This window comes from Elaeis guineensis, chromosome 4 (assembly GCF_000442705.2).
Source record: "Elaeis guineensis isolate ETL-2024a chromosome 4, EG11, whole genome shotgun sequence".
Lineage (NCBI taxonomy): Eukaryota > Viridiplantae > Streptophyta > Magnoliopsida > Arecales > Arecaceae > Elaeis > Elaeis guineensis.
The window spans coordinates 4289829-4353062 of NC_025996.2; the positions used below are offsets into that span (position 1 = coordinate 4289829).

General features: G+C 38.2%; 2 protein-coding genes across 2 annotated transcripts; both read right to left on the reverse strand.

The window, feature by feature from the left end:
• Positions 1-19777: 19777 nt before the first annotated feature.
• LOC140857016 (cytokinin hydroxylase-like) lies at positions 19778-28519 on the reverse strand. Its single transcript, XM_073255213.1, has 4 exons — positions 28225-28519; positions 24785-24911; positions 23739-24024; positions 19778-20239 (listed from the first exon to the last, which is right to left on the reverse strand). Exons 1-4 carry the CDS (start codon positions 28517-28519, stop codon positions 19778-19780), a joined length of 1170 nt encoding a protein of 389 aa, XP_073111314.1.
• Positions 28520-57674: 29155 nt separating this feature from the next.
• Positions 57675-60627, reverse strand: LOC105044219 (uncharacterized). Its single transcript, XM_010922045.3, has 2 exons — positions 60310-60627; positions 57675-59801 (listed from the first exon to the last, which is right to left on the reverse strand). Exon 2 carries the CDS (start codon positions 59624-59626, stop codon positions 57845-57847), a length of 1782 nt encoding a protein of 593 aa, XP_010920347.1. The 5' UTR covers positions 59627-59801; positions 60310-60627; the 3' UTR covers positions 57675-57844.
• Positions 60628-63234: the final 2607 nt, after the last annotated feature.

The window sequence follows — 63234 nt, forward strand, 5'->3', positions numbered from 1 at the left end:
TATTATTAAAATTAATAATATTAATAATAATATTATTAAAATTAATAATATTATTAATTTAAATTAATTAAATATTATTAATTTATAATTAATTTAAGTAAATTTAATTAAATATTATTATTTTTATTTAAATATTAAATCTAATTTAACTAAATCTTATAAATATTAATTTAAAAATATTAAAAATTTAAAACAATGATATTTTGTGATTGCTATGGAGCCGTCACCGTTGCTGTCGCTAATACTCACGAAACCCATGGAGATGATGCTGTGGCACGGAGGCGGCACTGTGTGGTAGGAGAAGGGGGGAGGAAAGAGGAAGGTGGGGGAAAGAAGGGGGGAGGCGGGCTGGGGGCTCGAAGAGGCGGCCAGAGAGAGGTGAGCTAGGGGCTCAGGGAGGCCTGAGGGCTCGGAGAGACGGGCTGGAGGCTTGGGGCTCGGGGAGGTAGTCGGGGGCTCGGGGAAGCTGAATTTGATGGTGGGAAAAGAGGAGAATTGGAGGCATCCGAGGGGAGGCGGGCCAGGGGCTTGGGGAGGCGATCGGGGGCTCAAGGAGATGGGAGGCGGTTGGGGGCTCGGAGAGGCGGTCGAGAGCTTGGGGAAGTGGGATCCGACAGCCGACGGCTCGGAGAAGCGGGATCCGACGGTCAGAGGTTGGGAATGCGGGATCCAACGGTTGGAGAAAGAGGAGGACCGGAGGTAAGGGAAGAGGGGGGCAGTGGCGGGATTAGCAAAAATAAAAAGTCAAAAACTGACAGGGGCTTTTAGGGTTAGTATTAGCAATGACTAATTTTTTATCGCTATAGCCGTCATTAATACTTATAGCAACGGCGATGCCGTCGTTACTGCCATCGATAAAATTTTTAGCGATGGCGTACAAATCAATTATCAAAGTCCATCGATAAAAAGCTTATTAGAGATGGCAAAATGGTTATTGGTAATACCGTCGCTAATATATATTATTAGCGATGGTATTTTGTTCGTCACTAATAACTTAATTTTTTATAGTGTAATGCATGAATAGTCAACTGCAATATCTTCCATTAAATGGCCAGTTTCATTCCCCTATAAAGCTTAAAGGTATAATGCCAATTAGGTTTGATGGATTGCACCCGAGACTATCAATTACTAAGCAAAGGATTTTTAAAAGAAATTAGATTCTCTACGATCTGATTTTTACACTGCAGAGAATGGTACATATAGATAGTCATTATATCACCCATCTCGGATATTGACGTCTCTTGTTCATCATCACAATATACCTTGTGTCATCTTAATGATGCCTTTTCGTATTTCAAGAATGAATAAGAGCTGCCTATTTTTGAGATGATGATGTGGCAGCCATCTATAACGTTATCGTATTCTGCCGTGCAAAAAGTTGTACGACAGAGGATGTAAACTTCTTTTGCAAATGTTATTAATTGATGATTGATATAGCTTGCAACCATCATGGACTATTCTCACACCAATGTTGGGAGCCAAACAAATACTAAAGTATAAGCTAAAGATTTTCCCCACTTTTTTCTCTCATAAAAAAAATTTAATTGTTTTAAAAATTTTATTTTTTTTATAGATTTTTATTTTTATCATAAACTTTAATATGTTGCAATCAGATCTTTTAACTTTCAAAATATTATAATTTCTCTCATAATTGTTACTTCTATCTAGTTGTCATGATGGAAGTAATCACATGCTATCATATGACGCTAGAGGAAACTGATGTGGCAGAAAAGTTGTTGATGTGGATTAAACTATTTTCCACTGTTTTTACCTATCCTTCGGCTGTGGTTTATAGATCCTTTTTTTTATTTATTTCGCTCCTTTTCATCCGATGATTGTAGACTGATGAGTCCCTATTCTTCTTTTAGTCAACAAGCAACAAATATCGTTCGGATTCCTTCTCTGACTAAGATAAAATAATCAACTTATATTCCTCATGTTTCTGTAGTTTTTTTTATTTTAATCATGTATCCCTTAACTTTTTTCATTATTCATTAGTTTAATTGGCTAGCACCGCTCATCGAACTTGAAAAACAGCAAGTTGCTAGTGATTGTGAGCATTATCAATATAGGGTTTCGGTATTTAACTGAAAATGGTGCCAAAACCTATATTATCATTTTTACGAGGCCCTAAAGCCTTTATTATTTTAAGAAAAATGATTCCAAAGTATTCTCCTTTTGTAGACCTAATTGTGCATATGGGGTTAAATATTTCCTTTTATTTGATTATAACTTAATTTGTTGCATGCATTTCACTATTTGAAGAGATTATTACTTCGTATACATATAAAATGGATGGCCTTAGTCCAGGTGTGCATCATGATAGTAAATTTATCAACAAAGATGGGCACACCGGCTATTTTGGAGAGAGTGTGGTATTTTATAATATCCGGGATACATAAAGCATTTTCTGTGGGAAGCTAAATTATATGATGGAGAAATCGAGGATAACTTCGTAAGACTATTTTATAGGATTTCTATTCTAAATGATACTCAGGGAACAAAGTTGTTGTTTGAAGATAATCAACCTAAATAGATGATAGAACTCGCATTGAAGATAATGAAATATCTTAATATTTTTGTGAAATATGTGGAAATGATTGATGAAGTTATCAATATTGACGAAGCTATTAATATTTCACTTATTGATGCGGCCAATATATTTTTTAATAATTTTAATCAAATGATCTTAATCATTGATTTGCCTAGTGAAGCCATATTTGGAGATAAACAGTCCAATGAGTTGCTAAAAGTTATGATACATTTATTTAGTGAGATCTATGGGAGATTGTGAATCAATGGTTGGCATGACAGTCTCTCCTATGTAATACATCATGGTCACCCTCGATGCCACCCATTTTGTTTTTAGTTATGAGATGATGACTTTCTTAGTCAAAAAATTTCTAATTTTTTATTTTTTAATTAATATTTAAAAAAAATAATAATTTTTTATTTTTTTTTATTTTTTATTTTTTTATCTCCGTGGCGTCTGAATTTTGTTCGGAAAAGGTGCCCCTTTCTCCTGCTCTCGAGGCCCGTTCAACCCGTCCGATGCCCAATCACAATCTCCAACCCCTTAAAAGAGAAAAAGAAATGAGCTATCACTATCACAATTATGGCAGCAAAACGACGGCAGCACACCTTGGAGAAGCGGTCTCGGGAGTTGGTAAGGTCGTTGGGCAAGGTTTAAATAACGGCTGTCACAATATTATAATCGCCATTGCAACAGTTCTGAGTCTTCCTAACCATGCAATATATTATAATGGGAAAAAAATAACGGTTCTGTAAGGGGGGAAAAAAATAGCCATTATAACAGGTTGTTTATATTATAGACCATCTTGTTTTTTTTTGTTTGTCCCAGTTCCCTAAATAAAATATTATTCTTGCATATCAGTTTTCTTTCAAAATTATTTAAATAATCTAAAAAATATAATATTTTAATTAAATTTTAATTAAATGAGTAGCAATATGAAAAGCACTATAATGGATAAACCCCATATTAGTCCCTCTAATTTAATCTAGATTTCACATTAATCTTTTAAATTTTAATTATAGTTATTAAATCTCTTATATTTCCTTTTATTCCCAATTAAGTCCATCTATTGCCCCTGAAACGCGTTAATAGAAATAAATAAAAAATAATTATTTATAACTGACATAATAATTTTTTGAAATAAAAAAAAATGATATAGCACATAATTATTTACTTGCATTCATTTTTATCATATCATATTTTTTTTAATTTCAAAAGACTGTCATGTCAACTATAAATAATTATTTTTTATTTATTTTTATTAGTCTCCATTAGGAGTGGCAATCAGATCGGATCGGATCATAAACGAGTCGGGTCATAAATGAGTCGGATCAAATATGGATCGGATAAAAAATATTCAAACCTAAATTTGATCTACTTATTAAATAGGTTAGATATTGAAATCTGAATTTGATCTATTTAATAAACAGGTTATCCGATTCGACCCATTTAACCTGTTTATAATCCACTAAAGAAAAAAAATCCAATCCATTTCATAATCCCTTTTTAATTTTTTTTTTTTTTAAATCTGCTCACCTGATTCACCTCCGCATCTTCGATCTCTACGGCTCTGCCTCCATCCATGCTCTCCACCGCCTTCATTCGCCGCTATTCGTCACACTCGCCACCGCGCTCCGAAATCCATCCCAAACCTTTTTCCCCACCCCCATCACCAGCTGCTCGTTGTTGAACTACTCGAAAACCAACGGCCATGTCAGCATCGGCACACCTGCAGCCACTACCTCCATCACAGAGTTCCATCCGCAATGGGTTAGGAAGGCCCCCACCGCCTTGTGATCCAGAATCGCCACCTACGGGGCCAGCCTCTCACCACCAGTCCCCTCTCTCCTCCCACCTTTCTGACATCCACTCTTCCGTCTTAGTGGCATCCTCGAAACGCCTTTCTTGACGCCTCTAGCCCCATCACCATCTCTTGGAGCTGCTCCGCCATGAAGTGGCACCAGCTTCTGAAGCAAACGAACACCACCGAACCCTCTTCCTTGGTGTCCAACCACTTTAGGCGCACCACCTCGAGAGGAGGAACAGACAAAGGACCTCAATCGCTCAATCTAGTGGTGACTAATTAGTGCGAGCGATCGATGGGAGCGAGCGGCGAAGCGATGGAGCGACGGAGTGGGTAGCATGGAGGAACTCATGAACCTCGGCGTGCTGGCGTAGAAGAGGGAGGCGACGGATGGTGAGGCGGTGTCTAGGGCTTTTTGGAAAGGAGAAGAGGAAAGGCGACAGACCAAAAGAAAAAAAGGAAAAGGCCAAAAGCACGAACTGCACGGTGCTGAAAATTTTCATGTGTCGAATGCGGGCCGTTCAAATTTTATCACCCATGGGCCATGGTCCAAATATTTTTAAATAAACATGACAAATGGGTTTAATAGGTTGGACATGTTGAAAAACTTAAATCCAAATCTGATCTGTTTAATAAATAGGTTAAACAGATCGATCCGTTTATAACCTGAATCCTTTAAGCCAAACTCAAATTTGTTTAAGATAGATCGAATGTGGGTCGGATCGATGGGTCGGATCATATTTTGTCAATCCTAGTCTCCATCCATCAGGGCTAACAAAAGGAAAGGAACCTAAGGGATTTGATTAAGTGGAGGGATTAAAGTGGGATCTAGACTAAACTAGAGGGACTAATATGGGTTTATCCCTATTTTTTTTCGTATTGTTTCCTATTTTATACTTAAAAAGTAGAATGGCTGCCCTGATAATCATTATTTTAATGTTAAAAATTGAGAGTACATATTATATAGCAAATAATTTTTATCATAGAGGTTAGTGTTAATTCAACATTCAGATTTGAATAGGGTATTACCAAATTAGGATTTGAGATGTATCTTTGGCATGAAAGAGTGGTTGATGTTCTTTCACAACTTCGACGGTTGAATCATGCTCCACACATATATTTCAAAATATTTCAAACTTTTTTGTTCGTTCGCTTGTACAGATCTTAAGACGGCTATTCTGTGATGCAACAGTGATTTATGCAAAGGAAGATAATTTTTTCTTTCGCATGAAAGATGCAATCTCTGTCCACGAAACGAACATTTATAGGCCTAGCGGAAGAGATTTGTATCTTTTGCAGAAAGGAAGGATTCCCATTCATTGGTTCGAGTCCACCATTGGATCAGCAGTCGCATCGGTCTTAAAATGATCCCAACTATATATATATATCATTCATCTCACAGTTTTCAAAGCAATCAGTGGACAATCTAACATTGAATTCGAGCAAATGAAGGATTATACAATCCCGTTCCTGAGCCTAATAATTAAACTTTTCTCTTTTTTTTGGGTAAAATAATTAAACTTTTCTTGCACACTTAACAAATGCCAGCATTTTTTAACCTTTATAGGATTCTTCTTTTCTTTTTTCTTTTTTTTTTTGAGACTGAACCTGTATAAGTTTTTGACTATTTACTAAGCTGTTTATTTATTACACATTTGTCTCAAAAAAATTATTTATTTAACAACAAGCATTGTCTTAAATTATTAAAGTATTTTGTATGCCTATTTTGTAAAATCTGTGGTACCCACTTTTGCCTATAAAATCTTTTTCTCGAGACCCTCTAGGTAAGGAAGGAACACTTATTTTGTATGCCTTTTCTCAGAGACGGACTTCATACAAATTGAAATATGACTTCTCCACAGAATTCTGAGCCTCGTTTCGAGATCTCTATCCCCCATACTGTTAGATGTATGTCTTAAAATTCAATACGGCTGACATATTGTAATAAATTTAAAATATAATTTTATATTTAAAATATTGATTTGATCAATAAAAAAATAAAATTTATTTTTATTCAAGTGTGATGTATCTTTGAATCGTCTATGAAATTAATACTTCGATATATATTCTCAAATAATTGAGAATTAGAGGCATGTATAATTCTTAAATATTTTCGATCATAGTATCATCATAAGGATGGTGATTGATTCGGATAGACCGACATACAGATCATTTTTTTTTGGATAGATGAGTCTTTGATCCATAGTGTAGAGACATTAAGCGATGAGTGCAGATAGTTGTTTGAGAACAACTAGTACTGAGTGTGACCATACGAGAAATTACTTAGATTTCTATTCAATCGCCAGTGATCGTCTCGATGCTGTAGTTGTGTGCATGATCTTTTGACCTGCGATGGTATGATTGCTTGCAGTGAGGCTGCTGGAGTTTGATCGATATATAAATATGACCTTGTTGAGATCTTGTAGTGGATGTTGAAGACAATTGGTCCACTATAGGAGTAGGGTGCGTATCTAAATAAAATTTATCGATCTTGATAGAGAGGAGTAATCTTATAAAATTTAAGAGGCTGAGTCAAAGAGTCTACAGCCACAACAGTATGATTAATAGAAAAGAGTTTTCATGAGGATCACAATTGGACTTGAGCTATTCGAATCTTTCACACGAATAATGATGATGTTTGATAATTTATCCATGATCTGCCATCTAGTCAGAACTCACGATAGAGAAACTAAATCACATGTGAACTACACTTTGAGGTTCTATTTCGATTCTACTGGGTTGCCAATATATACTGCTATGTGTCACTAATAGATTATGAGAGTTCATTAGGATTGCTCAGAATCGATAATTCTTGATGAGTTAAAGTGAAATCATTTTGATCCATTGAAAAAAGTTTTAATGATACTATGATAGAGATCATGATATATCTCACTACCAGATAGAATTAAACCTATGTGATCGTACAACAAAAAAATTAGATCTGAAATAAGTAATTAGGCTTATGAAGTCTCAATTGGATTTAGGATAACCTTGCCAATATATGATTGAACCCAATTTCTTCTTTGCACTTGAAGTATTTATTTGATAAGATTAATTCAAGTTAATTACCTGCTAATAATTTAAATGAATTAGATTCATTGGTCTCCAATTGTTGGATGCCTAGGATTTTAAATCATATACATTAAGGGTTCAAACCCTTAATCAAATTTCTTGATTGTTTGCATGGAGTGCCACTTGATTTGATCAAGTTAGGCGTGCCCAATTGGATTAGGGCATGTGGGATCAGCAAGAGGCATCCCCTAAGCCCCATGTGGTGTGAGAGAAAGTAGGTTAAAAGGTACCAAGAGTTGGTGTCTCATGGATCTCCAAAAAGATCATAAAAAATCTAAAGCTATAAAGATTCCTAATGCAAGTAGGACTTGTATTAAGGGGCTATTTGATTTTGAATAGGATTCAAACTTTTTATCTATTTAAATGGACCTTCTCTAAGGCTCTAAACATCATATTTCCAACAACCTACATGCCTTCTAAGAGCTCCCTGCGCCTCTCCCTCATCTTCCTCTTGTTTCCAACGTCCAAACCCCTTTGGGCGTCCATCATCTCCATGCCCAAGGAAGCTTGGATGGCACCTCTTTGTGGCTAATTTTTAGAGCTTGGTTACAGCATAACCAAGGAAAGGAGAGTAAGAAAAGAAGAGAAGAAAAAAAAATCAAAGAAGAATCAAAAAGTTGATCGCTATCCAAACTTCATTCAGATTCGCAGGGTGATCGTTTTTGGAGAAAAAAATCAACACCATAGAGGGCTGTTCCAAGCTAATTCTGAGTGGATATCCTAGAGATCGAATACTTGCGTGGCTAAAAAAGAATCTATCTTCTTTTAGATCTAGATTCGAAAAAAAAAATTGTGAAACAGGTATGTGATTCGATCACATATTTAATTTCAATATAAAATTCTGCGTGTTCAATTTCAACATATAAAGCAGATCCATGTATTTTTTATTTTATGTATGTATGATTTAGATTAAAAGATATTTTAATCTTCTATTCTACTACATTATTTAAAATTTTTTTTTTTGAAACATACATGCATACCCTGATACGAAATTACAACAGTGATATCAGAGCTACAGGTTTCATATGTATGAAATTGACATACATATTTTGAAAAGTATTTCAAAATCTGATTTTACTTGATATATGAGTTGTATAGATGTTTAATTTAAATCTAAAATTTATTTTATATTTAATTTTTAGATCATATATTTGATATGTGAAGACATGCATAGATCAAAAATTTATTCTACATTGATTTCTAGTTCATATATATGTGATATATAGATGCATACATAAGTCTGAAAATTATTTTAATCTGACTTATGATTCATATATAAGATGTATGATTGTATATTTAGATCTAAAAATTAGTTTTAATTTGATTCATGAATTGTATATGAGATATATAATATCATGTTATGATCTCAATTTTAATTTAGATCTGAATTTTACATGTACATATGTGATATGTGCTTATATGTTAAATATGAAAATTAGTTTCATAATTTAAAACTTACCTTTCATACAAATAATTTAGATCTAAAATTTAGTTTTAAAATCTAAAATTTATGTTTGTGCATGAAGGTTTTGGTTATGGGTAAATCAAAAATTAGGTCATGCAATTAGATTGCATCTAGAGTTTTTGATTTGGATATAATGGATCTAATTTGATTAAGTAATTGATCAAATCGAGTCAAGTATTGGTTAAGATTAGATCAATTAAATCTTAGATTATATAATTATTATTAATCAAATCGATTAAATCTCATATGTAAAATAGATTAATCTAAGAATCTAATTCGACTCTATGGCTTGAGCTTGATTTACTTAAACTAACATATTTGGATCAATTAATCTATTGGTGTCTCAGATAAGTAATTAAAGGATGATTATTTCATTGATTCTATTCACTGATCTGATCAATTTATTGATGTCTAAGAAAAGCAACGGGGGGACCACCACTGATCTCCACTTACCTGACCAATTTGAAAGATTGAGTCTTGAATAAGGTTGCTTGACGGTTTGTTTTAGCCCATGCTAATTAGATCAGTTATTTAATAACTGATTAGATGAGATCTAAACCTCAAATCTTCCTATAAATATTAAGTCCATAGATCTTTCATCATTGTAGATGTGCAGGCATAGTACTGGTGTTGATTGTTCTTGACTAGTCACAGTCGTTTAGTTGCATCGAGAATACGCAACCACTCTATTAGCAAAGAGTTACTTCAGAATAAGGATAGGATTGGGCCCAATAATTGTTAGGTGAGGGACCCAGTGACGGCTTTGCACCTGCTTATGAATGGTAGATTGAGTTTAACTAAGGAGTATAGTCAATAACTGTTAGGTGAGTTCACATAACTTAAAAACTAAGTTACTACAACATGCTTAAAGAAGCATCTGGATAAAGAGTTATCCATGCATTTATATGCGTATTACCAATAACTGTTATTTAGGTGCATGGTATCGATGGGACCGCAGCATCCACTAGAAATCTAATTATCATGTTAGAGTTTTTGCTTCCTATCCAGGAAGTGTAAAAATCCAAAAAAATAGTAGGAATCTTTATTTGCTTCTTAAAGTCTCTAAAGTAAATATAAATTTAAAGTATAAAATCTAATTTGAATTTTTACTCTCGCAATTAAATCATGTCAGCTTCAAATCCTCTAGCCCGCATACTTGAGTCCAATCATTTGACTAGAACTAATTTTAAAGATTGGATTAAAAATCTCAGAATTATCCTGACTTCTAAAAAATTAGACTACGTACTCGATCAAGAACTTCCAGTATTATCAAACCATCCTACTGCTGAGCAAAGAACAATATATGAAAAATGGATGGATGAAGACAGTCGGATTAAGTGCTATGTACTGGATTCCATATCAAATGAGTTGCAGAGCCAGCATGAGCATATGCCCACTGCCAAAGCTATGATCACTCACATACCAGAGTTGTATGGTGAGCAGAGCCGAACTGTGCATTTCGAAGTGTCCAAGAGACTTTTCAATCTAAAGATGTGTGAAGGACAGTCGGTCCATGAGCACTGTATGACAGTGATCAAGGATATTGAGGAGCTTGAAAAGCTCGAACTAAATATGTAAAAGAAGTTACAGATGGATGCGATTCTTCAATCCCTTACGAGTTTATATAGTCAATTTATTATAAATTTTTATATAAACAAATTGGATTGTACTATACCCAAACTGGCCAACATATTGATCACTGTTGAGAGAATCTTGAAGAGTTCAAGGGGTACTATTCTCGTTGTGTTGCGACTTTCTTCATCCAAGAGAAAGTCTAGTTGGAAAAAGAAGAAAAAATTCGTGAAGAAGCAGAAGAAGGAAAGCAAGCCAAAGAAGGATATTCTGAAGAAGGCAGAAGCAAAAAAAAAGTATTTCTACTGTGATGCTGAAGGCCATTAGAGAAGAAATTGTTCACTCTACTTGGAGAGCCTAAAGATCAAGAAAGGTGACAAATCTTCAGAAGATATGTTCGTAATTGAATCTAACCTAACAGTTTCTTCTACTTCTAGTTGGGTATTGGACTCTGATTCGAGTGCTCATATATGTACTTCAATGCATGATCTTATAAAAAGTAAGAGATTGAGAAAAAATGACATGATCCTTCGAATCGATAATGGAGCAAAAATTACAGTAGAAGCTGTTGGTACTTATCCTCTTTGATTATCGTCAAAATTTAGATTAGATTTAAAAGATTATTATTTTTATTCCTGTAGCTAGTCAAAATTTGATTTCTATGTCTGTTCTAGCATAAGATGATTTTGATTTTAATTTCAATAAAAATTTTTATTTCATGTATTTATGAAATAAATTGGTTGCACATGGTCTTTTAATTAATAATTTTTATCACTTATATATTGATACGAATGTGAATTTAAACGAGCAAGTAGTGAGTGCCGTAGGTCAAAAGAAATCCAGAGATGAAATTAACCAAAAGTACTTGCGGCATCATAGACTAGACCATATTGGAGAGAATAGGATAAATAAACTGAAAAAGAATGAGATCCTTGACTCTTTTGATTCGGAGTCATACCCAGCTTGTGAATCTTGCCTTCGAGAAAAAATGGTCAAGTTATCCTTTGTAGAACATGAGGAAAGGGCCACCGAGTTACTTGCCCTAGTACACACCGATGTGTGTGGACCATTTGATGTACAGGTTAGGGGTGATTATAGCTACTTCATCATCTTTATCGATGATCTGTCACGGTACGAGTATGTGTATCTGATGAAACACAAGTCAGAAGTTTTTAAAAAATTTAAGAAATTCAAAAATGAAGTAGAGAAATAAACAGCCAAATCCATTAAAATTCTTCGATCTGATCGAGGAGGTGAACATTTTAGTCAAAAATTTTTGAAATATCTTAAGGATAATAGCATAGTTTCTCAATGGACTCCTTCTGAAACATCTCAACCCAATAGGGTATCCGAAAGGAGGAATAGGATCCTATTAGATATGATCAGAACCATGATGAGCTTCACTAATTTATCCTTATCTCTTTAGGGACATGCTTTAGTAATTGTAATTCACTTATTGAATAGAATTCTATCAAAATTTATTCCTGCCACACCATATGAGATATGACACAGTAAGAAATCGAGTCTAGGCTATTTTAAGACTTGAGGATGTCCGACATATATCAAAAGATAGATGACTGACAAATTAGAGGATAGATCTGTAATAGCTCATTTTATTGGGTATCTAAAAGAATAAATGGGATATTACTTCTACTTTTCAGAAGATCACAATATGATTGTGAGTCAAAATGTCATATTCTTAAAAAAATAGTTTATTCAGGATGGTGGTAGTGGGAGGTTAGTTGAGCTTGAAGAGAAGGTCTCTGATGAACAAAGAGCCATGAATCCTCAAGAACCCATTATTCATGAGCCAGTAGTTCATATTAATTCCTCCACTACCACGTAGATCTAACAGGATCTTCCATCCTCTTAAAAGGTATATGAGTATGCTTACAGAGGAAGTAAAGAAAATATTTCTTATGGAAGATAAGGATCATGACGATGATCCTAATATCTTTGATGAGGTGATGTCTAATATCGATTCTAAAAAATGATTAGATACAATGAAATCAGAAATTGACTCAATGCATTTGAACCAAGTATGGACCTTAGTAGATCCATTCAATGGTATAATACCCATTGGGTGTAAATGGATCTACAAAAAAAAAATAAATGCAGATGATAAGGTAGAGACCTATAAAGCTAGGCTCATGGCAAAAGATTATAGTCAGTGTGAAGGCATTGATTATTAGAAACCTTCTCGCTTGTAGTCATGCTGAAATCCATCCGCACTCTGCTTGCTGTTGTAGCTTATTATGGTTATAAAATATGGCAGATGGATGTGAAAACTATTTTTTTTAATAGATATCTTGTAGAAGATATCTATATGGATCAGTCTTTGAGTTTTACATCAGACGATAGTGATTACTGAGTTTGCAAGCTGTAAAGGTACATATATGGATTAAGACAAGCTTTTCAGAGTTGGAATCTTTATTTTGGTGAAACAATCAAATCGTTTGATTTTGTTAAAATAAAGAAGAATCTTGTGTATACAAAAGAGTCAGTGGGAGTGCAATAATATTTTTTGTATTATATGTGGATGATATTTTCTTCATTGAAAATGATATTTCTATACTGATCTCGATCAAAAGATGATTGTCCAAAAAATTCTCCATGAACGATCTAGAGAAAGCATCCTATATTCTTGGAATAAAGATCCATAGGGATAGATCTAAAAGAATGCTAGGCCTGTCATAAAAGCTATACATAGAGAAAGTACCGAAGAGATTTAACATGAAAAACTCTAAAAGGGGACTTTTACCTCTTAGGCATGGTATTCATCTTTTCAAGATGATGTGTCCGACCATATCTGAGGAAGTTCAGCGCATGAGTAGGATTCCTTATGCCTCAGTCATAGAGAGCCTCATATATGTCATACTGTGTATTCGATCTGATATTGCCTTTGCTGTGAGTGTTACGAGCAGTTATCAGTCAAATTTAGACAAAGAGCATTGGATAGCTGTGAAGAACATCCTTAAGTACTTGAAAAAAATTAAAGATTTATTCTTGATCTTTGAAGGGGTTCTGTGTTGCAAGTCGAGGGATATACTAATTCAGACTTTATGTCTGATCCTGATGATAGAAAATCTACATCAGGATACGTATGTAATGGTGGTGCAGTCAGCTAGAAGAGTTTCAAGTAATCCATCATAATGGATTCGACCACAGAAGCTGAATATGTCACTGCTTCGGATACTGCAAAGGAAAGCTTCTGGTTCAAGAAGTTTGTCGTGGAGCTTGGGATAACGACATTAGATGCCATATTATTTTATTGCGACAACAATGAAGCTATAGCACTTACTAAGAAGTCGAGGTCTCATCAGAAATCAAAATAAATCGAGCGATGATTCCATATCATGCACGACTATCTCAAAAAAAAATATATCGAGATGCGAAGAGTAGACTCCACAGACAACATGACAGATTCATTAACAAAGTAATTGAGCCAGCCAAAGATGAAAGTCCACTTTGAAAAGATGGGACTTAGATTTATGATCAATTGACTTTACTCCAAATGAAAGATTGTTAGATGTATGTTTTGGAAGTCAATATGACCGACATATTATAATAAATCTAGAACATAATTTTATACTTAAAATATTGATTTGATCAATCAAAAGATAAGTTTTATTTTCATTCAAGTGTGATGTGTCCTTGAATCATTTATAGAATTAATACTTCGATACATATTCTCAAAGAGTTGAGAATTAGAGACATGTATAATTAATTCCTAAATACTCTCGGTCATAGTATTATCATGAGGACGGTGATCAATCTAGATAGATCGATGCACAGATCATTTTTTTCAAGTTAAATGAATCTCTAGTCTATAGTGTGAGATACTGAACAACGAGTATAGATAGTTGTTAGAGAACAACTAGTATTGAGCGTGACCATATGAGAGATCACTTGGATTCTATTCAATCGTTAGTGATTGTCTTGATGCTGTAGTTGTATGAATGATCTTTTGATCTGTGATGGCACGATTGCTCACAGTGAGATTGCTGGAGTTTGACTGATACATAAGCATGACCTCGTTAAGATCTTATAGTGGATGTTAACGATAGTTGGTCCACTATAGGACTAAGATGCACATCTAGATAGAATCTATTGATCTTGATAGAGAAGAGTAGTCCTATGAGATTTGAGAGGCTGAGTCCGAAAGTCTGTGGCCATAGCAATGTGACTAATGAAAAAAAAAATTCATGAGGATCACAATTGGACTTAAGCTATTCGAATTTATCATATGACTGATGATGAGGTTTGATGAGTTATCCATGACTTACCATCTAATCGGGACTCACGATAGAGGGACTGAATTACATATGAACTACATCCTGAGGTTCTATTCGGTTCTACTGGGTTGCCACTACATACTGTTAGATATCACTGGTAGATTGCAAGAGCTCACTAGAGTTGCTCAGGATCGACAATCTTTAATGAGTTAGAGTGAAATTATTTCGATCTATTGAAAAGAGTTTCAATGATACTATGATAGAGATCATGGTATATTTTACTATCAGGTAGAATTGAACTTATAGGGTCACATAACAAAGAAATTAGATCTGAAATAAGCAATTGGGCTTATGAAGTCTCAATTAAGTTTAGACAAGCCATATTGGGTTCAGGATAATCTTATTAGTATATGGTTGAACCTAATTTTCTCTTTACACTTGAATTACTTATTTGATAAGATTAATTTGAGTTAATTATCTACTAATAATCTAAATAAATTAGATTCATTGGGCTCCAGTTGTTGGGTGTCTAGAGTTTTGGATCATATGCATTAAGGATTCAAACCTTTAATCAAATTCCTTGATTGTTTGCATGGGGCGCCACTTGATTTGATCAAATTATGCGTATCCAATTGGATGAGAGCATGTGGGACCAGCAAGGGGCATCCCCTAAGTCCCATGTGGTGTGTGAGAAAGTGGGTTAAAAGATACCAAGAGTTGGTGCCTCATGGATCTCTAAAAAGGTGATAAAAAATCTAAAGCTACAAGGATTCCTAATGCAAGTAAGATTTATATTAAGGAGCTATTTATTTTTGAATAGGATTCAAATCTTTTACCTATCTAAAGGGGTCTTCTCTAAGGCTCTAAGCATCAGATTTCAGCAGCCCACACGCCTCCTAAGAACTTCCCATGCCTCTCCCTCTTATTTCCAATGCCCAAAGGGGTTTAGGCGTCCTTCATCTCCACACCCAAAGAAGCTTGGGCGGCACCTCTTTGTGGCTGATTTTCAGAGCTTGATTGCTGCATAACCAAGAGAAGGAGAATAAAAAAAGAAAGAAGAAAAAGATCAAGAAAAATATCAAAGAGTTGATCACGATTCAGACTTCATTTAGATTCGCAAGATGATCATTTTTGGAGAAGAAAGATCAACACCATAGAGGGCTGTTCTAGACTGATCCTGAATGGATACATGTAGAGGCCAGGCATTTGCATGGTTAAAGAAGAATTTACCTTCTTCCAGATTCAGATTTGAAGAAAAAAATTATGAAATAGGTATGTATTTCGATCACATATTTAATTTCAACATAAAATTCAGCATGTGTTCAATTTCAGCATATGAAGTAGATCCATATGTTTTTTGTTTTATGCATGCATAATTTAGATTAAAAAGTATTTTAATCTTCTATTCCGCTGTATTGTTTAGAAAAATAATTTGAAATACACATACATGCCCCAATACGAAATTATAACACATACAGTATCCTTCATCTTCCATTCTCCATTCTCTTACATTGATCTTCCACACTTCATATTCTACACCATTGACAACCTCTAATCTTCATTTATAGCTTAGATCTCTTCTATTTGCTTTCACAAAAAACTAACTTAGGCATTAAAGGATCCATTGTTGGAAAATCCCCGAGCATAAGAACTTTTCTATCTTTCGTATTTTTATAAGACTGGCCTGAGAGGTCAATCGAGGATCCGACTTCAGCATCGTGCTCTGAAGGATCCAACCGACTGTCCAGTGACCATCACTCCATCTCGACTCCAATTTAGCGATTTAAGCCAGCTCAACTCCCTAGCGACAGCAACCTCCATCAAAGTCCAGCTATAATCATGTATCTAGTTAAAAAATAGGGAAAAAAAAGCACCAATATAGTTGAATTGAACCAAAAAGAATACTCACCACTCATCCAGCTCACAAACAACTGAGTGCAAAATCCCAAGCAGTACATTAACCAACATAAGTGACTCTATACTATTAAATTCTAAAAAATTAATAGCATTGTCAACATAAAATAATTATAAGTTCATGGATCATTTAATCACGGTATGAGTGATCCAAAAGAGCTGAAGTGAAGCACGAGGTTATTCATTCACTAAGATCTTTCTATAATTCAGATACCGAAGAAAAGGGGCTTACCAACTGCAACGTAGTTCTGCTAACATGCTCCTCTGAAGGCAACGAGTGTTTTTGACTGAGAAAAAGGTGTCCGCTCACCATTCTTTTCCCCTTTAAAATCGAGACGAGGACAAAATTGTCCACCGAGACCATGAATACAGAACTCCAAGGAGAAAAACAAAGAGATAGTTCTCCAAATTGGCAAAATTTCCCCCAAGCTCGGATAGATCCAATTGTCAAATCATCAGAATGGATCAAAAAACTTCACCAGATGCATCGAATACTATAAAATCTCCAGCCAACTCATCTTGAAAACTTCTTCTCCAACGGCCTCCGCTTTACGATTGGCTCTAGTTTTAACTTTATATATATATATATATATAAGAAATAAATAAATGGGAACATGGGAAGGGAAATAGCTTGCTAAAAGTAGACAGGATCTAGGTGTACTCCATCAGATCCCATAGCAAAAAGGTGGTGCATTATGAGAGCCATTAATGAGAACCAATACAAATAAGAAAGATTTTTTTTTTCTTTTTTTTGATGAACTCAATTATAGGGTACATCTCATATGTTCATAGTGACCTTTCATAGGAGAAATTTTGCATGGTCAACATTTTATACTGTTTTTCCTCGCATCCAGAGATGATCAAAACTGTGCCACATGACATGTCATGCATCGACCAATCGGGAGGCCAATCATTTCCAGCCACCCATGCTGCATGGCACCTGAGAAAGTAGTCGGGCTCTATATCTAATCAGCCAATAACAAACATCTGGTTCCCAAAGGTAATGGCCTCGAATTTTTACCCAAACAAAAAAAAAAAGTAATGGCCTCGAACAGAAACCCCGGCATGGCATACGTGGATAACACGACCAAGAACGTCCTTAAAATTATATTATTTCTTTTCCCTCTTTTTTTTTTTTTTTTCTTCTTTTGGTGAATGGATTAAAAGTTTAGGATAAACCCCATTTTAGTTCCTCTAATTTAGTCTAGGTTCTACATTAGTCTCTTTAATTTTGATTATAGCAATCAAATTCTTTAGATTTTCTTTAATTTCAATTAAGTCCTTCTGTTAGTCTCCATCAAAGGAGCTAACAGAAATAAATAAAAATAATTATTTACAGCTGATATGATAATCTTTAAAAATAAAAAAAAAATGGCATATAATTATTTATTTGCTGTTGTTTCTGTCATGTCATTTTTTTTTAATTTCAAAAGATTACCATATTATTTATAAATAATTATTTTTTATTTATTTTTGTTACTCTCTATCCATGGAGGCTAACAGAGACTTTATTGAGGCTCAAAAGAGAATCTAAGAAATTTGGTTGCTATAATTAAAACTAAAAAGATTATTTTGAGATCTAAACTAAATTAAAAGGATTAATATGGGGTTTATCCAAAAGTTTAGCAAGAAAGCGTGCCACTTTTGCATTAATTTTGCTAGCAATCACGGGACACGTCGATGAGCACTACTTGTGGTCACGCACAACCATTGACCAACAAGTTGTCCTCCATGCAACTTGATTGCGCGTATCTCGCATGTCCTGCATGCTGTCCCCTCATAAAAATGCCGCCGCATAAGTTTCTTTCCTTGTATGCTAAATGGTGGATGTGGTTGTGCAACGAATTAAAGCTAGGGCTGAGATCAGGCTACTAGCCTATCTTTTGATTTTGAGAGTTCGGATCCAATGCGGTGCACTGGAGAGTGCAATACTATCATAAATGACTGTCATGTCATCCATCTTGAAGATGGACGGATCATATGCATGGAATATTAATGCATAATATGTCAGAGTGATGGACAAGAGCTGCCTGTCTCTGATATGGATGGATGATATGGTGGCACCTCTTTTCTATGATGTCATATTGGGAGCCCACCGCCAGATGGGCTAGCACCTCCTCCGACACGGAGGGCCCCAACTCACCGGTCTTCCCCTTCTCTGCTCTCTCTCATCTTTAATTTAGCCACGCAATCTATAGGAATCAATGACCACTGCCGACAAGGCTGTGCCAGAGCGAGCTCGAGGAACTCTTTTTGCTTTATGGCCACGATGCTCCCAGTTTTGATGCAGACAACGGGCCAACTCATGTCTCCTGGTGGGAGCCTGGAAGGCTTTCTCCTCCCACGGCTCTTCAAGATGAAGGCTACATTGAGGACCGAATATGGGGAGATTATTAGAATTGCCAGCACGTTTTGAAAAAACGTTGCTGCTACCATCTCTATGTTGTGTATGGCAACTAAACTCATTTATATTTTTTTAATTAAATATAGGAGGTTATAATTTTGGAAAATCAAACATGATTGAATTGGATTTTTGTAGGAATTTCTTCAATTGACCTATCTAGTCCGTATTCTTCCAGAATCCTGTCCTAGTCTTAGCCAAAATTCTATTCGTGGGATGGTTAATCTACAGCATGGATCTCTTTATTTTCCTCCCACAGGATTTGGGTTGAGGGAGCTTTGGCTTGATATGGGCCGCTTCCAAAAAAACCACCTATTCTATGACCCCAACAAGAAATCCAGATTTGCCAAACAAGTTCTCAATGATATTGCCTTTAGCTTCACAATCTTCACGCTTAACTTCGACCTAAATTGGGAGAAAGTGAAGTCTATATTACGAATAGGAGTTTAAAATGTAGAAATAATTTTTATAGAACTTTATATATATATATATATATATATATATATATATATATATATATATATATATATATATATATATATATATTAACCCAGGCAAGTGGTCCTTCACTCCCTTAAGGGTTTCTAATCCTAATTTTCAGGAGTATCTATCCGTCTAGCTAGATTCATATCAGTTTAAAGTTTTTCCGTGGCGTGCGCGACATGAATACATCAATATAGCCCACAAAATGTTACTGATACACATAGACAATGAAGAGTATACCTAATCTTTGCTGTGAATGTCGTACTTAAGCCCAGAAATACAAGTTTATTTCAAATTTTCAACATAGTGTTTCCAATACGTAGCTACTGAAGCAGAAATCGATAGTAGTAGAATTCCCAAGAGAATGCATAGGCTTCATGGTGAGAGTATACCAGGGGTCATGCTTGTAGGTAGGCGAGGTGACGAAGGTGAATTTTTGCAAGATGGTGGCAAGAACCAACCTGATCTCCAGGAGAGCAAAGTTCATCCCGAGGCACATCCTGGGGCCATGAGTGAAAGGCATGAAAGCCTTTGGGTGTTTGGATGACTTGAAGGCTCCCTCTGCAAAGCGACTTGGATCGAACTCGGCGGCATTGTCCCCCCATAACTCTTTATCATAGTGGATTGCTAGAATGGGTATCACAAAAGTTGTTCCACCTGGGACATCCACACCTTCAAGTCTGATATCTTTCTTTGCTTCTCTGACTACGAGGAGCCCCGGTGGATACAGCCGGAGCGTTTCGTTGACTATCATGTTCAGCTGCCAAATTATCCCAAAGCACTGTTGTAAGCCTAATTGCTTATCAAATACATGTGTGTATATAGAGCCAGATCAATCAGATTTAGATTCAGATATGATCAGATTAAAATTTTATAATAAAGATTTTATATCAATAATCCAAGTCATTATGATCTATTATTTCAAAACTACTTGCATACAAAAAATTATATGATTTGAAAATCTCTAGCTAGCCTATGCATCAAGTAGTCAAAAGTTGAACGGTCTAAATAAAATTGAATTAGATATATTTTTTTGATCTCCTGATTCATAGGTTAGAGATCTCCAAATAATATCATTTTTCGTGTGTAAGCAGTTTTAAGATAGTAGATCACATCTAACAGTTTGGATCATTAATATAGGACCTCCATTATTCAATTTTGACCTAATCAGATCTGAGTCCAAATTCGATTCATCTTACAGTCCAAATTCGATCGACATTATATAAATCTGCCCCATATATATATTTTTTCTATATATTGAAAAGAATACCCCAACTTCACTCGCTTCTTTTTCTTGGTACAAACTTCTCTCACTTACAAGTACCTATAAATTTCCATTGAGAGTAGGCTTGCTCAAACATCAGGCGGCCTGCTCGGCCCGTTTGAGCCCAATGCAGTTTGCAGGGATCTGGGCCTAGTCTTTTATCCGGATGGGCTTAAATTCAGCCATCCTTTAAATGGGCTGGGCTCAGATTTGCATCAACTCGGCCCAACCCAGCCCGAGCCTATTTACTTACTTTGTTTTCTGATTATGGATAAATAAGTAGTGTCATAGAATTTAAGAAACCATTCCTGAGGCATAGCCACTTTGTTTTTAAAATCCAAAAAAAGTTCTCGGAAGTGGCACGTTAAAACGTAGTTGAGCCATGGACTCATCACAACACCAAGCAATGCTATGGGAACTTAAAAGCAAACGAAAAGACCATTTGGGTGCCTTTGCACCAATCACTTTGCTCCATTTAACGGCGCATTTCACGGTGCCGATCCAAAGGGAGCAATAACAATGCCACACTGGCTGCATGGCTTTCTTGAGTTACCTGAGCATTTTTCCAACACAAATTCCTCACTTAAGCATTGAAAAATAATTTAGATCACATCCATCGATTGCAGATTTTATAAATATATCATAAATGTATTTGTTGTAGTTGATTGGGATATTTCAATACCAAGTTTTATTTCCTTTGATAGAATATCAGAAAAATAATTTTTGTTTTAATTTAAATACTTTGTAATGTAGTATTAATTTAATTTAAAAAATGAAAGAGATGTATAAATAGATATTTCTTGATAGGAATTCATCTCAAAATGAATTAAGAATTGACCGAAAATCTTACTTACCATCATGGAATAATCGCAAAAAAATACATGAAAAAAGACATGTTATTTCTCAAAGATATTTGAAAAAAATGGTATGATAAATGGATGATTAACATGATCCCTGCAAAAATCATCCAAATTTTTATATCAAAGTTCTATATATTGATACATTTTTATTATTTATGATGTTCTTGAACATATAAATATATATTTTAACATTGAAATTTGTGAGATTGATAATGATTATGATCTGAATTCAATTTTTTTTTGAATGAAAACTCATATTCAGTTGATATGAAAACTCGTTATCGGTTGACATTCTCTTATTATTATTTAAAACTATAATAATTTTATATTAGTCATAAATTGTTATAGTTTTACTTATGAAGAGATCATTAAATGCTTGACTCAAATTATAGAACCAACATGAATGAAAACATTTTGAGCTGGATCCACATCACGCTTGACCCAGACCTAACCTGAATGATTTGTTGAGTCTAGAATATTTGTCGTGGGGTCATCCTAACCAACGAATTAGCAAATAGATTGGATTCAGATCCGAAATAAAGGCATGATCATGAGGTCGAGTCAAGTCATCAGTCAAGCATGACTCAACCATTTGCAGCCCCATCCAAATTATCATATGTATTAAACTTAGACAGGAGTCCAGCTTAGCCGAGCTATGGAGTCATTAGATGATTGTTGCAACCATTAGATCAATTGATCGGACCAAGTTATTTTTATAAATATCCTCAAAAATAAAATAAATAACAAACATATATGTATTAAAGAAAATAATATCTATTAGCATTGAATTTTTTTTTCAAATTTTTTAATGCTACTCTTCAAATCATATTGATCTACATTCTACATGACACCTTTGTTGCAATATAAATAAAAATAATTGAAAATATTATTTTCTAAAAATTATATATATTTCAAAAAATATGGAGAATTTATTGATATCTTTAATTGCTCTTGACTATAAAGTTTCAATACATTAAATGAATAAATGATGTATATTTCCATTTTTCAATTTCCAAGAAATATCACAACCTTCTTAAAACAACTAAATTTATAAGATGAAATATTTATTAAATTAATATATTTACGCATTTGTAGTTGTGTTTTCATAGTTAGAACTTTCAGTTATGCTTGTGGTAGTGCTAAACCCGATTTAGCCCCACATGTTGAAGAGATAAGAGAAAGAAGAGAGAATAGAAAAAAAGATGGTAGGAAAATGGCCCGGGGAAGAGAGAACAGAGAGAAACGGTCAAGGGAGGTATGTTTCTATGAAGGGTCTATTTGGATGATTGAACCTAAGATTTTATAGGATTCATGGGTTCGGCTAGTACAACTACCAAAAATATTGGATTATAAGTTGAGCTAGACTTATATTCAAAAATATCTAGGATTGGCTTTTCAATAGACTGGACTGAATCTCAGAGAAAAAGATATGCTTGTAATCCAATATTTTACATGCAGGTTGTCCTTGCTTAACCCAGGAGTTCTATAGGACTTGGACCTAATCATCTAAATAGGCCCTAAAAAGATATGCTTGTAATCCAATGTTTTTCGTGGTTGTCCTGGCTTAACCCAGGAGTTCTATAGTACTTGGACCTCATCATCTAAATAGGCTCTAAAAAGTATGGGAATATATTAGGGGTCTAATTCTTTTCTCTTGCCTCCCAAAATTGTCATTCTAAATAAACAAATTTTCCTTCTCTAATTACAGAAAAATCATCATATACTATTGCTTTATTTAGTGAAGGGGTAAAGAATCCAGCCTTGTAACTCAAAATATGATAATGGATGGGGTAACGCTAGAGAAATTCATATAGATAAAAAGAATTTTAACATATAAGAGTATAACTTGTATTTATATAAGATGAGAAATTATATCCTACACCGTGTATACTACTTCACTGATACACCATACCAACAAACTATGATGAGCAGAAAAAGATGGCAATGGCAATCCGAGACAGGTGCATGATGAATGAGATTCAATGGAATAGAGATACTTGATTGGTATGGTGCACCATCAGGTAGTACACGTGATGTAGGATATAATTTTTCATTTGAGAGTCCTTGAATGCTAGGTGACTTACTATTTTAAGTTGGCCAAGAATTTAAAAAGAGGGTTGATTCCCTTTGAGCACTTCATCAATTTCCTCTCGTGCTTTGTCTTGCCACACAGTATGCGTACCCAAGAGCATGAAAGCCCAGGACAACGCAATGGATATGGTCTCATTACCAGCAGTAGAGAAGACTCGGCATTCATCCTCAATTTGCCTTTGAGTCAGGGCTGACGAGAGTAAAAACCCAAGAAAGTCATTTTCCTGCTCATCTTTGCTCAAATAGCGGCTCTTGATCAGCTCTTTGATTAATTTGTCTGCCTCTTTTCTCAACCAAGTGCACTTGGAAGTCAGGGGATTAGGGATAAACCTGTGTTCATAAACCATTAAAAAATTAGTACTCCAGTATCTCTATGTTCTTCTACAATAGATAAAGCTCTTCTCTATGTTCTGCATCATTCAAGTTATCTCATACTTTTCATGCATCACTGAAATTTTCTTTTCATTTCTACATGTTTGTCAGGAGTTTGAAGAAGGATCAGACTAGAGATCCCACTTCCAAGCCAAAAGACTACCCCTAAAACAAGAGAACATACAAAAATGGTGGACTTCTCAAATCATCTTTCTGAATTAGCATACAACCGCTATGATGATGTGAAGCACTTTTTGTTGCATACATAGATATGTACAGACACATGCTTATACTTACACACACACACACACACACACACAAGTGCACACGCATACACACATACATACATGTACATCAAATTCCAACAAATCTACTTCATAATATTTTACTTAATATATGGAATGTCTGATAAGAGATTTTTTTTTTTCTGATTCTGAGGGGTTAATCCGCACCTTTACCCTCTATATCTGTTCCATCCCTCGAGGGTTCTCCCCAACAGGAATCAAACCCCGGCCCCCTTGCTCCAGTGGCAAGGAGATATAGCAAGCGATCTATTGTTTAACAAGAGAAATCACTGATGGATAAAAGATACTTTTAATCATAGAGATGTTACATATAAGCGATCTCTCAAAAGAATACAAGATACACATGCATATATGGATGTTAATTAGTATGCAAATGTGTGCAGAAGGCGCATGATCTCAATATATGTTGTTACCTTGAACCAGGGATACAAGCAATCCTCAATACTTTAGAGGTCACATCTTGTAGTTTCACCTGCAAATGGCCTATTCGCTTGCCTAGCTCCGCACTCTTTCCAAATATAATAATGGCAGCAATATTTTCTGCGAGTTTTTCAAATTCATGCTGCACGTCTGTCACACCCCGAACCCAATATCCGGATCGGATACGTGATGGCCGCACACTCCTTAGAGCAAGCCCTAAAGAATATACAAGGTCAAATTAAATCATTACAACCTTATCAACCATAATATTTAATTTCAATAATAATTCATAAAACTTGCATAATTACAATTAACATTCTTTCAATCCTCTGATCAGGTATCAACGGTACTCTATCTATGCATCCGCTCGCTCACAAATCCATACCATAGCCAATCATGAGCATTCTGTATCTCTGAGAAGAAAAAGAAAGATGAAGAGGTGTGAGCTTTACAGCCCAGTAAGAATACCAATATCACACTGATATAGTAATATAATCTGAAAATAAGAATAAACAATAAAATATAAAATCTCATGTTCAATATTCAGAATACTGCAAACATCCATAAATTTACTGTCTTGTTAAAATAGATGCATCATCATATGTTAACAGGTGAAACACTTTTATTCAACAATTATTTCATGTCTTATCTTTCATTTTTCTTTTCATAATCACATGATTTTTAACTTTTTTTTTCTGGCTCTGGACTATCCAAGTCTATACCTCAGTTATCATCCGAATCAATTTCCACATAAAAGCCTTTCAAGGCTATCCCAAGATGAGCTCCTGGCTAGCTGTCCCACGTACGAAAGCCCGTGAGAGGCTGTCCCAGATATGAGCTCCTGGCCGGCTGATCCACCTATAAACCAGTGGGGGCTGTCCCAGGCATAAGCTCCTGGCGGCTGTCCTAGGCATAAGCTTCTGGCCGACTGTTCCACATGACAAGGCTAGTCCATACCATATATCTCTTTCTTTTCATTTAATCATTATGTGTTGATTTCATCAAATCAATTCTGACTTGCATTATGATCAATTCAGATATTTCATATCCATATAATCATGCCATCAATCTCTGATACATATATATTGACATAACATACTCATGCTCAAAATCAAATAACAATATCTCAGATATAATAAATTCATCGATCTCAAATCCGATGATGCAAAATCAATAATGCAAGACCACCAGTAAAATAGCATATATATAATAGTGATCATGTACAAGGATTGTTATCTTTACCGGTGACTAATCCAAGCACAGAAATCAATGTTCTTCTTTGATTTATAAATTTCTTTAACAAAATATTCCACTCGATATCATATGCAGACAATCATCTCTTTATAACCCTGATCAAATATAAAAATCATATATGAAAAAAATTACTCAATAATCAATCCTAATAACACAAATCTAAGACCTCTCTCAGGATTAATCAAAATTAGGATTTGTCTAAGTATCTGGATCCTCCACTGATCCATAAGACTTTTAGAGAGAAAAAATCCATGAAGAGAGAGAAAATTTTAGAGAGAGAAAGTAGAGAGAGAAAATAGAGAGAGAATCTTCGTATCCTTCAGATAAGATAATCATGATCGAAATCATCAGAGGTTTTATCAAGGTGACTCAATATGAATCAAATATTATAAATTTCGAATAAGATCGAGCTGGGATCAGATCTACTGCATGAATTTCGGAGCAATCTCAGATCATCTTATTTTCATCTCAAGTTTATCCTAGGATCTGTGAAGAAATCAAAGAGAGAGAGAAAGACTCTAGAGAGACAAAATTCATAAAAAGAGAGAAAGATCTAGAGAGAGAAAATAGAGAGAGAATCTAAAGAGAGAAAATGGAGAGAGAAGGTAGAGAGAGGAGAGAGGAAAGAGAGAGAAAGGAGAACGAGGAGAGAGAAAAAATTTCACTTTTTTCTTTTTTTTTTTTATTTTTTTTATTTTTTTTATTTTTTTATTTTTCTCTTTCTCTTTTTCTTTTTCTTTTCTTTTCCTTCTTCTTTTCTTTTTCTTCTTTCTTCTTCTTTCTTTTTCCTTTTCTTCCCGCGGCCTCCCTTGGGCCGAAACAGGGGATGGACGAGGGGGCTCCAGCTTGGCTCCGACGAGGGCGATGATTTCGTCGGAGGTCCGACAGCAGGTGGAGACGGCGGTAGAGCAAGGGATGGCCGGCGGCAAGATTCGACCGATGAAAAATCAAAAAGAGATCAAAAAAATAAGGGATCGCTACTTTTTCTTTTATTTTTCGATCATTGACCGGTCATCGACGGCCAATACCTTCAAAGAAGAGGGATAGAGGGATGAGGGTCCTATCCTAAGGGTGAGACGCCGTAAACGGCGATGTCGATGGTTGAAAAAGAGAGGAAGATGGCTCGTTTGAACAGAGCAAAATAGGGTCATGATGTTTTGTGGATTTTCCGACGATTTCGATGGCCGGCGAGGGTGCACGAGGCCATGGAAAGGAGGGGAAGGAAGAGAGGAAGGAGGAAAAGAGTTTACCTCAAGCTTCAGCAACGTCATCGGCTCCAATTTCCGACGAGCATGAGTATGAGAGGTCACGGCTTCAACGGAAGAAATCAAGAGATCAAGCTCGAAGATCGTCGGTGGAGAGTCTTAAGGGAGGGAAGGAGGGTTTTATAGGGGAGCTATCCTACCCTAAGCCGGACTCCATGAGTCCGATTTCACCGGGGTCGGAGGGAAAGAAGACTCCGATTAGGAGTCTTCCTCCTCCTCCCGTCGGGCTCCATTTTGGGCTCTCCAGATTTTGCCAAGCCCAAGAGCCCTATGGGCTGGGCCGTGACAACGTCAACTTCCGAATCATTTAGTTTGATGAAGTTGGACCTGTCTACCATCTTGTGTGTTGCTTTTGCAATAATCTGTGACATACCCTGGATAATGTCGTTGTAAAAAATGAGCTAGACGAATAAGATTGGTATTCTGCAAGAACTAAAAAGAAATACTCGAGGTAAATTTTATGGAAGATGATGAACCATCATTAAGATGATTACAATGGCTAGCACACGTAAATTTGAGAGAATCCATCTCATTGATCATAATCTACTCATGTTGAAACATATACATTGAATATTAGTAGATTTTAATACTTAAATCATACAAAATATAGCATTGCATCATATTTAGCATTCAATTTTGCACCCACTTGATGCACAGATTAAAAATTATGAAAATATATGATTTTTGAATTCTAAGTAATTTTAATGATATAAATCATGATCAAGAGTATGGATCCATACTCTATTGTCAATTTTGAACTCAAGATGAATAGATACCCTATCCTTTCAAACCTGTGGCCTTCATGTCACAATGGAATGACCTAACTTATAAGATTTTGACATCAATAACTCTAAGAAATGTCAGCTTGATAACCGATACAACTCGGTTGATGAATTCAAAATCAGAGTACTCACCATATTTTATACTCCAAAAGGGAACGTACGGGAAGATGCGTTCAGCCATGTAGTGGTGGGATTTGCTCTCACTCGGCAGTGGCAGAGGTGGTGAACGTTTAACCTGGCGATGGATTTGGGCAATCTCCATAAGGTTCCCCAAAAGGGGCTTGTACCCGGGGCCCCTGATTCCTTGGTCATGGAAATGCTTTTGGATCCTCAGAGGATTCCACCAGACCACAAAGAGAGCCCCGGAGAGCATGATGCATAACATAAAAAAGCCAAAGGAAAGATAGGCCGAGTTAACCAAGTCCATCCTTACGCTCCTCGACTAGTTCCGCGTGGGGAGTCACGTCCATGGAAACCCCATATTTATAGGAATCCCGTGCAAGTGGAAATTCCCGTTTTAACCCACTCATAACCTATCACGTGATATTTTTGCACCACTCTTTTTTTCCTCCCCACTTGGAAATTCTGGTGGCAATTTATGATTTGGTCCGATAATCTGACCCATGAACAACCCACGTACAGTTTTTGTGATGAATATTCTAATCTGGTGGAGGATTGTGAGTATCCTATTATTCGTTGCAAGCATGTACAGTTGTTTTGGCAGCATCTGAGGAGTATGTACCGATTGACCTTTGATTCTAACTCGTTGCCGGTATTGATGAATCACCTATCTAATGTCTTGAGAGCGATGGAATAGAGGTCAATCCTGATACATGCTGCTTGATTACTTTGGTGCGCTCAAAATAAATATATTTTTAATAATAATCAAATGATGATTGCACAACTTATGCGCAAGCTAATGATTTTTGTTAAAGATTTTGATTTTGTACAAATTCAATAGTTACAAACCCCGTCTCAATACTGGGACAGCCAATAGCGAAGATATCCTTGTTTGCATTAACATCTTTTTATATCTTGGTTGCCCCTCCTACTGGGATTTTAAAAATCAATTTTGATGCATCTATTGTTCATAACAAAGCAGCTGCAGGCTATATCATTAGAGATCACGACGTATTAATACTTCGAGCCGGAGGTAAACTTCTCTCTCATTTGTCTCTCTTATGCTGAATTAATGGCTGCATGGATTGGTGTTAGAATTGCGGTTGAGGAGCTTCATGCTACTCGCATTTGGTTGGAGGGGGACTTTGCTACCGTGGTATCTTGGTTGAAAGATTCTTCTTTAAAATTGGTTAATCATCTTCCTTATATTAGAGATTTTCAGCTATGGAATTCATATGTGAATTTTTATGCAATCTCTCATATTTTTAGAGAAGGGAATCAGGTGGCATATTTCATGGCTAATAGGGCTTTACAAGGGGACTTTATGTGGGCTTATGATGAAATTTTGGATCATCACGTTATATATTTACTACAAGCAGATGCTTATGGGATTTCGTACAATCGTTAAAATAGGAATTATTAACTATGTTATGTCTAGGATTGCCTCATTTTTATATGATTTTCATTCACAGGAAATAACTGTTTCTCTTTTAATGCAGAAAAGGATAATACGGAGGCTATATCCTAAATGCAACACTGCCCATAAAATGCTCCGAATGAGTATGAGCAGCTGTATGATAAGAAGCGGGTTGTACTCATATGGGTGGATGCATGACGGTAGATGTTTCACTCAAAAACGATCTTTAATGGACAGCAGAGGTAATCAGATAGAGGACGAAAGCTCAGGTATAAAATTAAGTGTGCTCAAAAGAAGGCAATATAGGAGTAATTTATTGAGAGCTTATAAAGAAGTTCAGGTGGAGAAAGGAATAATAAGGAAACAAGGAAGCAAGGAAAAGTAAAACAAAGAGTAAAAGTAGGAAAGAGATTCATCACTTTGGTTATTCAAGATCATTCTCCTGCTACTTCAACACATGTGATCTCACAAGTCTATACAACATATTCAAATAGTATATGCTTCATGCTTCAGCGGCCTGTTCACCAGTTTTGGTGCCTCCATCGAATTTCATACTCTGTCAACCTACCTGTATATGAACTGTGCAGAATCATTTTGTATACCCACAAACTTGCTGCTGTTCAGTCATACTATATACAATTGCAAAAGAGAAAAGAACAAAAACAGAAAAGAAAATTGAAAAAGAAAAAATGAAAAACGGACATGGAAAAAAAGAAAAAGAAAAAAGAAAAAAAAGAAAGATGAGATACAAAAGAAACAGGAAAAAATACAAAACAAAATGTTATTACTAACATTATTATGGTTTTTCTTGCAGGTGGCAATATTGTATATTAGAATATGGATGTTATTAATATGCCTGCTTCACACTGTCACTTCCTTTAACACTCAAGATATTCATGTTTACAACCTTTGGAAAGATCAAGGTGGTTTGGTTTCCTTTTGGGTTCATTCCTGCTATTTGATCTTTGGGAATTCTTCAGTTCGAGGTGCTATGTGTACATACTGTTGCTTGCTTCAAGATCAATATCCCGTAGCTTTGGTACATCGGATTACACATGCCTCTTCAAAATTTTCATATGGCTTATGGTTCATGCTGCATGTGTTCTTTCATCAGTTTGGATGGCTTCACCGAATTATATCTCATATCAAGCTCTTAATATATGATCTGTGCAGCATTATTTTGTCTATTATGGTTCCTGTGTTTCAGTGGACATCAGGATTTTGTAGTTGGCATATCATATACCATTGCAAAAGAAAAAGGAATACAAGCACAAAAGAAAATTCAAAAGAAGAAAAGGAAGAAAAAAGAAACAAAAAAAAGAAGGAAAAAGAATGATGAGATACGAAAGAAACTGGAAAAAATACATAACAAAATTTTACTACTAACATTTTTCTGGACTTTCTTGTAGGTGACATTGCATCATACTATGATATGGTTGTTACTAACATACCGGTTTCAACCTGTTATTTCCGTTAACTTTCAAGCTATTCATATTTACGTTGGGTGTGGTCAGGGCAGCTACTTTGCTTTGTTTTCTTTATCTTTGCACCGCTTTCAGATGAGTGTTCTTTGTTCCAAGGGGATTGCTGGTTTCAAGCCATGGTGGGTGGTGTGCCATCAGATACTTCGCCACTCTGTTTTGAGACTACCCATTACTGTTTGCTGGATTGTTGTTTTTGCCTATTTGTTACAAAACCAGGGTCAGATACTTAACAGGGGATTGCAGTTCACTGAGTTAAATGGTTCCTAGGTTCATATTCCAATGTTTTACGTCAATCTGTTCGCCATACATCTCTTCAATATGATTACTCTCTCTGAATCATACATACGAAGCTCAAATCATGTTGCTACAGGCTGATATTTTTGTTGGGATGGACCTGATTACTGACTTCTTCCTTTTTAGCTATCCTGGGTTCCCACAGGTTTATGTCCTTTCTTTTATACTGTTTATTGTTGTAATACCAGTGTTGTTACAACCGCTTAGAAGTCCCTGTCAGGTATCTAGGCGCTTGGTTTGCAACTCTGTCGTACTTGGCAGGCTTTTTGTATCTGGACTTGTCTACTCTTTACTGCAAAACTGCAAATAAATAGTTTCATACCTTTCTACCAAAAAAAAAAAAAAACAACCCATGTTAGGACCAATAATCTGACCCATGAACAGCCACAGCAACCAAGTAATATTATATAGAATTAAGAATTAATTAGCAAATTTATTTAGATGAATGAATATGAATTCCTTTTAAGCGCCGACCTGGAAAGTCTTGATTTTTTCCCCCCTTCTGGGGAGTTTCATTGGATTTTTTTTTTTTTTTTTTGATAAAAGAGTTCCATTAGAAATGATGATATTCTTATTCATTAATACATGAATGGTCAGCTGCAATATCTTCCACTAAATGGTTAGTTTTGTTCCCTTATAAAGCTTGAAGGTATAATACCGGTTAAGTTTGATAGCTTGCACCTGAGGCTATCAATTACCAGACTAAGGATTTTTAAAAGAATCCAAATTCTCTGGGATGTGATTTTTGCACTGTAAAGTGCAGTACCAATATAGATAGCTCCCATATCATCTATCTTGGATATGAACGGTTCTTCTTTCTCACCATGATATATTGTTATTACACTAACGATGCCTCTTCGTATTCTAGGAATGAATAAGAGCATTATTTAGATGAATGTTGTGGCAGTTGTCTATGATGGTATCATATTCTATGATGTAAAAGTTGCACAATAAAAGATCTAAATTTTTTTTAAAATATCATTAATTAAAAAGAATATATCAAGGGGATCCATACCCATCAGATCTACGGAACTTTTTTTATCTTGATTTTATGGGCTACTCTTGTACCAGAATGGTGTGACCGTCCACTTATATCAAAAAAAAATATCATTAATTAACAATGGATATGATTTGCGACCATCATGGACTATTATAAAAATAATGGTCATAAGCAAACTAAAATATTAAAGCGTGAGCTAAAGATTTTTCTCCTTTTTCTTCTCAAAAAAAATTTAAATTATTTTAAATATAAAAATTTTATGGGATAATAAAACTTACATGAAGATGAAACCATCGAAACTATTTAGGATCTTCAAATCAGTCTGTTGTCTAATCAACCTGTAATCTGCAATCATAAGAGAACCAAGCTACATGTACTCCTCGCTGTTGTCGAGCAGCACCTTAATTTTTCAATCCTACTTTGAGTATATTTGATAGGGAGGATCTCACAAACTCTCGAATGAGTTAGAGATTAAGTCTGTAGAGGTATTCTTTTATAATATGTCTCATCCATCAGAGGAAGTATTTAAATCGCAATAACTGAAAGATGGATGTTATCTATGATAAAATTAGTAAATATTTTTTATTATTTTATTAAAGATTTATCTTTAGTTAGAGTCCGGATCAATCTAAAATATGAAAAATAAATTTCGATATGTGTGTTAGTACGGGCCACATCTAGATGTATTTAATCAGATAAATTATAATATTCTTCCACTTGACCCAACCTAACACAAATATTTTTGTTTTAATTATTTAAAGTATTTCAAAATTTTTTAATAAAATATTATTTGGATTTGATAATTGAAAACTGATGTTTGTGTTAGGTTGGGCCAAGTGGCCACCTTGATGAGTGGAGGGCACGTGGTCGACCCTCTTCTTCATCCTTTAATATTTATTCATTTATTTATGCAAACACTAATTCAAACCCAAAAATAAATCACAAGTCTTTTAAAATAAATAAAAATATAAATCATTTATGGACTTCGAAAACAGATCTAGATCATAATGACTCCGATCATAAGCAATTGACCAAGGTGGCCGGTCAAACCTACATCCATGAAATCTTTACATGGATATAAATGCTTCAATCTTCAAGCCAAATAACCTATACGGCTCTAATACTAAAATATAAGGACTTTATGAGGTAATAAAATTTACATAAAGATGAAACCATCGAAATTGAAACCATCAAAACCATTCGGGATCTTCAAATCAACTTATTATCGAAACAGCCTGCAACTTGCAACCACAAGAGAATCAAGTTGGATATTCTCTTCATTGTTGTCAAGCAATACTTTAATTTTTCAATCCCTACATTGAGTATAGCCGATTGAAAAGACCTCATAAGCTCTTGCATGAGCTAGAGATCAAGTCCATAGAGATATCTTTTTATAACATGCTTCATCTATCAGAGATAGTATCTGAATGGATTGCAATGACTAGAAGATAGACGTTATCCATGATAGTTGTGTAGAGCTCAATTTTATCAAACCATCAAATATATCCCTATCACTTTATTGAAGATTTATCTTTAGTCAAGTTCCAGATCAATCTAAAATATGTAAAATAAATCTCGATGCGTGTTAGTGTACACCACATCTGGATAGATTTAATTAGATAAATTACAATATTAAAAATACTAAACTTTTTAGAGATTTTCATTTTTATCCCAAACTTTGATTTATTACCATCAGGTCCTTTAACTTTCAAAATGTTGCAATTTTTCTTTAGATTGATACTTCCATCTAGTTGCCATGATATAAGTAGTCATATGCTATCATATGACGCTAGAGGAAGTGCGGCAGAAAGCTACTAATGCAAACTAGGCTATTTTTCACTATTTTCATCCTTCTTTCAGCTAGGTTTTATAGTTCATTTTTTGGTCTATTTTGCTCCTTCCTTTAGTCGATGAGCAATAATGATTGGCAAATTTGTTCTCTGTTTCAGCAACTAAGATAAAATAATTGGCTTGTATCTCTTAGATTTTCTTATTTTGATCATATATTTCTTGGATTTTTCCCATTATCCATTAGTTTTGTTGGCTAGCATCACTCATCCAACTTGAAAAAAAATAAATTAATAGTAATGTGAGCATTATCAATGTAGAATTTCAATATGTAACTAAAAGTGGTCCCAAAGCCTGTATTACCATTTTTATGAGGCCCCAAACCCTCTATTGTTATAGGAAACATGGTCTTAAATATTTCTTTTTGTTTGATTATGACTTCATTTGTTGTATGCATTGCACTATTTGAGGAGATTATTATTTTATATGCCATGTAAAATGGATGGTCTCACTCTAGCTATGCATCATGATGGTAAATTTGCCGACAAGGATAGATATATTGGCTATTTTGGAGAGAAATATAGCATTTTATGACATTCGAGATATAAAAAACATATTTTGTGAGAGGTTAAATAATAGGATATCTATTCGGAATGATACTCAAGAAAAGAATGCTGTTCGAAGATAATTAGCTTAAAGAAATAACAAAATTAGTATTAGATAATTGAGGTATTTTAATATCTATATAGAATATTGCACGGAGGTGGTTGATGAAGCTATGGATATTTCATTTATTGATGTTGTAAGTGATTTTCATCTAATGATCTTAGATCATATTTGGCTAAGCTTCTAAAGTGTTAGAAAGTATTTTTTGATCCTCTAAAAATATTTTTAAATAGAATAGTGATGTTTAATAAAAAATTATGAAATTATTTTGATTTTATCAAAAAACTGAAAAGATCTACATGAGAAAAGTTTCATTTTAAAACTTCTCCAGAAGTGCTTTCTGGTTAATGTTGGAAAGCTATTTTGATTTAAATAATTTTTTAATGACTGAAATATCTATTAATAAATCTCATAATTATATCTTATATCATATTGTATTATATTATTATACTACAAATATAGCATAATATAATAATAAATTAATATTATAATATATTATAAATATATAACATAATTTATTATAGCATTATTATATTATAAAAAAAATAATTTGATATAATAATATTTAATAATAATATAATATTATTATATTATAATAATATAATATAATCTATTATAATATAATTTATTATTAGATTATAATCCATTATATTATATTACATTATAATCCATGATAATAATATATTATTATAATATTATATTATATTATTACATTATATGATAACAATATTATACAATAAAATAATTAAATTTAATAATATTTATATTATAAATATATAATATAATCTATATTATAATAATATAATATAATTATAATAGTATATTATATTATATTATATTTTAATCTATTATTAGATTAGATTAGAGTTAAAATATTATATTACATTATAAATTATATTATAATTAGTATAATAATAATATATTGTATTACAATATTATGTTACATTATATGATAATAATATTATATAATATAATAATATCTTAATATATAATATAATATAATATTATATTATATTATATTATTTTCCACCATACAATATCATGCAATATCTTTTATTATTATTTTATCATATCAAAAATATTTTTTTATTTTAGTTATCAAATACAGATTAAAATTTCAAAATATTTTATAAATATAATTATCAAATAATAAACAGTTTTTTTGTAAAAAAATTATTTCTAAAAATTTTATTCCTTAGAAACTCTATTTTCAACAGCAATCACCTAATGACCTTAATCATTGAATTGCCCAGTGAAGTGACGTTGGGGATAAACTGTCCAACTAGTTGCGGACGGTTATTCATTCAGTCAGATCTGGGGGAGATTGTGGATCAACGGTTGCCACGACATCCTTCCTCTCCTACGTGTTTCATCACGATCATCCTCACCGTGCCTTTGATGAAAGGGTAAAGGTGTCCCATTCTCTTCTTTTCCTAGCCTCCCTCCATTTTTATAAAAAAATGCCCTATCACAATCGCAATTATGGACAGCAGCGCGCCTGGAGAAGTGGCCTCAAGAGGTCGTTGGGCGAGGTTTAAATAACAGCTGCTATAATATTATAATCATCACTGCAACTGAGTCTCCCTAACCCGGTATGTTAATAATAGTCATTATAACAGGTTGTTTACATATTACAAGTCCATCACGTAACAAATAGCAATTATTATTTTTGTTTGTAACCGTTTCTCCAAATAAAAGATTATTTTTTGTCTATCAGTTTTCTTTCAAATTTAATTAAGCGGTCTAAAAAATATAATATTTAATTAAATAAATAGCAATGGGGAAAGCAATGTTATTTTTCCATACTTAAAAGGTTGAATGGCTTCCACGATAATCATTCTTTTAATATTAAAAATCGAAAGTCCAGATTATAGAGAAAATAATTTTTATTATAGCTGTCAGTATTAATCCAACTCATAAATTTGAGGTCATATGCTGGAGTTGGTTTACTAGTATATTACCAAATTAGGATTTAAGTTGCATCTTACCCACGAAAGATGCATTAACGTTGTTTCGCAATGCCGGCCATTTCCATACAAATTTTAGAACATTCTAAATTTTTTTGTTTATTTGATTGTATAGATCTCAAAATGACTATTATGCAATTCAATGATGAATTCGTGCGAAGAAAGTTGAATCTATTTTTTGCATGAAAAACACAATTTCTATCCGCTAAACCAATATTTAGAGGTCTAATGGGAGAGGTTTGTATCTTTCATGGAAAGGAAGGTCCCCTTCGTTCGAGTCCACCATTGGATCACCAATCACATAGGTTTTAAAACGATCCAAACTACATTTATCTACCTCACATATTTCAAAGCAATCCATGGATGGTCCAACAATGAATTTGAGTGAAGGAAAGGTAATCCTTCTTTCGTATGAAAGATGCAATCCATTCTGGAGCCTTGTATACTTTTCTTGCGTGCTTAACAAAAGCCAACATTTTCTAATTTGCATATATTTTTTTTTTGGCGAGATAGAACCTGTATAAGTTATGGCTGGTCTAGAACATACGTGTCTTTGAGGTAAAATGGCAGTCAGCAAGGTTCATGCTCGAAGGGCTTTATCCCAGACCATCGAGATAGTGGATGTGTCATCATTTGAGCGGAGGTGGATTGGATTCAGAGGCAAAGGGAAGGAAGGTAGCTATAGCCTCTAACCCACTGGTCTGAGATATTTGGAGTTTGTCGGTAGGGTGAGCCTCCATGGACCTTAAACACATTTGTCACAAGGCAAACAATGCCATCGACTGGGTGCTAGTTATATTGTCAATCATTCTGGAGGAGACAATTGGACTGATGTGTCTGTTTTGCCGGTATCCTTTTTAAACATTTTTTTTCTGATTTTTTGGATTATATTCATACTCATATTTGATTTTTTCTGAACATTTAACTATCCTTCTATTCAAGGTGAAGCATTTGAATGTGATTTTAAAGACTTGGAGCAAGCATACTTAGGAGTATTTGAGCAGAGACATGAATAGAAGAAGCTGGTTTCCATTCAAATTCTATAGACCTGCCACATCTAGACCTTGCCCTGACTTCCTTGGTGGAAGACATTTCTCTTGCCCAATGCACAGGCAATAATAGCATAGGATAGTCAAATGCTCTTTCTTGTTGGGATGAGGATGCCTTTTCACTCTGCCATCACTCTGGGAAAGTGATCAACCCAATTATACTAAAGATCTGAAACTTGGGATGAGATTTTCACTTCAAATTTTAAAGATACTTCAACAATGTCCTCATCAACAACCCAACCTAGAGTTGACATCAAGGACAGTTGACTGGTCCAAAGAGTCATCCAAACCAGTTCACTAATTAGATGAAGAATGCGCTTATTTGATTGAGGGCATCACAGAACTGGAAATCCTCCTAATCCCAGGAACTGAGAAGTTATAATCCAGGAAATTATAAAGCTTATTAGGTGGTATTTTGCTATTGTAATAGCCATCATTTGCTGGAACAATCATTGTTGCAATTTTCAATATCATTTTCCTTGTAGCCATCATTAGATGTGTTTATCACGAGACGAACAGCGCCTCCGATTGGATTGCTCATTATATTGCCAATCACTCTGGAGGATATAGCTGGACTGATGTATCTGTTTTATTGATGTCCTTTTTGAATATTTTTTTTTAAATTTTTTTAGATTATATTCATAGTTGTATGGTATGAATACTCTAATTTACCCAATAACAACAACAATAATAATAATAATGATTTAAAAAAAAAAAAAAAAAAAAACTCAAAACTAGATAAGAGAGTAGACATAAAATGTCCAGCAATAAATCATTGAAAAGGCACTAAAGCATCTAATCTCCTCATTGATCACTTGACTGGTTATAGGTTGCTATTACTATTTAAATGCTCCATCTTGTGGAGTCCTCTATAGAACAAAAATCATATGATTTTTGTTCTCATCTATATCAGCAAGAGCTAGATTCCACGTTCCCACATCATTGCTTTTATTAACTACCAAAAAACTTGAATACTTTTATCGTGGACTGCGGTCATAAATCTTCTGCGGTCTAAACTTATCAAACAAGGGCCCACGCTGTAGCAGAGGTACAGCTTAAACAAGCACTTCTTAATCTAATTATTAATAAATAGGATGTTGTCACCGTTGGATGGATGCCGTCAATCTTTTAGTGAGATGTCTGTTTACTCGTTTTACCGTATCTCCTCTTAGTTATGGGATGTACAGTTCATGTATTTATCTTCTATGTTTTATGCTTGTTATCAGAGTGTACTCCTATGTTACAATTACACTGAAATATCACCTATGAAGCAGTTACTTCTTTTGTTTATTAAAATAAAAAAATAAGAAACAGATATTTCATAAAAACAATTCAAAGTACAAATATTGCTAAATCAGAAAATTATAAATTTTCTTTTAACTTTGCAAGGCAAGAATTTCTTTTCTCAACCTTCCCATGCAGCGAGAGTACTCCACTTGTAATCTTTTATTTTGATGAAAATCTCTACGTCCCATCACTTTCCTTCTCTGCTGGGATATTTTACTTGGCCTTTCAGCTACCAATGGAGTTGCTCCTCCTCCGACTCCGAAAAAAAAAAAAAAAAAAAAAAAAGAGACACAACGGTCAAAGCCAAATGGTTGTGTGATCTCGCCGCCTTATAATCAAAAAAAAAAAAAAATGCACCACGGAGAACATAAAAAATTTGATATAAAGTATATTATCTTATGTAATTGATCCATATACCCATCACTTTTTTAACGTGCATTTAATATCCATCGTTCTTTCTTATAAAAATTTTGAATGATGAAAATATCTTTGCTCTTTTAAAAAATATGACATCTTATGTTTATATTATGACATCTTGCGTGTAGGAAATCATAATTTTGACACAGGATATCATAATATATCATAGAATATCATAATTTTTTTCAAAGAACAAAAATATTTTTATCATTCAAAATTTTTAAATAAAAAAATAGAACTACAAGCATTAAATGTGTGTTAGAAAGTGGTTGAACAAAAATGCTCCTTCTATTTTATAACGTCTTATGTCATATTATGACATCCTGAATCATATTATGACATTCTGCATTCAGAAAGTCATAATTTGATACAGCATATCATAATATGTCATAGGATGTCATAATTTTTTGGATCATATTATGATATCCTATGTATAGAGAGTCATAATATGTTACACGATGTCATAATTTTTTTTTAAATATTAAGAATATTTTTGCCATACAAAATTTCGAAAAGAAAGAATGAAACTGTAGATATTAAATGTATATTAAAAAGCAGTGGCTACGTGGACCAATCACATAAAGTGGTGCGTTCTATGTCAAATTTTCTACACCGCTCGCGATGTATCGAAGATCTTTTTAAAAAAAAAACTGATAAAAAAATTAATAACAAAAATTTTTATTTTGGTAGAGATTGATAGGGACTGTGCACCAAAAGATAGTGTAATGCCCCACGATCGGAAAAATAGAATATGGCTTTGTATCATAGCTCCACATCCACTATTAAAAAGTGATACTACAGGGATTTATTAGCATGAGTTGGTCTGCCACCTAACAGCTTAAGCTTTTTGAACCGTTAAGTTCGTGACCAGCATTATTAGTCACGTGGACGGAAGCACCATGAGTCATTTAAATAGGTAGCTTTCTCTTGAAATATTCTTTAAGATGATTTGCAGAATTTTTAATGGATATATTTTTAAGAATAAGATACTCATAGGCTTGAAATATAAGTGTTCATCTTCATGCTGGATTTCACTCCTCTATTGTATGACTTAGCGGAGGAAAGTTAGAGGTGGGTATGGCTAGGTCACAAGAGCAATGGCATTGTCCTCCATCCATCCAATCATGATCGAAGCAGAGGCAAACATCCCAACTGTGTGTGTGTGTGTGTGAGAGAGAGAGAGAGAGTCATTTTGTGAGAAGAGAAGGAATGTATTCTTTTAAATAAAGGTTAGAGGGCCTATCATGCATTTCATTGGATATGAAATAGATAAAAAAAAATTAAAAATTAAAAAAAAAAAAAAAAGCAAGGAAAAGAAGCAGGAAACCCCAAACAATTTAGCAAGTCCAGGCACCACCAACAACATCAAAGCAATCCCATTGATATGTATTTTCTCTCTTTTCTTAAATGGATATTGTTGCGGCCAATCCCCCCGTCGCCCGATCGCCGGTGTCACGCATCTGCAAGAAAAGTCCTTACAGACCGGAGATGCCTCCGACGGAGACCCTCCGATGGTCAAGTCAGAGAGGAGACTAGACAACAGTGAAAAATCAGGGGCTCAGCGGGAGAGAGAGAGAGCTCAAGAGCTTAGAGGCGCTTCAGAGAGCTTGAGAAAGCTTGCTTAAACTTGAGAAAACTTACCAAGACTGTTGCCTTACCCCGTTTTATAGTAGGATGCAGTATGGTCCCGTCATTAATGATGCAGACAACTGGAGAGTTGTCAAATCATCGGAGACTGTCAAATCGCCGTGAGCTGTTAAGTCATTGGGATTAATCCATGTCCTTGGCAAGACAATGTCCCAGGACGGCCATACCGCATGTCCCTGACAGGACAACTGCCCATAGCGATCGTATGGCGTTTGGGTGGACTGGCCGACTATATGTCGGTAATCGGCTGCCGGGACATCGGGTGATGACCCGGAGACACTGTCGGCTAGTCTGGTGCCTTGCGGAGGTCGGGCGTCGGCTGCCACCCCCAATAGTGAGTCGATGATTTGGGCTCGACCGTTTGGCCGGTCGGGAACAATATGAGTCTGTTCGACCGACATATCTTCGGTCGGATATCATCGGTAATCATCATCGGCAATCATCGTCGGCAGTCATCGTCGGAGTCGTCTATCGGTCTGATCGGAAGAGTCGGGCGTCGGTCGGACCGGTCCGAGGGTAAGTCGGCATATAGAGGTCAGTCGGTATATCCCAACAGTTGCCCCCCTCCCCCACTCCTGAGTCAGATGTCGTGTTGGACTGCGTTTCCACGTGGGCGACGACTTCGGATGAAAGGAGTGGTTTCCATCACGTCATGCTTCTACTCTGACGACCGTACCAACGAACGATCCGGTGTCAGACGTCCCATTGGGAACACGAACCGCCGTCTCCTTGGGAACATGAACCGCCGTCCCCTTGGAAATGTGAACCGCCATCTCCTTGGGAATGCAAACCACCATTGGTTAATTAATTCTGAGACGTGGTTTTTCTGCCACGTGTTAAGGGGCTATTGGGCCGGAACCGTTCACGTGGATGGAGGTGATGTGGATCGATTTGGGGACAAGTGCGTCAAACCGTCAGTCCGAGGAAGGGCCCAGGCGCTGCCACGTGTCGACATTCGGGAAACCCTCATTCGGCGTGCTTGCATCTCGACCGTCGAAGAGCCTTATATATATGCGGCCACTTACATCCAAAACTTTACTTTCTGCTGCAAATCTGCTCCTGGCGCTGAGGCCCTGTCGAATTGTCCCCCAGTTCCAGATAGTTGCTTCCGTCCTCTTCCTTTGAAAGCTCTTTCCGAAGTTCTTTCCATTCTTGTCTCCTTGCATCCCTTTTCCTTTGGCATTTTTCTCTGTGTTCTCCTTTTTGGGGCTAGCGCTATGGCTAGAACCTCTCCATGAGGAAGTCAGTCGGGGAACCTGACCGACGATTTTCGATCGACCCCTGAGGTGGAGGTATCTTCACTTTCGGAGGCAAACGTCGAACGGCTCAGGGAGCAGTACGGTATCTCGGAGCAGTTCGAACTCTTCGCCCCTGGAGCTGAGGGTCGGGTTAACAACCCGCCTCCAGGCCAGGTGGCCTTTTATGTCGAGGACCTTCGGACAGGTCTTCGCTTCCCGATTCCAAAGTTCGTCCGGAACGTCTTGGATTATTACGGGCTTTGCCCGATGCAACTGGCGCCGAACTCAGTTCGGTTGATAATCAGTTTTGCTCTGTTGTGTCAGCTTTTGCCGACCTATCCTCGTATCTCTCTCTTCCGGGCATTCTTCATCCTCCGACCCCATCCGGAAGTCTGAGGGTGGTGGTTCTTCAATCTCCAAAAGGGTCTTTCGTTCATTACCGGTCTTCCATCGTCGATCCACGGATGGAAGAACCAATTTTTTTTTACTTTCTCTTCGCTACCTTGGGGGTTTCCTTTCCACTGGGGTGACCCTCGGACTCAACCGAACGAAAACAATCGGGTGGAGGCTGGAGACTGAGAGGATTTTCATCGACTGAAGGATGTGTCGGTGCCGAAGCAGAGGGAGCTCATCACCGAGCAAGCTCTGTATGACGCTGACCTGAGTTCGATTTTCTATCTAGGTATAGTTCGATCTGTCGGCCGTTTTTTATCTTTTTTATCTGTCTTCAGACTTGTGCTAATCCTTTGTTGAAATTGCAGGCATGCCATCGAGAGTGAGGCTGACAGATACCGACATTCAACAACATGCAGTGAGGAAGAGACCGGTGCCTGGGTCGGACCTTCGCGGCCTCCCAAGAGGCCTCAAATATCATCGCCGACCGATATTGCGACGGTGGCAGCGCAGCCCGACACCGAATGTGCGTCGGACTACGAGCTGGTCATCGCCCTGTCAGCATCGGCGGTGCCACCCAAGGCACCGTCCGAGGAAGGGGCAGCTGAGGAAGCAGCCGAAGGAGTGTCAGCTCCCCCACCCACGGAAGAGGTTTGAGCCAAAGTACGTGAGCTCAAACGACCCACGGTGGCCCCCGTCACACCCTCGTGAGGGACCCGGTCGAGCTCGAGCTTCCCATCTCTCTCCGACCTCCGAGCCTGGGCGACCGACCGGGGGAAGGCACCGATGGCGCCGGCGGATGACACAAGGTTGGCGGGCCGCATCGCGTCGTCCGACGTTCAGGTTCCCAAAGGAGCGTCGGCCCTGGCCAACCATAATTTGGCTAGGAGGTTGTGTCAGGCAACCATTCTCCCGGCCGACCAGGAGCTCTTGAAGGACCGACCGGTGTCCGACATGCTTTCTTTCTTTTGCCCGATCATGATCCAGGTGAGCTCTTCTTCTTTTCCTTTCCCCTTCATAGTTATTTTTATCATTTCATTTTTCTGACGACCGGCCTTCTATTTGCAGCTGATCTACAGCATGTCCGAGCTAGAGGTCGGGTACCGAAGGTTCGGCGACGTCCGGGTGGCCTGGAAGAGTCAGGCCGAAACTGTCGAAACTGAGAAGGCGATGCTGGTGGACCAGCTGAAGTTGTCGGTTTACCGTGAGGCTAGGCTCGAGGAGGAGATCTCCCGACTCACCAACGGCCTAGCCACCTCGGAGGCCGAACTTCAGTCGGCTCACGAGCAGATCCAGTGCAAGACCCGCTCCATTCACCGACTGCGGTATGAGCGGGATGGCTGCGTCAGGGAGCTCGAGGCCGAGCGTGATCAGCTTCGGGTTAGCCTGGAGAGCCTGACTAAGGTCGAGGAGAACTTGTCCTCTGCCCAAGCTGATACTGACATAGCGAAGGCGGAGGCGAAGTCGGCCAAGGTGGTGCTGAGTCGGGCGGTGGAGGACTTCCATGGCTCGGACAAGTATCGGGAGGAGCTTCTCGAGAGCGGCTTCGCCTCCTATCGGGTGGGGTACGAGGATGCCCGAGATGCGATTCAGAGTCTGCACTCGGAGCTTGACCTGAGCGGCATCGTCCCTCCAGGGTCGGAGGACCTAGCAGCAGAGGAGGAGGCCGACCCACTGTCGACGGGATGAATTACCGAAGGTGAGGCGGCTCCAACCTCCGGTCCATCCCCAACTCGAGCGGGCACGTCGGTTGCTCCCGAACTCTCCCCGATGTAAGAAGTCGACTCCGACGAATAGTCAGAGTGTCCGTCCAGTTATCTTTGCATACTTTTGCTTTTGTTTTGTCTTTGATATCCGTGATCGGACTTCGGCCCAACTTTGTAAGTCATTTCAACTTAATAAAATCAAAGACTTTTCACACTTTTCCCCGCATGTGGTTTAATATGTTTGATTTGTCGAGCCATCCCTGAGAGTATAGGTCGTAGCTCCGACATACCTCGTTAGGATGTTCGATAGGATCATAGCCGATCAAAGTAGTCAGTAGCGTGCGCCGTGCCAAGGGCAGTGCAAGCCTCGATCGCAGGCCGACGTCCCAACCATCATACAAATAGCGTAGGATCCGAAGGTCGAGTGTCCGCCGCCCGGACCTTGGTCGGGCGTGTACGTCAGGCCGAGTGTCGGTCAATCACCAAACGTAGCTCGTCGATGCGATCATTCCGTAGAGTCCGATAGCCGAGTAATGTCCGACGTATTCGGATAGGATAACGATGACAAGTCGAATATCCATTGTCCGACCTCTGATCGGGCGTAGCACGTCGGGACGTATGATAAACGGTGGCAAGCCGAATATCCTCCGATCGATCGTGACCAAGTCGGTATGTCACGAGTGCGACCGCGGTTGTCTTGACGTTTTGTTCTTCTTAGTCGAAGCTAAGTTGGCAAGTTAGCCAGCCACGTTGGTCGATGCCCTTTGCCTTCATAGGCCGAGGCCATTTTAGATTCGGTGATGGAGCCGTAGATTCGGTGAAGGAGACGTAGATTCGACATAGATTCGACGATCGAGCCATAGATTCGACGGTCGAGCCGCTGGTTCGACGATCGGCGATCAAGCCGCAGATTCGGCAGTCGAGCCATCAGTTCGACGATCTGCAATCAAGCCGTAGATTCGGTGGTCGAGCTGCGTTGGTCGAGGCCCTTTTGCCTTCAGAGGTCGAGGCCGTTGGTTCGGCGATCGACGATCGAGCCGTAGATTCGACGATCAGCGATCGAGCCATCGATTCGGCGATCGATGATTAAGCCGTAGATTCGGCGATCGAGCCACGTTGGTCGAGACCCTTTTGCCTTCAGAGGTTGAGGCCGTCGTAGATATTTCGCTATCAGGATCTACGCACGAGGAGCAGAGAGAGGGGTGCAGGAATCATACTTGCGATGCATCGGTCTCGGACTCCATCGTCGGGGTGAGACCCGTCTATCGGTGGGGCCTGCTGGGTTCAGCAGGAGCCCAATTTTTCTTTCGCTCCTCCTTCTGGCCCGTGCCCTCGGCCAGGCACCGATCAGAAGCTCCTTCATCTGCGTGCATGTATTTGTACGCGCGCTCCAGCAATTCGGCATACGTCCGGGGGAGGGTCTTGTCCAAAGAATACGTGAACCGAAATCCCCTTTGCCCCCTCTTCATGGCCGAGATAGCCATGTCCTCGTTGAAATCTCGGACCTCATGTGTGGCCACGTTAAATCGGGCCTCAAAGTGTCAGAGCGTCTCATTTTCTTCTTGTTTGAGGGAGAAAAGGCTGTTCGAGGTTCGTGGTGGTTTCCGACTGATGCTGAAATGGGCCACGAAAGAATGCTCGAGTTGCCCGAAGGAGTGGATACTTCCTGAGCAGAGGTCGGAGTACCAGACCCTGGCAACTTTACAGAGCATGGTGGGGAAGTCGATGCAGAGGAGAGCATCGGTTGCCCCTTGAATTATCATGAGAGCCTTGTAGCTCTCCAGATGGTCAACTGGATCGGTGGAGCCATCGTAAGGCTTCACGTGGGGCATCTTGAACCGACTAGGGATCGGTTCGTCGAGAATAAATTGGGAGAGAGGTTGGGTGGTCCGAAAGTCGACGTGATTCGAAGACTTCTGACCATCTGTCTGGAGTTTGGCAAGCCGACGGTCAATTTCTTCGAACTTACGTTCGAAGTCGTTCAACCGTCGGTGTTGTGAAACCCCAGGGGTCGATCCTCCTGACGAACTTGAGAGTGAGGTAGACAGTGTCTGTGGCCGCTTTTCCTTCCTTTCCCGCTCCAGCTGGGAAGGAGAAGGGCGTCGAGACCGGTGGGTGTCGCACCGTGGCCGCCTTGCCCCTTCTCGGTGGGAGTGCTAAGACGGCTGCTCTTGAGGAAGAGACGGAGGTTGACGCAGACGTTGGCGGCTGCTTCTGGACGGCATAGGGTACGCCGCCGGTTGTTCTGCTGGCGGTTGCTGCAACTGAGTCGGTTGCTGTTGAAGGTTTTTGACCGCGTCCGTCAGAACGATCATTTGCCGCACGATCGCCGTGATTTGCGCCTCCGTAGTTACCACCGGATACGGAGAGCTGGGTTCCGCCATGGAAGGTGAAGGAGGGGCCTCTTCCCGATGGGAAGAGCGCCTCGTCGACCCGATAGCTCTTGATTGCTGAGCCCAGATTTTCGTCATCTCGAGAGGTTTCTTCAAGCTCTGTGGAGCTCACTGGCTTACCTCTGTCGAAAGCCCCCTACCTGACGTGCCAAAATCTGTTGCGGCCAATCCCCCCATCGCCCGATCGTCGGTGTCACGCACCTGCAAGAAAAAGTCCTCACAGATCGGAGATGCCTCCGACGGGGACCCTTCGACAGTCAAGTCAGAGAGGAGACTAGGCAACAGTGAAAATCAGGAGCTCAGCGGGAGAGATAGAGAGAGCTCAAGAGCTTAGGAGTGCTTCAGAGAGCTTGAGAAAGCTTGCTTAAACTTGAGAAAACTTACTAAGACTGTTGCCTTATCCCGTTTTATAGTAGGATGCGGTATGGTCCCATCATTAATGGTGCAGATAACTGGGGAGTTGTCAAATCGTCGGGGGCTGTCAAATCACCGTGGGCTGTCAAGTCATTAGGATTAATCCATATCCTTGGCAGGACAATGCCTCAGGACGGCCATACCGCATGTTCTTGACAGGACAACTGTCCATAGCGGTCGTACGGCGTTTGGGTGGGCTGGTCGACTATATGTCGGCAATCGGCTGCCGGAACATCGGGTGATGATCCGGAGACACCGTCAGCTGGTCTGGTGCCTTGCGGAGGTCGGACGTCGGCTGCCACCCCCGATAGTGAGTCGGTGATTTAGGCTCGGCCGCTTGGTCGGTCGGGAATAGTATGAGTCTGTTCGGCCGACATATCTTCGGCCGGATATCGTCGGCAGTCATCATCGGAGTTGTCCGTCGGTCCGGTTGGTAGAGTCGGACGTCGGTCGGACCGGTCCGAGGGTAAGTCGGCGTACAGAGGTCAGTCGGTATATCCCAACAGATATTAATAAGGCCCACTCACTCCAATATTTAATCTTGTCATTAATTATGAAATTAAATATTTATACATCTTAGTAGTTGGTAATATAAAGCTATTGCTATTTCCTAGCATCTGCAATATAAAAGAAAATTCTTCTGGGCGCATGTTATGTGCATATGAAAAATTTGTAGAGCTCATCACTAGTAACTTGACAATTCTGTAGACCGACCAATCTTTTATATTTGGCAACAAACTTCATGAGCCTCCTCACTTCTTGACCGCTACATGATGGACAAATTGTTCGTACGCACATAATGGGGCCCCATAGCATTACTCTACATCAAAAGACGCACGTGAGAGAAGGAAGAGTTGATCAGGGAAATGAACGTGCTGTCTCCATTACCTAGCTAGATAGTTCAATTGATATAGATTAAGGTTCATCACCTCGATATTAGACTTCACATTGATAAAATTTCATTATAATATTGGTACACCATATAATATGATATATCTATATCGATATGAATCTATTCGATGTATGAGTATGGCATCGGTATGATACGATATATTTCATGCCGTTCGATATGAGATGGTATGGGATATAGAGATTGTTTTTGTCCCATGACCAGCCAACTATTAAGAGCGGTGGCCTCCCCCTTCCGTCAAGCAACCTTAACGTCTTGATTGGAAATTTGGAGAAGAAAAAAAAGAAAAATAAAATATTAGTAAGGAGAGAAAAGAAAAGAAAGTAAGTATATCTCTTTCTCCTTGACCGGAAGCTTTAAAGAAAGAAAAGGAAGTAATTTCTTCTCTTTTTGATTGGAAGTAAAGAAGAAAGAAAAAGAAAAAAAATATTACAATCTTGTTTTACTATTATATCCTTGAGAGAAACTCAATAAACTCGAGAAAGGAATCAAGAAAAAAATTTATTTTTTATTTTTTTCTATTTTTTTTTGTTTTCGTTGATTTTTCTCTCCATAGGAGTCTCAATTGGATAGGATAGGTGGGATGTTTGAAATAAGTCTTAGAATTGAAATATAATATTAATTTTATTCTTTATCATTAAAAGATAATATAAAAATTATAAAAAAATTCATTAATTCTCAATTTCTTTCTCTTCAATTCCACTTCATTTGGAAGAAAAAAAATTATAAATTTGATGAAATTTATATTCTCTTCATTTTTCTTTATTTTTTTTATTTTTTTTATAAAAAAAATATTCAATCAAAAAAAATTATAACTTTTTCTTTCACTCTTTCCTTTTCTTTCTTATCCTTCTCTTCCAACCAAGGAGTAATTCTCGTAGGAAGAAGAACCGCTTAAAACATTTCACTTTCCGATTGGAAACGCATGGATGCTCGGAAACCGTTACAAGGGTCCACGGTTCTGTTCCTCCGTCAAGGGCTGTTTAAGACTGGCAAGCCGGTCTGTTTAACATTCATGCTCCTCTCCTTCCTACTCCGCCTTTTTGCCATTTTTTCCCCCTTTATAATGCTTAATGGTGAAGCATGGGCATAGAAATGAGATGACGATGACACTGAATCTCACAAATAGGATACATTATGACTATCTTATTCATATCTATTGGATGGATGTCTGGTCAGGACACCACCTTCCAAGATCTTTTCAGTACCACGCGATGCAGCAGGAAGAAAGAAGAAACAAAACAAAAAGAAAAATAATCAAAATACGTGGATCAGTCACAAAAGGGCTCGCCTCCACGGGGCATGCAAACTTCACTATGAAAAGAAAATTTTACAAGAGGAGACCTCACCCTCAACCCTTGTACACCCAATTCTCTCTCATCTGAAGTTCCCCTCACAAAAGCTCTCTCTCTCTTAGAGACCCCCCTGAACCTCTGAAGAGCCTGGCGACCGCTGTCCAGGAGTCTTCTGCTCCTTCTTTCACAGCGCTCTCGCCCCCCTCTCTCTTCTTGGGTTCGTACGGCGGTGAGAAAATGAACCACACACTCCTCTGTTTCGTCACAGGCCTTTTTAAAGGCATAAACAGAGTTTAAACCTAATCTAATTAGGTTTAAGAGTCCTAAACAAGCCAAATCAGCATCTCAGACCGTCGGATCAAGACCGAGAGCCACCTGGGCCGTTGGATCGCGCTCCGGTCCACGGAATAGTGCCATGGACCGCGAGAAATGCGTGGGAAACGCCCACGCGGTCTACAGGCCGCGCCGTGGACCACCCGATCCATGGTGGACCGGGGCAAGGGGGCCAGCAGGCCGCTGGCCTGGGCCGGCCCGCCGCGCGCGCCTGGGTCGCGCGTCCCGCGCGCCGCCGCCTGCGGCCGCACCGCTGCCGCCCGCCGCCGGTCGCCGGCGGTCCTCCACCGCCTCGATTCTCGTACCGATTTCAAAAGCTCGTATCTCCTCCATCCGAGCTCCGATTTAGCTGATCTTGGTCTCGTTGGACTCCGTTTTTCGCCGTGAACCTCGCTGTGGGCTCAATGTGGGCTAAATCTCGAGGCGTCAAATTCTAACAATCTCCATCTCGACTCGATATTCGACCTCCTCCAAACTCCGAGAGCTTTTGGATCTCCTCGCCCTCATGTCCTGGGGCAATCGCCTGCTGATCATGGATGGACAAACATGGGAGTCGAGCCAGGCTGCTCGATCCCATCTCCGTCGTATGCTGTGCTCCTCCTGACCTGAGATCTGCTCGGGGCATCATCCTGCGGCAATAGGAATCTTACCTTGTGACGTCGCCTCTCGTCCTCCCGAGTCCTTTGTCTCGTGCCCGATCCGCCTCCTGGAGCTCCACCTCGCTCTGGGCTCCACCTGGCTTCCGAAGCTCCACCTCGCACTGGGCTCCCTGCCAGGTAATAATGTCCTCTGCTCCCCTTCTTCCCCTCCAGCACAATCCTATCGCCGCGTAGCACCCTCAGGATTCCTCCACCAGCTACCGTCCTGTAGCCTCTCGAATCCAGTCTGCTAAGTGAGATAAGATTCCGCCTGAAATCAGGTATGTATCGGACCTCCCCCAATCTCCTCACTGCACCATCATGTGTCCTCCAGCTGACCGTCCCAATGCCTCTGATCGCACAGCTCGATCCATCCGGCAGATATACAGTGCTCTCACTGTTCTCCAGAGAGTCAAACTGCTCCTCTCTGCAACATACATGATAGGGGCATGCAGAATCTAATATCCACTGCTGGGAAGAAGTAGATATCTCGTCAGATATCTCCAGGACATCTCCATCTGAATCGCTGTCGGCCGTCGCTACAGCAGCCACCGTCCGATTTTTCAGTTGAGGGCAATCTCTAGCTAGATGCCCCAACTCCTCACACCGGTAACACCTGATTTTGCTCAAGTCCCTCCTGGACTTGGACCGCCCTCGTTGCGATCTCCTGTCGCTCCGTCTACCACCTCCTGCTCCTCCAGAAGCCACCAAAGCTGAGCTACTGCCACCTGAGCTCGAAGCTGGATTCTCCCGCCTGAGAACCTCATTCTGGAGTATCGCCGCGGTGACCTCGTCCATCTTGATAGTGCTCTTCCCCACTAGAAGAGCAGTCACCAAGGACTCATACGAAGAGGGAAGCGACGCCAGCAAAACCAGCGCCCTGGTCTTCTCCTCAACGTTCTCGCCAACGCTGAGAAGGTCGGTGAGGATCTTCTAGAAGTGGCTCAAATGCTCCTGCACGCTCTGTCCCTCAGTCATCCGCAGTTGGTAAAATTGCCTCCAGAGGAAAAGAGTGTTGGTGAGAGACTTCACCATGTACAACTCCTCGAGCTTCGACCACAGCACCGTCGGGGAAGTCTCGCTCAGCACATGGATTACCACCTCATCCACCAGGTACATGTGGATGGTACTCACCGCCTGCATCTGTAGCCGTTTCCAATCCCGCACCTCCATGGTGGTCGGCTTCTCATCGCACAAGAGAGCTTCGATCAACCCTTGTTGGATGAGCACGTCCTTCACCCTTGCCTGCCACAAGGAGAAATTGCTCTTACCATCGAACTTGTTGATCTCCATCTTGATTGTTCCTGTTTTCTCCATCTTCAGTCTTGCTCACCACCACTGCAATCTGCGTCCTTGTACCGCCTTGCTCTGATACCACTTGTTGGGTGGATGTCTGGCCAGGACACCACCTCCCAAGATCTTTCCAGTACCACGCGATGCAGCAGGAAGAAAGAAGAAACAAAACAAAAGGAAAAACAATCAAAATACGTGGATCAGCCACAAAAGGGCTTGCCTCTACGGGGCATGCAAACTTCACTATGAAAAGAAAATTTTACAAGAGGAGACCTCACCCTCAATCCTTGTACACCCAATTCTCTCTCATCTGAAGTTCCCCTCACAAAAGCTCTCTCTCTCTTGGAGACCCCCCTGAACCCCTGAAGAGCCTGGCGACCGCTGTCCAGGAGCCTCCTGCTCCTTCTCTCACAGCGCTCTCGCCCCTCTCTCTCTTCTCGGGTTCGTACGGCGGCGAGAAAACGAACCACACACTCCTCTGTTTCGTCACAGGCCTTTTTAAAGGCTTAAACAGAGTTTAAACCTAATCTAATTAGATTTAAGAGTTCTAAACAAACCAAATCAGCATCTCAGACCGTCGGATCAAGACCGGGAGCCACCTGGGCCGTTGGATCGCGCTCCGGTCCACGGAATAGTACCGTGGACCGCGAGAAATGCGTGGAAAATGCCAACGTGGTCCACAGGCCGCGCCGTGGACCACCCGGTCCATGGTGGACCGGGGCAAGGGGGCCAGCAGGCCGCTGGCCTGGGTAAAGAATAAGTTGCACTTGGAAAGGGTCTGGTGATGGGCATTTATTTTGAGCACGATCTACGTAGCCAAGGAAGAGGTGAAACTTTAGGTTCTGATAACCTTTCGGATAAAGAATTGGACAGCTCTAATCCCTCTTCCATCCATCCCCTCCTCACACCCCTTCTTCATCTCTTGTTGTAATTTTTATTTTGTGTTTTCATCCCTATCCGGGACCAGATGTAACAATTTTGCTTCTTTAAATGAAACTGATGAGAGACCATTTTTTTTTTCTTCTGAAAAAACCATTTACCATCAAAATATTAGCAAACATAAAAATATAATAAATTAAATAAGTCCTTCCTCCATTTTTGAGTATGTTGAAGGTATATCAAACATATCCAAATGTATCAAAGCATTTTTGATTTTATAAAATAGGATACTTAAGGTAAATTTGTGATACATATCCTAAAAATTACCCACAAAGGCATACAATATCTATCAAGTAAAACAGAGTTTGGATGTTTGAGATAAACAAGGGCATTAGTGTACAAAACTCCTGCCATTGTGACATCTAGGGAGGGTTAGATGTCCTACACGCCGACAACTGTTTCTATATTTCAAGCCCATGACACCCAGGTCACAATAGACCAACGTTACCTTTGCACCAAAGCCTGTCATCATTTTGGATGTTCGAAGAGGTTAATACCTGAAAGAAACAGAGATGAAGAGATTCAACTACAACTTGCTCATCCTGAAATTTGACTTACAAAACAACAGAAAAGGCAGCTTAAAATTCTGCACTTGGAAATACCCAAAATGTAGAGCACCTCTTTCAAAATCAAAGCTTTATCTGAATAAAATGAACTGAGAGCTCAGTTCATTTGGTTCATGAAATATGATGCACAGTGACATCTGGTTGCAGAATTGTGAGGAGATGCAAGACTAACCAATAACAAGCATGTTCACCATCATTTGTGGACTAAGAAAAGTCTAATGAATGATAAAGGAGAGCTTGTAGTATGCAGCAATAGAGAAATAGAAGGAAAGAACCATAGCATAGTGAAAATAAAAATATGCTTTGTTATCAGAAAACAAATAAACTTTCATCGAGATGATATATGTGAAATATCACACATCACTAGCTGTTGGACACCAGCAACCCAAATCCCAGCACCTGCAACTATGCAAGCAGGAACATGAACATGGGAAAGTGCATCCCGTAGGAGAAACAATAAAATCATCTTACGGTTTCAAGCATCTAACTAGGAACACTGACCAACTCAAGTATGATTGTAGACAATTTCTTCCATGCCAACAGCCGCTTCTTCATACAGACTAATGGTTTCAACTTCCCCCTACAATAGTCATGGATGCACCGGATGTATGGAGGCAAGATTTTCCCTTAAACCTTTGAATCTAACAATAAAAAAAATGTAGAGGCATTCTCATTCTTTGTAAGCTTATGATATGTGAATGCATGTTTTTGAAAAAGATTCTAAGAAGGTCCAAGTCAGTCTCATAGAATACAAAAGTGTCTGTTATCTTCAATAAGAATGTTCTGAAAAAACCTGGATGGTGGTTTTCTCTGGCAATGAAGTTACTTTGTTAATATTTATAATGAGCTCTATTGGATAAAGGAAAAATAGGAAAAATATTGCAGGAATGAAAACGAACGATCCAGGTTCAATTAAAAGAGGCCTCATGCCAAAGCTATGACTGAAGTTACACCATGGACCAACTCAAACAGCAACAAAACCGAAATTAAGGATACCGTATAGCATACAAATCTTTTAGGTTTCCCTTCACCAGACCCAATTACCAAATACTTAAAAGTGCTTCCGTTTCCCCTCATATTCGTCTAGTTCTCATCTTTATACCCATAAATCACAGAAAAAGGATAGACCACCGTGCCAATCATTTATGAACCTGCAGTTGGACAAAGTTCCAAGTTTTGAGGTACTTCCAAGTAATCCCATGTTGCTCCAAGATTCCAGGATATTTTACCCAGACTCAATATGAAAAAGAACGCTGTGACTACTTCCCCTGGCGCACGTGCGCACGCGCATACACACACACACAAGAAAAAGCATTAGACACACAAGTTTAACATATGCATGGTAAAATTTCCTGTTATTATCATGCAAGCAACAAAGCCAACAACATCAATCACAAAAATAAATTCAAAATTCAGAATAAAGAGTGACGCAGCAAGAAATCGACAAGAGAGTGAAAAGAGAATAAAGAAGAAACTATAGACAGAAAAAGAAGTTGATTTGTTGATAAAAAGAGAATGCAACATAAATAAAAAATAGTTAGGGACTTGCCCAATCTCGGGAACTCACCTGAATTACTTTACTCAGGTACAAAGCTCTCTGGTTTCATAACCATGGTTCAACCTCTTTCCCTCTGACCTTAAAAATAATACTTGTAGACATCATCTTAAAATAAAATATCAATAAAGCTAAAATTTATCAAATTCATTAATTGCTTTCACCATTACTAATTATTTTGAAACTTAAGAACTTTCTCGGTGCTCCAAAACAATCAACTTCAAAACCCACTTTCTTATTGACATATAAACCTCTTCATTATATCTTCTTTTTCTCCATGCATAAATAAAATTCCAGCAAGATAGCAATGTTGCACGATAATGTTGTTGTCAAGGTTGCCCAACCAACAATGTGTACTAAGCATTGACACTGTAAATCAGAGCACCCAGACAACCCGACAGACACCATAGAGTTTTGGCTATAAACACACCCTGGTTTTGGCTAAGGTGAGTTATTAGTCCACTTTGTAAGCTATTGATGGTTAAAGTGGACTGAAATTGCCAAAAGCAGTATTTCACCTTTAAAGTGTAAAAAAGAGGGCATAAAAATTAATCAAAAAGATGTGTCACGTGAGTTTAAATACAATTGCATGCAACAAACCTCTCGATATACTTTTACCAATATGTATATTATGGAAATAGATCATATAACAAATTAATGATATTCTTTATGCTCTTGTGATTATTGTTACATCACAAGAGTACGAAATGAATTAAGCAACAATATCTACAGAAACTTGGAATTATGGATGGCAACTAAAATCCTAGCACTTTAGATCAGCATGACATAAGTTCATAACTAGGGTTTTGGTCTCATCCATACCCTTCAAACCTGTTTGGTTTCAAGATCACGTGCTTTGAACAAAGCGGACTCATTTTGCCTTGGATAAACCAGAAGGTAATCAAAATAACTGTTTTGGAGCCCATGACCATAAATCATCATATGTGTTTTGTCAGTCTAGATAGATATATACTGCTCAGGGAATGAAATTCCAGTTAAGAAGGGTTTCTTCCTCATCTCCATGTCACCCTCTCTTCTCTCATACAGAGACCACAAACAATCCAGTCCCTTGGTTGATAATTAAGGGAAAAATGCAAAAATAGGAAACACTGTGAGAAAGGTGTTAGACAAAGTTTTTTGGATCTCAGCTCAATTTCTAAGATAATCTCGAGAAAAAGCAAGAAATAGGAAAAACAGTAAGAAGGTGATTCTGCAAGTTTTTGGATCTCAGCTCAGTTCTTTGCACAGTCTTCCAACATATAATGACATAATCTCCATTATGAAATAGAAAAATAAAAATGTTTTTTTTAACCCTTTCAAGCACGTGCTTTCATGAATAGTATCTCCGTGTGCATCAGTACCACCATTATCATTCTTAACATGCAGCAAAAAGCACTCTGTGTCACACCACCATCATCATTCTTAACATGCAGAAAAAGGTATCCTAGGTAGAAAATCAGGGGCTAACACGCATGGGAGCTTGTAAATCTACAAACATTGCAATATTTCCTTGATTTGTATTTTCACAGCACACCTGCCAGCAACATAACTTCTTCCTATTCTGGCCATTCAATTTTATGAGTTCCAGCCTCACCTTTCAGACTCTGCGTTAATTAGGTTGCACATCCTACCATAATCGATACTCTAAATTCCTCATCACATTTGGAATGCTAACTGAACATTTAACCATCCTTCTATTCAAGGTGAAGCATTTGAATGTGATTTTAAAGACTTGAAGCAAGCATAATTAGGAGTATTTGAGCAGAGACATGAACAGAAGTTGGTTTCCATTCAAATTCTCTAGACCTGCCACATCTAGACCTTACCCTGACTTCCTTGATGGAAGACATTTCTCTTCCCTATAAAGTAGGCTGGAATTGGATAATGAAAAGCCAATGCATGGGCAATTATAGGATCAGGATGCCTTTTTACTCTGCCATCACTCTCAGAAAGTGATCGACCCAATTATACTAAAGATCTGAAACTTGGGATGAGATTTTCACTTCAAATTTCAAAGATACTTTAACAATGTCCTCATCAACAAACCAACCTAGAGTTCACATCGAGGACAGTTGACTGGTCCAAATAGTCATCCAAACCAGTTCAATAATTAGATGACGAATACACTTATGTGATTGAAGGCATCACCAGAACTGCAAATCCTCCTAATCCCAGGAACTGAAAAGTTATAATCCAAGAAATTATAAAGTTTATTAGGTGGTATTTTGCTACTGTAATAGCCATCATTTGCCAAAACCATCATCTGTTGCAAATTCCAATATCATTTTCCTTGGAACCTGGAACCAAGAATGTCCAACATTCAACAAGTACTGAACTCTCTTACACAAAGTTTCAGGACAAAGCTCTCCTCAAAATTTCTTGCAGATCATCCTAGTTGTGTGATTTCCTTTGATCCTCCATATAATATAAGTATATATATGGCCTCATATAGAAGTCCCTTTTTTGGTAGATATACTATCATTAGTCATAAAGAAAGAAGAAAGTATTCACCATTTATAGTAAATAATTTATTTTAAGTTAAGAAAGTTTCCTGAATAAAGAAATATAAAATTTATACAGGAAAGAGACTCCACCAAAATTTGCCAAGCCTCAGACTGCCACCCAAAGAGGGCATATGACCTGCTTCCTTGTCCATCCCTCTGATCGCATACTTCTTTGACTCTAGTTTAGCAAAAGGAATTGTAACATAACGAAATACAAAAAAGCATGGATTTGAGATTTCAGTGAATATTTATAAAGCAAATCAATAACAGGCTATCATAAAGGAGCAGCATCCTCAGCTTTAATCAAATAAAGAGCATATGGCAATGATAAGAAAAATTAGAACAAACTTCTATTGCATGATACAACACTAATTCTACTTCCTCGCATATATAAGAATATAACAAAGATTTTGATTGAAGAAGAAAATGTCCAAAAGTGTCAGATTTGCAATGTGCATTTCTTTTGAGAATGCCCCAGAAGATGACATCGGCCGCACTGAACAACTCGCTTTGGGCGTTTTAAACTTTCTATCCGAAGAACCTTCTTTTTGGGCCGGCCGGGTGGCCGACGAATCTTAGGAGGGCGTATAATAATATCTGCTTTGTTACATCCACCTTCTGTTCCCTCACCTGATTCCTTCCAAAGATTTCTATCTGGAATGGGATATATCATTTGTGAATAGGCCTCTCTGTATTTCCTAATGCTGAAACACTCTTGAGCATAGAGCCGGACATCTTCACCACAAGATAGAAGTGCAGCAGCCGCATGCGCGCATGGGATACCATAGATTTGCCACCGACGACATGAGCAACACCGGCTCTGTATATCAACAATATTTGTTCTTTCAGATGATACAATCTCAAACTCCACTTTATTTGCACGCAGGACTTGATAACAACGTGAATCAGCAATAGCTTCTGAAATAAGCTTCTCAGCAGAGGGAACAAGAACAGAGGAACATGACATTCCCATATTGCGACGATCATTAAACCAAGCAGTTAATTGATAGCGTATGTGTTCCATCATTTGCACGATGGGAAGCTCATGGCCATCAAGGGCCCAATTATACAATATCTCTGTAATTCCGAGAGTGAAGTGACCATAACGTACCCCTTCAAAGTATGCAACAGCCCAGAGATTAGGTGGAAAGAGATGGAACCAAGGCATAACATCTTGAACTTCCATCATCTCAGCTACCTTTGCCTCAAATTCAGCTGCAGTGAGAGCATAAACAGCATTCCAAAAGAGGTTGACTAATTTTGAATTTTTGAACTCATCACGGAAGCTCTCACTTACATAACGCAGGCAGAATCCATGAAAAGCAGTGGGGAAATGGGTTTCAACTGCTTCCACAATGCCTTTCTGTCTCTCGGACAATATTGTTAATACAGGCATCTTGTCTGTATTAACTCCAAGGAGCTTCCGCAATTCTGATAGAAACCACATCCAATTTTCGTCGCTCTCTGCATCCACAATAGCAAATGCCAATGGATATAGTGTGTCATCAGCATCAACAGCTGAGGCACAAAGCAAACTTCCAAGGTATTTTCCTTTAAGATGAACCCTATCAAGTTCCAATAGTGGTCGGCAAGCATGCAGAAAACCATAGATTGATGCACGGTAGGAGGTAAACAGACGATGGAAACTGTTTTCTGGACCGGTTGCATAAACTAATGCAATGCTCCCAGGATTTGTTCTCTTTATTTGTTCACAGTATGCTGGAAGAAAGCGATATCCATCCTCAAGAGTGCCATGAACTGCAGCCATGCTTCGCTCTTTCCCACGCCAAGCTTGCATGTAAGACACAGCAACCCCATGCTGTTCACGGATATCTTGCAATATCTCCTTTGGTTTGTATTGTGGATTATCTCTTAGTCGGGCCTCCACGGATCTGGCAACCCAACCCACGGTGGCTTGCTGGTGATGAAGACCGCGAACTCCTTCACACGTATGCTCCCCATGCAAGGTCCTGATTGAGAAAGTAGCGACACCAGGACACTTTGCCACATGAACTCGCCAAGGGCATCCTTCCTTGGAGCACTTGGCTATGAATCGGCTCCTATCAGATTTCACTATCCGAAGATCAAAATGTAAAGCAATAGCAATATCTTTAAGTGTTCTTCTGCAGGCTTCCACATCCGGGAACTCCTGGCCAATGACAAGAGAATGGTCTGGAACAACTAGATTATGATCCTGATGGGCTAATGAGTGGCCAGCCATGAAACAACTATAGCTATCCTTTTTTTTTTCCTCAGAATCAACCAATCAAGCAATAAACAATAATTGCATAATGACAACTAACCCAGCTCATCCAAGGCATCTTATATCAGAACATTACCACACTTGGAGCCATTAGTGGCAATCATCTGGTATCTAAGAACCGATCAAGTTAGACCTGAACATAATGGGGAAAAAGATAGTCTTTTAATCTACCCATCAAAATATACAATACAATTTGTATGTTGAAAGTTTATGATCAGATCTAATATATTCCTTGTCCACGCAATTGCTTATGCTAGACTAAGCTCACAGTGAAGTGGATCGGTAAAAGAAATTTAGAATGCAACATAATTATCTGAAAAATAAGGGCACTGCAGCAAGAAACACAGCCAGAACGAAAGAAAGGTGAAAAAAATTAGGTAACCGAGTGTAAATTCCAGCAAGCCTGGTCTCAAAAAGTACGTTACGAGAGCAAACATCCATTTTTCTAAAAGGTACCACCTAATCCCGCTCAAATCCAGACAAAGCTAGAAATTTAGGACCGGAAAACCCAGCAAAGCTTTCAGGGGCAAGCATGGACCCTAGATCACAGCTACAATCCACTCCCCCAACGAGGACAATAACATCATCCCGTCAGAAAATAACAACAAATTATAGCGCTGGAGAGAAGAACGAATCCATACCGATGCGGCACGAACACCCAAAAGAGAGAAGATCGAAGATCGAACTCCAAGCAGCGCAAGAGGGATCGCGAAGGCGCAACAGAGTGAGATCGATGGATCAAAACCCCAGGAGAACCAAATTGGCGACGCAATCAAGCGAGAAATTCTTCGATCTACTTCGATTCTTGCGGGGTTTCTGGGCTGCCGACGAGCGAAGCCGAAGGGGTCGGTAGAAGCCAGAAGGAGGGGGGGAGGGGGATGAAAGGTACAAAGGGGGAAGCCGTGGAGAAGGGGCATGGATTCGTACTGCGGAGTTGGTTTGCGGAAATACCCTTGCGAGCAGCATATATTTACGCTGCCAAATTAGGATTGGGTACAAGAGCATAGTCTCACACTGAACTTAGGAGCCGACAACGCTCTTAAAAAGATGTCCATGTTTTCTTTGTCCAAGTTTATCTCACGCACGCCATCAATGATAATATAATAATATATTATAATTATAATATAATATTTTTAAAATATAGATTTATTTAATTTTGATCTATACTACATTAATGCAAGGGAGTTCTGAGTTCTGAGAACAAATCATGTTTTATCCTTTTTCTAATTATCGGTCCTAAAACATCATTTCTTCTCCTTTTTTTTTTTTTTTACTTGCTCCTAAACAAATAAACACTCCATTTCTAATCCCTAACACATAAAGGAAGTTGGAAGGAAAATAGCATAAAGAATGTGATCTCTTAATTTGTTAGAATATATTTATTTAAAGATATTTATAAGAGAGTGTCCATTGCCAAGGATTTGTTATAAAAAATAGATAAATAGAGATCATCAAATCTTGTGCTGATTGAGTTTATGCACATAGTAACAGATCTTGCTTCAGGTGGGCCATCGTCCCTCATCACGCTGGCCCAATGCCTATTGACGGCCCCAATTGCTTCCTCATCGTGCTGAAGCCTTGGTGAAAAGAAAAGAGTATAAAAAGCGAGAAGGCGAAGGATCCAAGTTGGGTTTTGGGGCGCACGGAATACTTCGAGAATGATAGGGATCTCTGCCTCTCCGACGGTAGAAACTAGCCGTTGCCATTCCGCTCTTCTCCTCCCGCTCCCATCTCTCAGAACTCGTCTCCCTCCGAACCTAAAGCCCAGGACGAGCCTCGCACGATCCGGTGGCAGACGAGGCGTACGGTGCAGTAGCAGCGGGCCACCAAGCCCGGGTTCAGGTAATATGCAAACCATTTCCTCCTCCATCTCCTCCTCAAGCCCTCTCTTTGATTAATTTTGGCTGGTGATGTGTTGTTTGTCATGTTTGTCGACTCCCATATCCTTTTGCTCGTCGGTGGTGGGCTGCTTTTTCTTCGTCGTCCAAGGTTTTGAGAAATTCATTCGGTGCCAAGGTTATTCAAGCAGCATAATTAGTAATCTCACTATAAAGATCCGGTATCCGATGTTCCCAAGACGATGGGCATCTGTTTGAGAATCTGAACAAATTATTTCGAGATATCAGTCCAGTTTCGGTCAGAATATGGTATTAGCATCAAAGCCTGTCGAACATTAGGGATAATCTACTCCAGAGCCCCTTACCGGGGCGCAAAGAAATATATGAGAAGAATAGTAAATTTCTATTCACATATAGTAAATTTCTAGGTTTAGGAAACAGAGGCTTCACTCTGGTACTGCCGCAACAAATCCCAAAATCAACCCTTGTATTAGGGGGTCCATCTTGCAATTGATGCTCACTTTTAACTAGCCATCATTTGGATTGAATCACCTCAATGAAATTAATTAAGAATGTACTATAGGCTTTCTGAATTCCTGGTGTCCTCAAAAAAAAGGAGATTGTTAGAGAACAAGGTTCCTCATTGACGTTGCAGCTTATGTTTCTATGGCCATTCCAGTTATAAATTCAATTTGATGAACTTATGCCATCAAAAGGTTGACTCAAGGCAGACAGGACTGGACATGAGGTTAAAGAAATAGATAGAGTGAAAGACAATTTGATGATTAGAAATAGGATTTTTTTCCTGATTCAAACAAGGGTGCATCAGCTTGACATATTGAGTATTTGATCACATAGAGGCTCTCCATGCAGTCTGATCAAGGTGAAATTGTGCTCTTTTCCAATGAATAAACAAAGTTTTACGGTGTTCAAGGGTAGTTAGTAATATCTAAATGTGCCATTCATAATATTTTGTGAATATATATTATGATCGATCTTTTAAATGAATCTTGTTCAGGTCGGATTAGTGTCTGGAAGCTAAATGTTGGTTCCAGGTTTGGCCTGGGAAAGTCCTACAGTTTTTTTTTTTTTTTTGGTTTGCACTTTGGGAATTGTGGTGATTCATAAATGTTTAGATACCAGAATTATCGGAATGCAATTTTTGAAAGAAAATAAGGATGATATGATTAACATCAGGGATCTTATAACAGTGCTAGACTAAGAAAGAGAAAGAGCTGTGATTTACATGATGATGTTGTCCTGTAAGAGCTTCATATGGATGTTGATTGAAGAATCATTGTTTAAAGTAGAGTCTGATTTTGTCAGTAAAAGTTGCATTGAGAAAATTAGTACAAAACATGCTTTCTTCCACTGTGGTAGGATAAAATATGGATGATAGGATCGAATAAAAGGTACACAAGATTGGATCTCAGATTCAGCGAGTCACATGAATGAGTTTAAGTGAGATCAAACAAACAATTAAACAACTTGTTTGCTTGATGATCAAAATCTCAAATTGAAATTATTCTTTTTTCATATAACAAGGATGTCTATTTGATGCATATTTCAAGTGGTGTCTTGTATCAGTCTATGTCAGCTGGCATGCACTGTGTTGGGCAAGTATTGACACCTAGCATGGGGTTGTCATGGCACCTATAAGGTCTTTTTTTAATTTCTTTTCATTGAAATAATCTCTATTATGTCTTTGTATAGTCATATTTATTTTGT

Coding starts and splice junctions, on each gene's coding strand:
- LOC140857016 (XM_073255213.1), bottom strand. CDS start 28,519: ATGGACTTGGTTAACTCGGCCTATCTTTCCTTTGGCTTTTTTATGTTA. Junction 24,025..24,784: donor GCTTGTATCCCTGGTTCAAG/GTAACAACATAT, acceptor TTATGAACACAG/GTTTATCCCTAATCCCCTGA. Junction 20,240..23,738: donor CACGAGAGGAAATTGATGAA/GTGCTCAAAGGG, acceptor ATAATTTGGCAG/CTGAACATGATAGTCAACGA.
- LOC105044219 (XM_010922045.3), bottom strand. CDS start 59,626: ATGGCTGGCCACTCATTAGCCCATCAGGATCATAATCTAGTTGTTCCA.